At 43.7% G+C, this 72089-nt stretch overlaps 3 protein-coding genes across 3 annotated transcripts; 1 reads left to right on the plus strand and 2 right to left on the minus strand.

The window, feature by feature from the left end:
• Positions 1–5433: 5433 nt before the first annotated feature.
• Positions 5434–6369, minus strand: LOC129339181 (olfactory receptor 1020-like). The gene has a single exon (XM_054993783.1). It carries the CDS (start codon positions 6355–6357, stop codon positions 5434–5436), a length of 924 nt encoding a protein of 307 aa, XP_054849758.1. The 5' UTR covers positions 6358–6369.
• Positions 6370–18093: 11724 nt separating this feature from the next.
• LOC129339183 (olfactory receptor 1020-like) lies at positions 18094–38010 on the minus strand. Its single transcript, XM_054993784.1, has 3 exons — positions 37727–38010; positions 35718–35832; positions 18094–19086 (listed from the first exon to the last, which is right to left on the minus strand). Exons 1-3 carry the CDS (start codon positions 38008–38010, stop codon positions 18094–18096), a joined length of 1392 nt encoding a protein of 463 aa, XP_054849759.1.
• Positions 38011–45541: 7531 nt separating this feature from the next.
• LOC129339184 (olfactory receptor 10A2-like) lies at positions 45542–54409 on the plus strand. Its single transcript, XM_054993785.1, has 2 exons — positions 45542–46449; positions 54301–54409. The coding sequence occupies exons 1-2, from the start codon at positions 45542–45544 to the stop codon at positions 54407–54409; spliced, it is 1017 nt and encodes a 338-aa protein (XP_054849760.1).
• Positions 54410–72089: the final 17680 nt, after the last annotated feature.

Below are 72089 nucleotides of genomic sequence, written 5' to 3' on the forward strand. Positions count from 1 at the left end.
GTTCAGTAAGAATGTTTGTGGCTTAAGACTTCCATCCTCCCTTCAGAAAATGACAGTAAAAAGGAAAGACGAACCCAGAAACATACACTCATACGAAATGAAAGAGACATTTGCATGTGGAAGAGGAAGAGTCTCTGTCTACATGAAAAGTCAGGATTTGAGATCTTTCAGATGTCTTTATTATATTGAAAAGCAATTCAGTTATGTCTGTGGAGGAGAGAATGAACAGTATGCATGAGTCCATCAGCCTATGAGTTAAGCAGAGGTTTGTGTATATCCTTTTTTGTGGGGGGGGGGAGGACACGGATGGGGAGGTAAACCTTAACCTATACTTTACTCTTGTGCTTGAAGTATTATTCTCCCAGTCTGTTTCTCTCTCTCTCTCTCTCTCTCTCTCTCTCTCTCTCTCTCTCTCTCTCTCTCTCTCTCTCTCTCTATATATATATATATATATATATATATATTTAAAAAATGCTTCAAAGAATAAAACACAGTAAACCACTGCCCTGAAGATCTGAGGAAAGAAAGCAGAAGCTCACTCACATGTGGATTCATGCCTCTTTACGCTGCTCTGCAAATGAGAATGTGAAGAACTGTCTGAATATGGTCACTTTTTCTTATCTGCTTGAAATTGGAGAGGGAACATCACTCTAAGACTTCTGACAATTTCTTCCCCCCAAGAAGTATATTCCCTAATGAAAGTACTGGAAATTGTTCTAGATTATTTTCCTAATACAACTAGTAATTCCAGTATCAAAGAATCAGAATGTGAGTGCCCAAATAACTGGGTATGGTTCAATTAATCATTCAGTACCTGGATTTTCCTTTCGGAATAGAAAAATCTACAGATTGAAAGGTTATGATAGCATAATATTTAACCAAGTGCTGAACCTCTCCAAGTCAGATTTATTTAAATGTCAAATGACCTTAATCTAACTCTCTCTTTTGCATATACCTAATTCTGAGCTATGCTTGATATGAACACAGCAGTCCAAAATTCAGACACTGTCCGCACACAAATTATCACTGGGAATTTCATAGCTGCAACTAGGGATGTACTATCAGCTATCAGTTCCTCTACATGGCTAAATTCCTGGAATACTCTATGAAGGAACTGGCAAATGCCTGAACAATGAAATGGAAATGAATAAATTTCAATGTATTGTCGAAGGCTTTCACGGCCGGAGAACGATGGTTGTTGGGGGTTTTCCGGGCTGTCTTGCCGTGGTCTTGGCATTGTAGTTCCTGACGTTTCACCAGCAGCTGTGGCTGGCATCTTCAGAGGTGTAGCACCAAAAGACAGAGATCTCTCAGTGTCACAGTGTGGAAAAGATGTAGGTCATTTGTATCTACTCAGGAGGGGTGGGGTTGAGCTGAGTCATTCTGTAAGAGTTTCCCAGGGTGTGGAATGCTAATGGCGGGAGGCTTCACTGTATCCTGAGGCGGTTCTTTTGCATATGGATTGGTGCTTGATGTGCTAATCTTCTCTGCAGGGCTATTGTCGGGTGTGGAGTGTTTTGTTGGCCTGGTGTTTTTCAGAACTGGAGCCCATGCTCTGTTCATTCTTAAGGTTTCTTCTTTCCTGTTGAAGTTTTGCTTATGCTTGTGAATTTCAATGGCTTCCCTGTGCAGTCTGACAAAGTAGTTGGAAGTGTTGTCCAGTATTTTGGTGTCCTGGAATAAGATACTGTGCCCTGTTTGAGTTAGGCTGTGTTCAGCCACTGCTGATTTTTCAGGCTGTCCAAGTCTGCAGTGTCTTTCATGTTCTTTTATTCTTGTCTGGATGCTACGCTTTGTGGTCCCGATGTAAACTTGTCCACAGCTGCAGGGTATACGGTATACTCCTGCAGAGGTGAGGGGATCTCTGCTGTCTTTTGCTGATCATAGCATCTGTTGTATTTTTCGGGTGGGTCTGAATACTGCTTGAAGGTTATGCTTTTTCATAAGCTTTCCCATCTGATCAGTAATTCCTTTGATATATGGCAAAAACACTTTTCCTGTGGGAGACTGTTTTTCTTTGGTTGTTTGATTCATCCTGGGTTTGATTGCTCTTCGGATTTCATTTCTGGAGTAGCCATTTGCCTGAAGTGCGTGGTTTAGATGATTAATTTCCTCATTGAGAAAGCGCGGCTCACATATCCGTCTTGCACGATCCACTAATGTTTTCATTATGCCTCTTTTCTGTCGGGGGTGGTGATTGGAGTTTTTGTGTAAGTACCGATCAGTGTGAGTTGGTTTCCTGTAGACCTTGTGACCTAACTGAAAGTTTGCTTTGCGGATGACCAAGGTATCCAGGAATGAGAGTTTTCCCTCACTTTCTTTCTCCATTGTGAATTGTATGTTCAGGTGGATGTTGTTGAGATGATTCAAAAACTCCATCAATTCTTCCTCCCCATGGCTCCAAATGATGAATGTATCATCCACAAACCGGAACCATACACTGGGTTTGTGGGGTGCTGATTCTAGAGCTGTTTTTTCAAAATGTTCCATGTAGAAGTTTGCTATAACTGGGCTGAGTGGGCTCTCCATGGCCACCCCATCCATCTGTTCATAGAATTCGTTGTCCCATTGGAAGTAACTGGTTGTCAGACAATGGTGGAATAAGGCTGTTACATCCTCTGGGAAAATCTGATTAATCAGTGCAATAGTGTCTTTTACTGGAACCTTGGTAAACAGGGATACAACATCAAAACTGACAAGTATGTCTTGTGGATTGAGTTTCAGAGAACTGATTTTGTTGATGAAATCTGCTGAATCTTTGATGTAAGACGAGGTTTTCCCGATGTGGTCCTGCAGGAGATCTGCCAGATGTCTAGCTAATTCATATGTCGGTGAACCAATGGCACTCACAATGGGTCGGAGTGGGACTGAATCTTTATGTATTTTGGGGAGTCCATATAGTCTAGGTGGCTGTGCTTCTGTCTTGCATAGTTTGCTGTGCGTGTCGGGATGTAGTGAGGAATTCTTGATCAGCGCATTTGTTAGCCTGGTGATTTTGCAAGTGGGATCTCGTTTTAGTTTTTTGTAGGTGGAGGGGTCCAGGAGTTCCTTAATCTTCTTTTTGTATTCCTCCGTTTTCATGATCACTGTAGCATTGCCTTTATCAGCTGGTAGAATGATGATGTCTGGATCTGCATTGAGGGTCTTGATGGCATTTCTCTCCTTGCGTGTTATATTGCTGCTGGGAAGCTTTGCCTTTCGTAGAATCCTGGCTGTCTCTCCTCTTATTTCCTCAGCTTCCTCTTCAGGTAGATGACGGATGGCAGCTTCTACATTTGCAATGATGTCTTCCACAGGAATTCTGGTGGGGGTGACTGCAAAGTTTCCTCCCTTTGCCAAGATGGAGGTTTCTTCTGGTGAGAGTTGACGGTCTGTCAGATTGATGACAATGCGTGCATTGTCGAGCATTGGGCTTGTCTGTCTTTTTTCCTGTAGTTTGTTAAACTTCTGCTTCTGTCTGGATGTGTGGTTGGTAAACACTTGTTCCATCTTCCTGTAGGTGAGATTATCGACCTTGTCCCAATCCTGACTTCTCATTTTATGGCTGGTGTTGATATGCAAGCAAAATAGCTCCTTGTCTGTGGCAGCAAGTTCTCTGCGGGTAGTGTGGATTCTCTCACGTAAGAGGGCCTGTTCTAGACGGTCATAAATGCGGTTCGCCTGTGTGGTTTTGAAGATTCTTTTAGTTGTGAGAAAGGATGGAATGGTTCTTGTGTCCCTGCAGCGTAGAAGAAAGGTCAAAGAACAGAGTAGATGTGCTTTCTTGTTCCGAAGTGTTTCCAATCTTCGGGTCTGTTGGAATGTTTCCTCCCCGTAGAGGTGTTCGATGTATTGTCGAAGGCTTTCACGGCCGGAGAACGATGGTTGTTGGGGGTTTTCCATCATTGTCTGACAACCAGTTACTTCCAATGGGACAACGAATTCTATGAACAGATGGATGGGGTGGCCATGGGGAGCCCACTCAGCCCAGTTATAGCAAACTTCTACATGGAACATTTTGAAAAAACAGCTCTAGAATCAGCACCCCACAAACCCAGTGTATGGTTCCGGTTTGTGGATGATACATTCATCATTTGGAGCCATGGGGAGGAAGAATTGATGGAGTTTTTGAATCATCTCAACAACATCCACCTGAACATACAATTCACAATGGAGAAAGAAAGTGAGGGAAAACTCTCATTCCTGGATACCTTGGTCATCCGCAAAGCAAACTTTCAGTTAGGTCACAAGGTCTACAGGAAACCAACTCACACTGATCGGTACTTACACAAAAACTCCAATCACCACCCCCGACAGAAAAGAGGCATAATGAAAACATTAGTGGATCGTGCAAGACGGATATGTGAGCCGCGCTTTCTCAATGAGGAAATTAATCATCTAAACCACGCACTTCAGGCAAATGGCTACTCCAGAAATGAAATCCGAAGAGCAATCAAACCCAGGATGAATCAAACAACCAAAGAAAAACAGTCTCCCACAGGAAAAGTGTTTTTGCCATATATCAAAGGAATTACTGATCAGATGGGAAAGCTTATGAAAAAGCATAACCTTCAAGCAGTATTCAGACCCACCCGAAAAATACAACAGATGCTACGATCAGCAAAAGACAGCAGAGATCCCCTCACCTCTGCAGGAGTATACCGTATACCCTGCAGCTGTGGACAAGTTTACATCGGGACCACAAAGCGTAGCATCCAGACAAGAATAAAAGAACATGAAAGACACTGCAGACTTGGACAGCCTGAAAAATCAGCAGTGGCTGAACACAGCCTAACTCAAACAGGGCACAGTATCTTATTCCAGGACACCAAAATACTGGACAACACTTCCAACTACTTTGTCAGACTGCACAGGGAAGCCATTGAAATTCACAAGCATAAGCAAAACTTCAACAGGAAAGAAGAAACCTTAAGAATGAACAGAGCATGGGCTCCAGTTCTGAAAAACACCAGGCCAACAAAACACTCCACACCCGACAATAGCCCTGCAGAGAAGATTAGCACATCAAGCACCAATCCATATGCAAAAGAACCGCCTCAGGATACAGTGAAGCCTCCCGCCATTAGCATTCCACACCCTGGGAAACTCTTACAGAATGACTCAGCTCAACCCCACCCCTCCTGAGTAGATACAAATGACCTACATCTTTTCCACACTGTGACACTGAGAGATCTCTGTCTCTTGGTGCTACACCTCTGAAGATGCCAGCCACAGCTGCTGGTGAAACGTCAGGAACTACAATGCCAAGACCACGGCAAGACAGCCCGGAAAACCCCCAACAACCAATAAATTTCAACTTTAATCTCTAGATCATACAATTCCTCTTTTCTACTAATCAAGTGCAGATGTTTTATGAGCTAGTACAAACACAAGCTATTTGTTATGTTACAGTAGAGCATCTATAGGACTTGGACACTCACATAACCCTCCATTTTAGCTGAGGAATCTAGCTGGAGTTATTTTTTCCTGAACCTTCTTCAAAGCCTGTTTCACCTCTTTATTTCTCAGACTGTATATAAGGGGATTGGCCATAGGAGTCAAGACTGTGTAAAAGGCTGAGAAGACTTTGTTCAGGTCTCCCAGTGACTGAGTGTTGGGCAGCATATAGACTATCATCAGTGTCCCATAGAAGATGGTAACCACAATGAGATGGGAAGAGCAGGTGGAGAAAGCCTTCTGTCTTCCTACAGAAGAGGGGATTCTCAGGATGGTGGCAATGATGCAAACATATGATGTCACAGTCAAGAGAAAAGGGGGCAATGTGAATATGCAAGCAATTATGAAAGCAAAAATTACTATTTTATGAGTGTCACTGCATGCTAATTTTAGCAAAGGGTTGAAGTCACAAAAGAAATGGTCAATGTCATTTTTCCCACAGAAGGTTAACTTCAGCAGAGGAAATAATATAGTGTTTCCTAGAAAGCCACTTATCCAAGACCCAACAACTAAATGGAGGCAATCTCTATTGTTCATAAGTGTTGTATAGTGCAAAGGTTTGCAGATGGCCAAGTATCTGTCATATGACATGGCAGACAAGAGGAAACATTCTGTTGCGGCAAAAGAACCAAAGAAATACATCTGTAGAAAACAGCCAATGAAAGATATGGATCGGTCTCCAGTCACAAAACTTGTCAACATCCTGGGGAGGATGGTAGAACTGTAGAAAGTCTCCAGACAGGACAGATTTCCCAGGAAGTAGTACATGGGTGTGTGCAGGTGTTGATCAGCCACAACAAGAGCAACAATGAGGATGTTCCCAACCATGGTCCCCATGTAGATAATCAGGACTATCAGAAAAAGAAATATCTGAAGGTCAGGGTTTTCTCCAAATCCCAGGAGGATAAATTCTGTAACCATACTTTGGTTTTCCCACACTTTCTTTTCCATATATTGAATCTAGAAGAAAGGAAATAATATGATGTTTATACATTTTTTCCATAAAATGTTTTATAATGTTTCCTTTCACAGGTGTTTTCTTGCTCTTTTACAGGACCTGTATTTAAATAGTAAATGTTACTTCTTGTGTTTATTTCCTTTAATAAAACTCATAACGATGAGTACAATACATGCAGTTCCCATGTCTATAGATTTTGCTCTGGAAAAATAGGAGTAAAAAAGTGCACTGCATTCTAGGTACTGTTGGCCCCTTGGATGGTGACTCAGTCATTGTTCCCAATAAATTGCCATTTTCTTTTAGCTTACAGTGGAATAGTGCTCAATTCGGCCCCTTCCTGGCAAGCAGCTATGCTGCTCAGCCAGGGGCCGTTTATTGCCGCTCCTGAGGGATGGACGGCACCACCCCCTCCATTCCATATAAGGAGTGGCTGGGAGGGCAGAGCGAGCCTTGTGACGCAGCTCTGCCCTTCCCAGCTCATTGCAGCTCAGTCGCTCGGTACAGGAGGACGTCTCCTGCGAGCGACTGAGGGCCCTGTGCTTGGGCGTTGGCCTTGTGCTTGCCTGCGCGCGGGGAGAGCGGCGGAGGCGGCGCGCGGCGGATCATCGGCGGAGTGGCTTTGGAGGCTTGGAGTTCGCTCCGGAGCTCGGGAGTGCGCTGGCCGGCGGAGGCTCGCCGCGGCCGCGCAGCTCTTCAATTGGTTGGCTGGGTGCACGCGAGCGAGTGCTCCCTAGCCAGAGCGCATAAGGCTTCTTGGGCCACGGGACGGCTTGGGAGGTTGTGCGGGCCGTTCCGCGGCGCTGAAGTGTGCCGGCCGACAGAGGCGCGGCGCGGCTAGGAGGCTACCACCCGGCGTGCCCTTGGGGTCCCCCCTTAACTCGGCCGCACAGCTTGGCCTTGGGGGGGAGGACGCCATTGTTCGGGTTCATTAGGGTGCGTTGGAGGGAGGACCCGTGGGATAGCCCTCTGTTGCCGGCCGCCATTTTGGCATTGCTATTGGCCGGCGGCCATTTTGTGTGCGGCCCTGTTTGGTCGGCCATTTAGGCTGCTGCTGCACAGCAAGGCAGTGCGGCCTAGTGAGAAGGGTTGTTATTAATTAAGTGGCATTGGGCTACTCTACAGGGTTGGAGCCTCATTGCTTGCCTTCAGTGGCTGGCACCTTCCTTTAGTTTAACACGTGGCCAGGGAGCATTGCCTAGTGGTTAGCGGGTCCGGAGTAAGGACATCTCGGTCCCCTGTTGCCTCACAGGCGACTTACCCGTCCCATCAGATCTTGGAAGCTAAGCAGGGTTAGCCTTGCTTGGAGGGTTGGGGTTTGGACCCGGCCTTTTGCCTGGGGGAAGTTGTCTTGGGTGCTTAGTATTATACGAGTGGGTGCCTGGAATATGGCTCCCAAGAAAGGCAAGGGAACTTCCAAGGGGAAGCAGCCTGCTAGGAGGGCACCGTCTAAGCGCCCCCCTCCCCCAGCTCTTTCGTCATCCGATGAGGATGATTCCTTGGGGGACCAGCAGGATATTTTGAGGCGCCTAGAGGCTCTTGAGCAGTCCAAGGGTGACAAGGCCTCTGCGCAGCAAGGTGGGCGTGCGGTACGGCCTGTGCGGCGGGCAGCTAGGGACGCAACTAATCGTGATATTTTGCGTCGTTTAGCCGCTTTGGAGGGCGCTACCGGATCCCCGGCAGCTGGAGCCAGCGGTGGCCATGCAGCGATGGCGTCTGAGGACCAGGTACCGGTGGCTGAAGTTGTGGATGTGCCGGAGGAGTTACCACCTGTGGCAGTGGCCGTGGACTCAGTGGAGGCGACGGGTAAGGATCATGCACCTCACCACACTTACCCGTGGCCTTGGGGCCCGTGGGCACAGGGAACGGCCGGCGGGTCCATCAGTGGAGTACAGGATGCCCCATCCACTGCCGCAGCCGCTTTTGCGGGTGGGGGGCAGCTCGCTTTCAATCAGAGCATTCTTCCAGGTGCGCAGCAACAGCAGACGGTTCCCCTTCAGGTTTGGGGGGGTCCTCCTTTTGCTTGGCCTGGCTTGTCGGCCGGCCCTTGGGGATATTATCCTTACCCGGCACTGAACTATGGCCAGGTTCCTTTTCATGCTCTGCCTTTTGGTGATACGGCCCTTCCATTAGGCGACCATCTAGCGCAGGCCACGAGGGAGAAAATTCTTCGTGGGGAGTATGTGGACGTCTTTTCCCTTCTCTATCGTGAGTTAGAGAAGAAGGACAAGGACGAAATGGATGATAGAGACAAGGAGCGTTTGAAAAGGAGGAGGGTCGATAGGACCTGGAACAATTGGCTGCCTGGCTTCTTGATTTATGCTGGGGTAATTGCCAGGGCGCAGCCCAGTCGGGCTGCGTCCCTGTTCCAGTACCTTGATATCATTTTGAAGGGTTATACGGGCTTCTCAGGTGCTGCATGGATGCAGTACGATGAGGAGTTCCGTATGCGTGCGGCTATGAACCCCAGCCTACCGTGGGACCGCATTCACCAACAGCTGTGGTTGTCGGTGATGTCCCCTGCTAAGCCTAACCTAGGGGATCGTTCTGACAGCGGCCATGTGGTTTCTCGCAACACCCAATCGTCCAATACCCGCGGCGGAGCGGGGCAGCAGGTTCAACCCCGGCTGCTCTGCTGGGAGTATGCTTATAAAGGAACCTGCCCTAGAAAGCCTTGCCGATTCCGGCATGAATGCCCATCTTGTGGGGGCCAGCACCCCTACAATGCATGTGGTAAAGCCCGGCAAGGGTGGGGAGGCAAAAAGCAAGGTGCTGGCGGTTCAGGCGGCCAGCAGCCGCCTGGAAAAGGGCCCCAGCCCGGTAAAGCTGAGGGTCCTTGAGCGCCTGTTGCGTTATTACCCTATTAAGGATGATGCAGTTTATTTGTTGGAAGGTTTTAGGGATGGTTTCAGAATCCCCGTTCAGGGTTCTAGGGCTCCGTTTATGGCCGAGAATTTACGTTCAGTTTGCGGCATGGAGGAAATTGTCAGGCATAAAATCCAGAAGGAATGTGCGGAGGGCAGAGTTTTGGGGCCGTTTACAACCCCTCCAACCCCCAATTTTAGGGTGTCTCCTTTGGGGGTGGTCCCCAAGAAGGTGGCGGGTGAGTACCGCCTCATCCATCACCTTTCTTATCCTAAAGGGGCTTCAGTTAATGATGCCATTCCAGAGCATTTATGCTCTGTCCGGTACACCTCTTTTGATCAGGCTGTGCAGGTAGTGCGCAGGTGTGGGGTGGGCGCGGAGCTGGCAAAATGCGACATCAAGTCTGCATTTCGTCTTCTCCCTGTCCACCCGCTGGACTTTGAGCTTTTGGGGTTTGCCTTTGAAGGTGAGTATTACATGGACCGTGCCCTACCGATGGGTTGCTCCGTGTCTTGTGCAGCCTTTGAGCGCTTCAGCTCGTTCCTGGAGTGGGAATTGAGGAGGCGTGCCGCTTGCAGTGACTCCGCCCACTATTTAGATGATTTTTTATTCGTTGGGCGGGCACGGTCGTCTCAATGTGCCAGGCTTTTGGCCACCTTTATTGAGTTGGCTGATGAGCTGGGGGTTCCATTGGCTCACGAGAAGACGGAGGGCCCCTCTACGGTTCTCACCTTCTTGGGTATTGAGCTGGACACTGTTCGGCAATCTTTACGATTGCCTCTGGATAAAGTTGAGGACCTTAGGGCCCGTCTGAGGGACTTCAAGGGTAAGCGCAAGGCTTCCTTGGTTGAGTTGCAGCAGCTCGTTGGGCACCTTAATTTTGCGTGCAAAGCTGTTGCGCCTGGTAGGCCGTTTTTGCGTCGCTTTTGTGACGCCATGGCTGGCCTGCGTGCACCCCATCACAGGTTGCGTTTGACGGGTGGCATGCATGCTGACTTAGAGGTTTGGTCGGACTTTTTGAGCAACTTTAATGGTATTACCTTTTGGCGGGATGAGTTATTGCTGGAGGCTGAGCTGCAGGTCACGTCTGACGCCTCGGGCTCCACTGGCTTCGGGGTTTACTTCCGGAGGCACTGGTGCGCTGAGCAGTGGCCTGCAGATTGGCTGGCATCAGATGTGGTTAAAGACTTGACCTTTTTGGAGTTTTTTCCCATTCTGGTAGCAGTCCACTTATGGGGTGAAGAGCTGGCGAACCACACTGTCCACTTTTGGTGTGACAATTTGGCTGTGGTTCACGTTGTCAACTCCTTGTCCTCAAAGTCCCCCAGGGTTATGCGGTTGGTGAGGGCATTTACGTTATTGTGCCTCCGGCGCAATATTTTGTTTAAGGCTAGGCACGTTCCTGGCGTGTGCAACGGCGTGGCGGACGCTTTGTCTCGCCAACAGATGGAGCGTTTTTGGCAGCTTGCCCCGGAGGCGGATTCTCGTCCGGCAGTGATGCCTCCAGAGCTTTGGCTGCTTGGGAGGTCGAGGCGTGCCGCGCCATCCAGCTAGCCATCGCGCCCAGTACTCGGAGGGCGTATTGGAGAGCGGTAGGCCAGTTGGAGGGGTTCAGGCGGGAAGCTGGGATCAAGGATACTTGGCCCATTCCGGTGGAGCACATTCTTCAGTTCTGTGTACACCAGAAGGCTCGGGGGCTGGCAGTGAAGTCCATTAAGGGGCAACTGGCCGCCCTGGCCTTTGTTAGCAAGGCTCGGGGATTGCCTGAGGCCACGGGCGATTTCCGGGTACGGAAGATGCTCGAAGGTTGGGCCAGGGAGGGTGCGGTCCATAAGGATCCGCGTCAACCCATTTCTCCGTCTGTGCTTAGGGGCCTTAGTGGGGTTTGGAGAACAGTTTGTACCTCTGGTTATGAGGTGAGGCTCTTTCACGCGGCGGCGTTGACTGCCTTTTTTGGGGCCCTCCGGGTGGGGGAGCTGGTAGCTTCATCTTGTAAGGATACCTCTGGCCGCGCTCTTATGGCTAGCGACCTAACCTTTACAGGGGATTCGGTTGCTCTGACAATACGTTGGTCTAAAACGGACCAGATGCGTAAGGGGGCGTGCATTCGATTGGGATCTTGCTCTGAAGCTGAGCTGTGCCCAGTTCGTGCATTGAAGAGGTACTGGCAGGTGAGGGGCAGTGGGCAGGGATGCCTTTTTCGGCACCTGGATGGCTTCCCCTTAACTCGTTACCAGTTCTGGGCAGTGACTAAGCGAGCTCTGGCGGCGCTTGGACTGCAGGGGGTGAGCTTTGGAACTCATTCCTTTAGAATTGGAGCGGCTTCGACAGCTGCTGCTATGGGATATTCTGGTCAGGTTATCCAGAAGGTTGGCAGGTGGCGGTCTGCGGCTTACCGCTCTTATGTGCGTCCGTTAAAGCATGTTTAACCGTTACTAATTGTGGTTTTTTCTTAGGTCCTGCGTCGCGGGTTGGACGTCAGCGCATCTTGATATGTGGGCACAGTTTTGTATTCTGGGCTGCCCATCAAGCACGCAGGACGCCGGTGGGGTCCCAACTGGGGCTTAGCGACCGGGCTACGGTTGAATGGCGTGGCCGGCGGGGCCTTCGGTGGCCGGGCCTGTTGCCATTGTTGTTTGGAGTTGGGTGTGACACGCCACCCCACATCCTCGTGATACATTTAGGGGGGAACGATTTAGGATTACTGCAGGGTAAGGCATTATCTTCCCAGGCGCTATCTGATATGCGCCTTATTGCAGCGCGTTGGCCGGGGGTGCTGATCATGTGGTCGGCTATGGTCCCCCGGCGGGTCTGGAGGGAGGCTGAGAATCGCCAGGCCATCGAGCGGGCCAGGATGAAAGCCAATCGGGCTATCCAAATGGGTTTAGGGAGGGGGTTAGGCGTTTATTTGCCTCACCCCAGGATCAGGGCCGAATTCCCCAACCTTTACAGGGGTGATGGGGTGCACTTGTCTCAGACAGGCAACCAGATCTTTCTGGATGATTTGCGGCAAGGACTTCAGTTGGCCTTAGGCCATCAGTGGGGCGCCTGGGCCTAAGCAGAGGCTTGGCCCGGGCGTTGGCTGGTTTGTAGGAGTAGGGTGCGGGACGGTGAGCACCCTTGGCGCTTCTCTGTGTGGGAAGAGGGGCCTGCCTAAAGGGCTGGTACTGCTGTGACGGCTGCCAGGCCCACAGGCAGGCTGCCTTCGGGAACCCCTGCCTGCGAGTCCTTTCCCTCACTGCTATACGGCTGAGGTGTCAGGAGCTTAAAGGGGGGGTGACCAAATTTGCCTGGCCGGCTGGGTCCGCCCCATCCACCGGATGGGTCCCACCTGGGGCTTCGGGGCTCGCCCAGACAGGTCAAGGCGGTGGTCCAGGTGGGACACCGTGGCTTGACCTGTACCGCTTTAGGTCCTTGCCGCTGTTTGGCTTGTTTTGTTTGTATTAAGTTAATAAAGTGGCCCTTAGATCCAACTTGGTGTCCGTCTCTTTTCTGAATGGGGTGGCAATTCGGCCCCTTCCTGGCAAGCAGCTATGCTGCTCAGCCAGGGGCCGTTTATTGCCGCTCCTGAGGGATGGACGGCACCACCCCCTCCATTCCATATAAGGAGTGGCTGGGAGGGCAGAGCGAGCCTTGTGACGCAGCTCTGCCCTTCCCAGCTCATTGCAGCTCAGTCGCTCGGCCCACCCGCCTCTCCCTAATTTATTGGTGCAGGAATAGCCGGCTGCCGTTCGGAGCCAGGTAGGAATTTTTTCCCCCCTTTTCCGTATTGGCTTGGGTAAAGGGGGGTTTTTCGCCTACCTTGCATCGATGTATGGGGATTGAGAAATTTGGTGCGAGGTGGTGCCTGTTAGGTGAGTCATGGCTGGTTTGTAGGAGTAGGGTGCGGGACGGTGAGCACCCTTGGCGCTTCTCTGTGTGGGAAGAGGGGCCTGCCTAAAGGGCTGGTACTGCTGTGACGGCTGCCAGGCCCACAGGCAGGCTGCCTTCGGGAACCCCTGCCTGCGAGTCCTTTCCCTCACTGCTATACGGCTGAGGTGTCAGGAGCTTAAAGGGGGGGTGACCAAATTTGCCTGGCCGGCTGGGTCCGCCCCATCCACCGGATGGGTCCCACCTGGGGCTTCGGGGCTCGCCCAGACAGGTCAAGGCGGTGGTCCAGGTGGGACACCGTGGCTTGACCTGTACCGCTTTAGGTCCTTGCCGCTGTTTGGCTTGTTTTGTTTGTATTAAGTTAATAAAGTGGCCCTTAGATCCAACTTGGTGTCCGTCTCTTTTCTGAATGGGGTGGCAATTGGGATCCAAACAAAAGACAACTATGTTATTTAGTCAATACATATTCATTTTTCAATATAAAAGATGAAATTCTCAAGATGGGGGAAAATAACAATGCACTCTACAACAGTAACAATACAACCCAACAACAACAACAATAATAAAAGATGACTAACTAGGCTGTTCCAATAGAATTGAAGAGATAATAAGAATAATAGAGCTGAGTGGAAAAACAAGTCTTTCAAATTAGTATGAAGGAACAGTGATTCTCAAGCCTGTGAACTTTGACAGACAATTGTTTCCAAGCTTGGGAGACATTACATTTTTTTTAACAAAGATAATGTTATTTTCAAACATGCATACTTTAGATCCGGAACATCTTAAAAGCTATTTTTTCTGCCTTCACAGAAAAATCGCATGGATATTTACTCCAGGCTAAGCTCACTGATGTTCAGACTGAACACAATGAAATGGAATAACACTGCATGCAATTGCACAGCTGTTGTACAGTCCGAATAGAGTTATTCACTGCCTTCAATAGACTTTAGAAGGGTAAAAACTCTGTTTAGGAGTGCACTCTGTTCATTCCAGTCAATAGATTTCAAACTAAATGTTGATAGTTGTTGTGGATTTTCCGGGCTGTATAGCTGTGGTCTTGGCATTGTAGTTCCTGATGTTTCGCCAGCAGCTGTGACTGGCATCTTCAGAGGTGTAGCACCAAAAGACAGAGATCTCTTAGTGTCACAGTGTGGAGAAGTTGGCAGGTAATTTATATCTACTCAGGAAGGTGAGTTTAGGCTGAGTCATCCTGTAAGAGTTTCCCAGGGTGTGGAATGCTAATGAAGGGAGGCTTCACTGTATCCTGAGGAGGTTCTTTTGCATATGGATTGGTGCTTGATATGCTAATCTTCAGGGCTATTGTAGGGTGTAGAGTATTTTGTTAGCCTGGTGTTTTTCAGGACTGGAAACCATGCTCTATTCATTCCTAAAGTCTCTTCTTTCCTGTTGAAATTGTGCTTATGCTTATGAATTTCAATGGCTTCCCTGTGCAATCTGACGAAGTAGTTGGAAGTGTTGTCCAGTATTTTAGTGTCCTGGAATAGGATACTGTGTCTTGTTTGAGTTAGGCTATGTTCAGCCACTGCTGATTTTTCCGGATGGCCAAGTCTGCAGTGTCTTTCATGTTCTTTTATTCTTGTATGGATGCTACGCTGTGTGGTCCCAATGTAAATTTGTCCACAGCTGCAGGGTATGCTGTTACGCGGTATACTCCTGCAGAGGTGAGGGGGTCTCTACTGTCTTTTGCTGATTGTATCATCAGTTGTACTTTTCTGGTGGGACTGAATACTGTTTGTAAGTTGTGCTTTTTCATAAGCTTTCCCATCTGATCAGTGATTCCTTTGATATATGGCAGAAATACTTTTCCTGTGGGAGACTGTTTTTCCTCCAAACCTGCCAACATCTTCTACACACTGTGACACTGAGAGATCTCTGTCTTTTGGTGCTACACCTCTGAAGATGCCAGTCACAGCTGCTAGTGAAACATCAGAAACTACAATCCCAAGACCATGGCTATACAGCCTGGAAAATCCACAACAACCATCGTTCTCCGGCCATGAAAGCCTTCGACAATATAAATGTTGATAGATTTACAGTGCAATCCTAAAAACATTTGCCTGGAAGTAAGCCCTAATGAATAGATCTGAGTAGGATTATGAGTAGATACGCTTAGGGTGGCAGTATTAGATACATATTCTTAAAAATCTACTATTGTAACATTATATGATACTCTAGTTACAATTTTAAGTTCAAATTTCTGCATTGCAAATATATTTAAAAGGAAACCATTGAATTTGCTATGCAATTCTGACATGCATAGATTTCTTTCTGCAGATACTAGACTAGCTGGGGAAGTTTGACACACCAGTTATTGAGGAGCCAACAGATATAAGTGCTGAAATTATCCTATTTACTGGTGATACAGAGATTACAGATAGGAAATTCCAGGTGCATAGCCCATGGAGTTGTGAACCCCAAGCACCCAATAGAATTGTCCCTGTTACATTTAAAAGGCCTTGCCACACCTACGTTGAATAGTTTATGGAAATAGTGAGGTTTATTCTCATTATTTGATCTTGTACTCTATTTTTTTTTTAAAAAAAAACCTGTTACTCACTTGAAGGTGGTTTGGATTATCATAACAGCAACTCTACTCCAGTTGCATGCAAAAGTAATCTTTATACATATACAGCTTTCCAACTATAGGGAGTTTCTCTCCAGAGAATAAATTATTTTGTTTACTTGGCAGCAAAATTGATGCTAGCAAAAGCTAAAACAACCCACTAATGAAGTATGCAAACCATTTCAAATTTCAGAGTGGTTGGGCCACAATCCTAAACGCATTCCACAAACAGCTTAGGTTGGCAACTAAAACCCTAGTCCAGCAGAGTCATTGCAGAACAACAGGGGAAAAACGTGTCTGGCGATATATTAACATACAGTGATGCCACACTGGTTTACGGGCTGGAAATGGGTGGTGCCAAGAACATGGTGGGAATTAGTCAGCAATGCATCCTAGAGCCAAGGAACCTTAGTAATAGGGTTGCCAACTCCATCTTGAGAAATTCCAGGAAATTTGGGAGCAGGGAGGGTGGAGTTTGGGTTTGGGAGGGAGCTCAGAGAGGACGTGATTCCATTGAGTCTACTCTCTGAAGCTGCCATTTCCTTCAAAGGAACTGATCTCTGTAGTCTGGAGATCACTTGTAATTCCAGAAGATCTCCAGGCCCATGGCAACCTACATGTATGACTGTGTTTTTCCAAGGATCTTCATTTCACCATGGTGGAAACCAGTCAGCATCCTAAAAGCATGGAACCTTAGTAAACATGTGATTATGCATTTCCATGGATCTTGGAATTACCAAATTGTGCACCAATAGTGATTTTAAAAATCCCTCTTCCCATATGTGCACTGCGGTCTCTTTGAACTTCTGAGAAAAATACAAACTTGATCAGAGTGCTCATTGTAAGTCTCACTGATATTGAACCGATGAGCAGTCTTAATTACGGGAGCTCATTCAGTCATGAAATCCAATCTAGCAGGATTTAATGATTATCCCTACACTTTATGCACCATCTTTACACTGAACAATATCGAGGTATGTAACATATCAGGACACTGATGCATGCAAAGGCTGCTGTGGAAATAGCACTGTGAATGCATGGAAATCTGAGGCAGGATCCAAAGGTCAATAGTTCCTTTCCATGGGTTGAAGATAAACAACTTTTTCACTCAGTCTATTATCCTTCTTATTAAAGCCCCAGTTTCACATGGCTTTGTCCCATTCAGGTCCCATGATCCCCAGGATAGTCTCTTGAGTGGTAAAGGGGAATCCACTACCTTTTATCACCAGTAGAAATGCTGGCTGGATTCAACCCCATGGACGTATTTATACCTTGAATTAAATTTGCTTGGTACTGGTCTAATACTTAATATTTATGTGCTATCCTCTTTGTTTCTGTTGTTGAAGTCCAAAATGACGATTCTTGAAGGAAAACAGAGATGGAAGGGAGGAAGAGAGAGGGAGGAAGTTGTGTGTCTGTAGCCCAGACGGCAGGGCAATACTGTACTAGAATGTTTACCAAAGTTATTTTGCAAAACTTGCTTTATTTTGTTTTATTTTAAGAGTTACTTTATTTTGTTTGAGCATAGTGATCAGTATCTTATGGACATAAATTCATAGGGTTGAGTGACAACACAGGTCCTTGAATCTATGAATCATTCTGGGTAATCAACCATGGCAGGTAACAAAAACATACTCTGCAATTAAATACTAATTAGGGCCAATACAAAGGATACAAGTCCTCAAGGCCCCCCACCCCCACCCATGTGTCCACACAATAATAAAAATAATAATGATAACAACAACAGTGTGTTTATATACCACCCTTCTGGACAGATTAGTGCCACACTCAGAGTGGTGAACAAAGTCACTGTTATTATCCCCACAACACAGCTGTGGAGCTGGGGCTGAGTGCAATGGCTTGCCCAAGGCCACCTGCAGAATTCATGGCAATACTGGGAGTTGAACCAGCCAAGTGCTGGCTCAGAGCCCAGCCACTTAACCACTCTGCTACAGCAGCAGAGTACTTTCAATCTGATGTGCACGGGGAGTTCTGTGCTTGAAACATCTTTTTTCAGGAATGTAGAGGCCAGATCAGATCAGAAACATAACACATGGAAAGAGAGGTCTTAAGTATAATTTCTTCATCTGAATGAGGCCCAGGAAGCCATTATTAGCCAATCAGTACAATGGGTCAAACAATGGCTAAGCCTCTTCCCATGCATTGCAGTTTTGGTATGAATTGGTCCAATTCACACCTGGGAATTAAATTTCACACCTGGAACTCCAGCACACATCTGATCAAAAGGACAGGGGTAGACACACAGGGGACACAAGGACTTCATAACATGTGACTCTATCCTACATGTCCTGGCCCTGTCTTCTCAATTAATTGATGTCAATGGTAGGTGCCATGAATAGGATATTTCAAGGTTTCTATTTTTTTAATGTATGTGAATGAAACCCTCTTTGATTCCCTTGCTTCCTGTGAATGGCAGAAACTTTACAAGTTTTTTTTTCAGGGCCTCCTGAACATCTTTGTTTCTGAGACTGTATATGAGAGGATTTATCATGGGAGTCAAAACTGTATAGAACAAAGAAAGGACTTTGTTGAGATCCTGTAGTGTAGGGGAATCTGGCAATAGGTACACAATGATGAGAGTCCCATAGAAGATTGTGACAACCATCAGGTGAGAGGAGCAGGTGGAGAAAGCCTTTTGCCTCCCTTTGGTAGATGGAATCTTCAAAATGGTGCTGATGATATAAACATAAGATGCCACAGTTAAAACAAAACAGGGCAGAGTGAAAATGACAGACAGCACAAAAGTGACAAGTTTCATGAGAGTGGTATCACTACATGAGAGTTTTAACAAGGGGGCAAAATCACAGAAGAAGTGATCTATCTCGTTGGAATCACAAAAATTGAACTTGGACAACAATGAAGTTGTTGCAGTACTGGCAAGAAATCCACTAACCCAAGATCCAGTTGCTAGCTGAAAGCAAAACCGACCCTTCATAAGTGTGGCATAGTGTAATGGTCTACGTATTGCTAAATACCGATCATAGGACATCACAGCCAGAAGATAACATTCTGTGGCAGTCAGAGAGCTAAATACATTAAATTGTACAATGCAGCCAATGACAGAAATAGTTCTGTCCCCAGTTAGGAAACTGGCCAACATCCTGGGTAGAATGATGGAAGTGTAGCAGGTTTCCAAGCTTGAAAGGTTGGCCAGGAAATAATACATTGGCCTGTGAAGGTGGCGATCAGATATTACTAATCCAGCAATGAGGAGGTTGCCAATGATAGTTACAACATAGATAATCAGAAAGAATAGGAAGAGAAGGATCTGCAGTTCAGGGTCTTTCCCAAATCCCAGAAGGATGAAGTATGTGATGCTTTGATTTACCCAGTCTGTCTTGGAGAACTGAATATTCTAGGGAAAAAGAACAGAAAAAATGAAATGGTTACTATACTGTTATTACTATAATAATATCTTGAACTGGATATCTCAGGTGAGCCTGATCTGATCTCAGAAGCTAAGAAAGGTTGACCATTCTTGGATGGGAGACCTCCAACGAAGACCAGGGTTGCTGAGGCAGGCAATAGCAAACCACCTCTGTTAGTCTTCTGCCATGAAAACCCAACCAAGGATCACTGTAAGTCAGCTATGACCTGAGGACACTCTCCACCACTACTATAATAATATTGTGTCAACCACAAGATGGATGAAAACGCTGTACATATCAAAATATTGTGATCTTTTTACATTCTAGAGAATAAGTATTTGAATATGGAAGATGCCGTGTTTTCTTTTTGCCATTTCAAATTCTAACCCCGAATACATTTTTCCCCATATTTGGCATAGTGTGGTGGCTAGAGTATCTGACTAGGAGGGCCAGGTTCCAATCCCCACTTTCCCATGGAAACTTGCTGGTTGACCGTGAGCCACTGTTAGCCTAAGCTATCCCACAGAGTTTTTGTGGGCATGAAATGGAGGAGAGATGAATGATGTAATCTGCTTTAAGTCCAAATTAGGGAGAAAGGTGGGGCATACATTAAATAGATCAGGGTCAAACTACATTATATGTTTCTCCACATCTTCTAAAAGCTTAATGTGTGCTGGTGGCAACCATATACCCAAGCATACTGAGGCCCAGTTTGCATTGGGACCACAGCATGGGGAGCGGTGGGGCTTCAGCCTCCTCCTGTGCCATTTTTCCAAACCAAACCCTGTTTGAGGGACTGCACATTTATGATTTAGAAGCTGTGTAATCAATCACTGTATGAACCAGTATTTTACCCTGAATTCTGTTCCTCTGTGTCTTTTTATCCTCTTTAGGGTCCTACCCTAAAGGAGCTCACAATATTTTATTGTGAGCTCCTTTAGGGTAGGACCCTGATAGAGTTGTTGTCTTTTCCAGAACTAGATATGCTGTTGGTACTGTTTCCTTATTGTTACTACTGTCTCCATCATCCTAAGTATTGCTCATAATGTTCCGCTACAAATATTTCTCCTCCCCTCCATCAGTGGGGGCCATCAGATGGAGGGGAGGAAATAGAAAAGTTTTCTCCATTGTATCCAGATCCAGGTCCAACAGAGGCCTGGCCAAGACATTCAGCAGATTGAGATGGAAATGAGGTGACACTTCTGGGAAGTGACATCAGCACATGGCCCCTGGGAGTGTGCCCACACTCCACAGGGGCCCAGATTGGGGACACTATGGAGTGTGTAAGTGCTCCTGCCCTCCACAGCGGCCCAAAATGCACCTGTTTCAGCCCAGATTGGGCTCGTTTTGGGCCGATTTGGGCATGGATTGGGAGTGCTCCTGTGCTCTGCAACAGCCCAAAACGGGCTGATCCAGGCAAAAATAGACCCAAAATGAGCCTGACTGGGCTCATTTCAGGCACATTTTGGCCTGGATCAGGCCCAGATTTGGGCACTGCAGAGTGCAGGAGGGCTCCCGTGCTCCGCAGCAGCTCAAAGCGGGCCCAATCCATGTGAGAACAGGCCTGAAAGGAGCCTGATCTGGGCCGAAAGAAGCACATTTTGAGCCGCTGTGGAGGGCAGGAGCACTCCTGTGCTCAGCAGTAGCCCCAATCCAGGCCTGATCTGGGCCAAAACAGGCCCAATCCAGGTGGCTGCAGTGCATGGGAGCATGCAGCGCCACAGGGGAGCACGCATGGAAGGTGCGTTCCCCGCCCCCCGCTGGCCAGGTAAGCAGAGGGCAGGGTGTGGGGGGCGGAGGTGGGGGATCCCCTGCTCCTGGCAGGTGTCTGGCATCCCTAGGTACAACCCATTCAACCATCTCAACATTCTACTGTATTATCCCTTTGTATGTGTAAACCAAACTTACCTACTTCTTAAGGAACATATGTATTAAACTTAAAATCTTTTGCATAGGTTTTATTCCTATGACTCACCTTTGAAGCCAAATTTTGGCAGAAAAGTGGGATAAAATTGATTTTAAAAATAGTTAAAATAAATTTCATTCCTTTTCAGACTTAAGGTGTTCTAAGAGAACCTCTCCACACTGAAGTGATGTTAAATGTTCCTAGTTTTACTGAAATCTTTTTTTAAAAATTGAAGCTGATTTTTCATCCCTCAAATTTCCTCAGGTGTTCGCTCAGTGAGCTATCCCAGTTTGCTTCAAACTCTGGCACATGACTGCAACTTTAGAGAAGTTGAGTCTAGTGACTTGAATCTAGTGGCACCTTAGAGACTAACAGGATTTTCAGGGTGTAAGCTTTTGAGAGTCAGAGTTTCCTTCTACAGAGCTCTTGAAAACTTACAACTTGAAAATCTTTTTAGTCTCAAGTGTGCAACTGGACACAAATCCTGCTGTTCTACTGCAAACCAACACAGCTACCCACCTAAGACTTTAGAAAAGAAGATCCTGCTAAAACTTGTACTCAGTGAAATTAAATTGGAAGAGGGATAGTGCATTAAAGATAAATGGAGTCAAATCAGCTTAAATCCCACTACATTTCCCTAAATTTGTTTTCTAAACCATTTTTCATGTCTGCTCCAAATGTATATATCCCCTTTCCTTTTCAACAAAGTGAAAACACATGAGGCTTCTGGAATAAAATAATTTGTTTAACTTATTCAACTTAAATGATTCTAGTGATTCAGTTTGAAATTATCGATGATGTTTTCTTTTTTAGAGCAAATCTGAAGACTTATCTTCATACAGGGCTTTTCTACACCCAATTTTTCTTGCAGCTTGGCTTCTTAACTGCATTATTCCCTCTTCTGTTACATTGTTTCCCCCCACCCCTTATACACAGGCTAATTTACTGGCTGTTTGCTCTTCTGTTTTTGTCATTTGTCAGATGTACCAGTTTTTCTTAACGTTTTCCCTATATTTTTTCAGCCACCAGTGATCTGAAAAAAACTTGGGGAGGGGGGGGAGAGAGATGAAAGAGCAACAGCCAGTAGATTGTATTGTATGTAAGAGGAGAGAAACAATGCAGTTAAGAAGCTGAGCTACAGCAAAACCTTGGTATGGAGAGACCCGTAGGAGGAAATGTTGTTCTGAATAAGTGATCTGCCTGTCAGTTTCATACTTGTTGGTTCCTAAAATCTGATCACACTCTGATGTGTGACGTCTGGTCTTTTATATGGGAGGCTTATTGGTAGTTTGGTTTTAAATGGTCTACAGTATTGATTTGTAAGGATCTGTTTTGTTGATTCGTTGACTTTCTTGCAATCTGCCTTGAGCCACCTTCATGGGGCAGAAATGCAGATTACAAATGGGCTTTTAAATAAGTAATAGTAAATAAGTAAATAAGTGAAATAAGTAAATAGACTTGGACAGCAGTGAATATGTTTCTACTGTACTAGCAACCAACTACACACATACACACAACTCCCCTGCTTGATAAGAACATAAGAAGAACCCTGCTGCATCAGACCAGTTGTCCATCTAATCCAGCATGCTGGGCCACATACTGGCCAAACGGTGACTTTGGAGGACCAACATCAAGTTATGGAGGGCAAGGCTTCTTCCTGGTGTTGTCACCTAGCACTGGATTTCAGAGGGCTTCAGCCTCTGAATGTGGAAGCTCCCTTTAGTCACCATGTCTAGTAGCCACTGATGAACCTATCCTCCATGAATTCATCCAGTCCCCTTTTAAAGGCATCTATGCTTGACCATCCTTACGTTCAATAGTAGAGAATTCCACCTTTTCATCATTCATCAAGTAAAGAAGTGCTTTTGGTTATCTATCCTGAATCTTTTGCCCTCAGGATCTAGTATTTGATTATTGAAACTGAGGATGGCCCAAGAAAATGTACAAAGCTGCACATATGATTATTTATCACAAGCATGTTACTCCCTGCCTTTTCCTCCCACTGATCCAATTCCTGGTGATTTCATATTAGCAAAAAAAACCCAGACACTTGGGTCACATACTACTTTGTTTTTTCCAATACAGAGACTTTAAAAAAAAACCCAAAAACACTATGCATGCAAGTTGTGAATGGACACGCTAATATCTGTCCTACAAAATAGATTCACATACATACATTCAGATGATAATATTATTCTGCCCTTCCCATCTGAATACTGATCTCCATGCTGGAAAAAAATTAATTTCCATTCTATTCTGACCCAGGTAACTTGGAAATAAAGTAATCACATAGGCTCTCTTTCTTTCTAGGTTCAAAATAACAGAGGACTTAAAAAAAAAATTCTGGCTTCCGTATCTCTGTAATCACTTTTTACAGCTCTTCTTTACACTTCATTTTTCTTCTGCCTCCCCAAAACTATAGAATTCAAAGTGCCAATCCCCAACTATGGGTAATGCCCAATTCTAAAATACTGTACAATCTACATCCAAATTAGCATTTTATATTATCATTCAGCTTTTACTTGGCCAGATGTTCCCTTCTCCGTACATCCTTCTTGACAGTTTTTAAAAATATGTATGTCTATTTACATGTCCTAGCCCCAAAGTTGGAATTTTGGATATTAGCTCTTCATTCTTCCTTTGGGGAAGAAAAATAGCAGTGCATGGATTGCAAATCAAGCTATATGGATGATGCCTACCTTATTGCTCTGCTCCATTGCACACCCTTAGGAGGCAAAAGTAATACTGAGTCTTCTATCTTGTTGGCAAATATGAAGCTTAGTATGTTCTCTGAGGATTAATTATATGACATGCTCATGAGCAAGTTATCTTTCCGTTCGCACTGCTGATGATAGACAATATACATTATCTGCTAAGGACAAATACAAAAGGAAGGAAACATTTTACTGTTAAATATTTATATGTAAATATTTAAACAAATAAATATTGTGATCCTAACTTTTGATCTTAATTTTGAATTCAGATCAGTTTTTGTTAAGCTGAACCATATGAAAGCATGCAGTTTGGGATCCAGTTTATAAGAATATACAGATTAGAATATAGTGGAGTTGTTATGGGGCAGGGGAATTTCTTTTTCCAAAATTCACATTTCTAGATATAGCTGTTGATTCCACCTATTTTCTTTTTTCTCTTTTGAAAGCAGGATTTTACTTTCATTTCTGTTTGAAGAGAAATTAATGTGCCCTTTTGTAACTTCACCCTTTGCAGTTGGTTATGCTGTACACCCCAGAGTGGGGTTCTAGCAAGAAGAGAGGAAAACTTAGGAAGACATTGCCTGCTTCTGAGCATCTGCAGAGTTAAATTCTGAAATTTTGCAGAGCCTCCCTTCTTGCCCCGCTTCTCTTCAAATTTCTCATTAATCAAAAAGGAAATGATCAGAAACTGACTCCAAACTCCAAACAGATGAAAGAAAAGGGTTATGGGAGAAAACTGCTCTCTCGAGGAGATGGGCAGTCTGTTCACTATGGTGGCAGTGTCAGAGGTCAAAAGCCAAGCATTGGCTGGGTTGGGAACAGAAGAGGCAGCCTCACTAATTTGGTGTAGTGGTTAAGAGCGGTAGGATTGTTTTGTTGTTGTTGTTATAATTTTTCTTTATTTAAACTATAAAAAATAACATAAAAACTATAGAAAACAAACATAAAGGACAAAAATATTCTAAAAAGAAGACACACTAACAATACATAGACAAGTGAAAGAGAAAAAGAAACCCTTTAACTAAAGTACAGATTGAGTTCTGATTTTCTCCACCACAAATATAGATCATTTTCAGAATCTCACTTACTTTAAGTTAAACATAAAAGCCCTCTTTTTTCTATTGTTCATGGTTCTTAATCCATAAATCCAGATATCATCAAGTCCTTATTATCCATTTCATGTAAAAAGTCTATAAACGGTTTCCATTCAGTCAAAAATGTAACTAATGTCTTTTCCCTAATCAGTGAAGCAAGTTTTGCCATTGACGCAAACTCCAATACTTTTGCATCCTAGGGGCTATGTCGGACTGCGTTACAGCTAAATAAGCACACCAGACACTTGTGTGGGTTAGAAATTGGCCACAACTTTATTGATTACAGCTATATGGAGCATTGGCCTGGCATCTGGGCTGGATCCCCATTGGCATCGTAGGCCTCACTGCCGAACCGATGCATCACCCGCCAGCCTCCCGCTGGCACCTTGGCCCATGCTGTTCCATTGCCGGCTCCGTCTGGCGACCCTTGCCTCCAGCCGTCGGGGTGAGCAGCTCGCAGGCCTGCTCACCCTGCTGGGATCCAGCCCAGTGCCTTAAAAAACTGCCAATCCGTAAAGTTGTGACAGAGCCCCCTCGATAGCTCTGGAAATGCGGAGGGTGGGAGGGTGCAACTTGTTTCGTCAATGCTCGGACAATAATGGCGTTGACCACGCGGCTGGACCTTCGCGGGATGGATGCTCCGCCTTCACTCTTTGTCCCGCTGATGCTCGGACAATAATGCCGTTGACCACGCGGCTAGACCTTCACGGGATAGATGCTCCACCTTCGCTCTTCGTCCCGCCTCCACTCCGTCCGGCCCCAGGTGGCAACTCAGCTAGCCGGTGAGTCAGCCGCTTCCTTTTATCCATCATTTCTCCACTGTAGGCAATGTTGGAGTCTCCTACTTTTGTGAATAGAGTACTCTTGCTGCCATAATCAAATATAAAAACAAAGTTCCAAAGCTTCTTTCCAACTGGCTGTCCATTATTCCCCCCCCCCAAAATACCTCTGGTTTCAACTCGATTTTAATCTTCAAAAAAAGGTCACCATGAGTCACCAGAGGGGAATCCCACTGTAGCCTGCTGCTGACTGCTGAAGTCTAGGACACAGAATTATACTGAGTTTAATGGGTGGTTGTTCTGGTGTGCAGCCGGGGATTCTGAAGCAGGTGTCACCATTGTGCAGCATAGCCAATGTTGACAATCCTTTGCATAATTTGTGGAGTGACTATATGGACCACAGAGATTTCTGGTGGAGTGATAAAAAACAAGCAGAGTCACATAATTCAGTAACAATGTGAATTTTTAGCAGTACTGTTGTAGGTGGATGAAATTAACTCTTAACTCTGGGACTCTTTGTTTGTATATTAATTTCTGCTTGTGTTTTGTTGCTTTGTTGGAAATTTCTGAGGTTCATGGAATCGTTCTGTAGATGGTGTGGGGGATTGTTGGTGTTGGTTGTGTTGTGTAGTTGTGGCACTTACTCTGTAGTCTTTGGTTGTACATTGGAACAATTGTTTGTTGAACCTAGTGTGGTTTTGTGTTTTGGACTTGGTGGTTGGCAGGTCGTGGTGGGATTCCTTTTTGGTGAGTTGGAATTCAGAATTCTGCATGCTGGTCTTTCACTGGTCACCATCAACTGTGTTCAGTGGTTGGAGACCAGCAGAGGTCAACACACCCTACCCTTCTGGTCAATGAGACCTGAAGGTACAGATACAATCCAATGGAGCCCCTAAACTGGTATCATCTCCTTCCCTGTAGAAGTCATTTTTGTGAGTCTTGTGAACAGAATAAATTCCTAATGGGAAAAAGAGGGGTAGGACTCTAATCTGGAGAACCAGGTTTGATTCCCCACTCTTCCTATTAAAACCAGCTGGGTGACCTTGGCTCAGTCACAGCTTCTAGGAGTTCTCTCATCCTCACCCATCTCACAGGGTGATTGTTGTAAGGATAATAATAACACACTTTGTGAACTGCTCTGAATGGACATAAAGTTGTCCTGAAGGCTGGCATACAAATCAAATGTTATTATTGTCATTAATGTTATTATTATTATTAATTCTTCCTTCTCCTCTACCAGCAGGCCTGCATTGATGCTGACACAGGCAGCAAGAAGAGTGTGCTTCTTGAGGAAGAAAAAGAGAAGAATGATCGCAGCCATGGTGGAGGTAGGCAGCAGGACACCTACTTGGGGGAGGGTGCAAAGTGCCAGGGATGGGGGCAGACTGATAGGCAAATCAGTAAGGATGGGGGTGGATAAGTAGAATACTGAGGAGAGAGCTGGGCAGGCAGGTGGAGCAGTGAGGTGAGAGATAGGTGGGGAGAGCAGTGAGGCGGGTAGCGGTGGGGAGAATGGTGAGTCAGGCAGAGCAGTGAGGAGAGGGTGGGTGAGCAAAGATCAGACTGAAGAAAGAGGGAACAGTGAGAGGGTAAGGGAGAAACATTTTGCTACATAAAGTGGAAATTTAAAAGGTAATATCACTGATACTTAGACCCACATTTGTGTAATGGTGGAGAGTGCCCTCAAGTCATAGCTGACATGGCGACCTCACCCCCTCATGAGGTTTCATGGCAAGAGACTAACAAAGGTGGTTTGCCATTGCCTACTTCTGCAACTCTGGTCTTCACTGAAGAACACTGTCATTGTTCAGCCCAATTACTAATCAAAGCCGACCCTGCTTAGTTTCTGAGATCTGACGAGATCAGGCTCACCTGGGCTATCCAGATCAGGGCACATTTGTGTAATATCAAATTAGAAATCCTGAATCCTGCATTCCATCCTCTAATTAGAGGAATCTATGATATCCCCCACCTTGGCTTCTCTACCTGAGTTGAGATTTAATTCCACAATCTACATGAATTTTTAGGACCAATGCCTTATATGGTGAATGTCCATATGTTCACAGTAGCTTAAGCGGATAACAATTTTTTGAAAGACCTCTCCACTTCAGAGCAGAGAGAAAATTGCATGCTATTTTACAACTTTGTTTTTTTTCCTCAGCTATATAGGCAGAGAATGTGTGGCATCGGGCAGGTACTTACCCACACTGTCATTATCAAAATCACTGTTATTAACTATTCTTTTTGAAAAGCAGGTAACAAAAATGCCCAGACTATTTGGTTAAATTCTAAACTCACATCCAAACTTATTCAGAACAAGGGTTTGCTATATGGATGGTCAGAACCAAATCATCCACAAGTGGGGCAAACTTCTAAATGGAATCTTTAAGCCCACCAATTTTGCTTCTGTTTGATTCCTTGGGAAAGTATACAAAATTCTAGACAGAAAAGTGAAGTGGGACCAGTGTCTCAGAGTGTGTTATTCAACATAAAGTTATGCTGCTGTGGACTACCTAGCTATGCATTTGCAATCAAATCATTGTTATTGCTACTATTCCCTCTTCTTGTATCTAAGGAGGACATGCACAGCAAGTGTAGAATTTATAACAACCATCTATATAGGCCAGGAGATGTCATAATTGGAGGAATCCTCTCTCTAACCCATCCTCATTTTAGACAACACAGTTTTAAGATACCTCCACATAGACATCATAAGTCTTTTAGGTAAGCCTTCTTTATGGCTTAGTAATAGTAACTGTGTCATTTCTCAGTTGATCATATAGTTGCCTTCAGATCTGTGAGGAAAGGCATTACAGCAGGAACAGCTTTTCATGTAAGTTTTTCATGTAAGTTTTACTAGTTGAATGTCTAGTACCTTTAGTAGTCTTATTAAAGATTCTATTAAGAAAGGAGTTGAAAACTTTATCAATACCTTTGATTTTATCTATCGAGACTATATATTTAGAAGAAACTGGCTTTAATTAGATAGACTACCACAACTCCCTTAAGAAATTTTAACCAATATTTTACAATTTTATGTATTTAAATATATTGCTCAGTTTCCTAGATATGCTTAGACCTGTAATCAATGTATTTGTTATATATTATTGTATATACTGACACAAATTCTAATCCTAGATCGTAATAACAATAAACTGAACTGAACTAGAAGAAACTGGTAAAGAAACTGAAGCAAGGCTGCAGCAGAAGAAATGTTTATATTTACTCAAAAGGATGTGTCTGTGGTAGCCCATTACATTTCATTTTCTTTCTTTTTACTCTCCTAGCCCTTCAACACTGTATTTTGGGTATTTGTTGTACATTTATGTTTCCTCTACCACCGAAAGAGGCCTTGTTTTGTTTGTCTTACAAGAGGTAACTTGCATCCCTGCCTCAGTACATTGCCACCAATGTTATACTGTGTCCCTTCATTCCCACTTGTGCCAGTTTTAAATCAAATGGTAGCACCCAACTAGCTTTTCTATTGCTAAGAAAAAGAGAAAAGGCCTCCTTTGACTATCCAAAAAAAGCTATGTTGGAGATAATGGCACCTGCATGGACAAAAGTCATGAAGGACAAATAGGGTCTGTAGTAAGTAGAAGAATAGAGTGAGACTAAGCCAGAAAGCTTTCTGGATATCACCCCAATTTTTTTTAAATGCTTTGAATAGGTCACGTTGCAGATTTGTAGCCAAATCCAGCTCAGATGAACAACTGTAATCTAATATGCAGCAGTCAGCGCGAAGAGACCAACCAGAGCCAAAGCTGTTACCTGAACATACTATGTAGACAAGGACAGGCTTAGATGAGTATATTCTTTGACATAATTAATTGGGCTTGAGAAAAAAAAATGCCGTTCTAAAATTGATTACATTTATATTCATAATTTAGGGGCATAATTCAAGCATAGTTAATCTCCTTCAGATTCTTTCCCCACCCATGTTCCCCTCTGTTCGCACTTTATCATGTAATCTAAGTAACCTTGATATCAGCATAGAGCAGTTAGCCATAACATAAAATTGCTTTGCATTTCACTAAAAGAATTCAAAACAGACTTGAAACTGAAAAAGCGGTTGTCTATCCACAAATCTGAGAAGGCTATCAGATGCCAAATGTTTAGGACAAGCGGTGCGTATTTGTCACAGTGGGGTAGCCTTGTTTGTCTATTGTAGCAAAGCAAAACAGAAGTCCGCTAACAACATTCATCTGTCACAGCCATCTTCTGATTCCTAATTCCCTTCCTCTGGTTAATATCCCTCTTATTTTCTGGTAGGAATGCAGTAACAGTATTTATTAGACTGTGTACTTGTGGCAATGCACTAGATACCATTTCTGATATAAGTTTCTAATTCTCAGTATAACTTTTATTGCAGTATAAATCAAAAAGATTACCAGCATGTCCTGGCTTTAATTTTTGCCATCGATGAGCTCAATAAGAATCCCTGGATCTTGCCCAATGTTACCCTAGGATTCCATATCTATGACAATATATTTGATTCAAGGAGTACATAAAGGCCATCCTAGACTTACTGTTTACAAAGCATATGAAAGTGTTACAGTTGGATAGAAAAAGGGATATTTTGTCTGTTATTGGGGGACTTACTGTAAAAAACTCTGTTGAAATGGCCACCATCTTGAGTATCTATAAGATACTCAAGGTATGTGTGTAAGTAACTGGGGTATGGATGAAGTCATCTTACTGTTCAGTTACATTCAGATTAAATATCCATTAATTTAACAATATATGTTAAAGAACCCAAGAATATAATATGCATTTTTTACAGTATGAATTTCTGCACTGCCATTTCAAGTTGGTAATGGCAAAGGAGCTGCCCAACATAATGACTGTACTCCAGCGTGGAAATCTGCTGTTGCCAGCAGCCTTCAATTTTCACTGGCCTATTTTTTTTTCTCCTTCCATCTTACCTCCATGGCCAGCATATCTCCCCCATGGTCATTTGTACAGCTAAAAGGCAGTGAACCAGCAAAGAAGAAACGGGATTGGTCATAAACTTAGTTTAATGTCATCATAGCTCACGTAAAAATAGAGATTCAAACCAAAGCAGTTAGACCAGTGATTAGAACTCCTCTGTGAATGATCAAAGCATTACAAAATACAAAATACTGCAGTTACATGAGCATTTTTAGCTAATAACATAAGCCAGAATCCTTCCCCAAATGCGCTTGGTATGTTTGGTACTCATGTTCTGCTCTTTTCATATACCGTGATTCAAGGGAATGCTGAATTTTTACTTCCTTGAAAAGTCTAGTCCTCCTATGTATGGTAAACTCCACATGCCTCCTTTTCATTTTCTCCCCTTGGATCTCTACCTGGATTTGTTTGCTTGGGTCCTGCAAACACCTCTCTGGTTGGCTCCAAACCATCCTAATTTGTGTTATTCCAGGGGTCCCTTTGAATTATTGACTAGCCAAACTTCAGATTCAAATCTTCTGACCAGAATCTTGCTTTGATAGGTAAATAGCTCTTTTGATTTTCCTCTCCTAGTTTCTACTGGTTATGATTCTATGCATTTCCCTCTCAAGTGTGGCATGTTGCACAAGTGTACGTGGATGTCTGGAATATCTAAAATATTTCTTTAAATATTGTGCTATTTTTGCATGCACAATATTTTTGATTCAGCATATTTCATACCTCCTTTTGCCTTGCCCATGGTTGAGGTCAGAGGCTGCTGCCGAGCAGTCTCTCACTACAGCTGAAGACCTGACAGCTCTACCAAAATGGTAGGCAAAGACTTGCAAGGTTTCCTCGCAAGACTTTGGCACAACATTGGACATTGTTCTGGACTGTTGGAATGATGATGCAGGGGGACAGAATAAGAAAGGGGAAAGGATATGGATACCCCACCCGCCATGTTCCACTCCAGTTGTCCACTCAAAAGCATTTGAAATTGGTAGTTCAAATCTCATACTGGAAAGGAAAAAAGTGTAGTTCATAACATTTACAGTTTCATCTAATAGTGAAAATTTGAGGCTTAGTCATGAAAGATACTAGTGGCATTACATGGGCATTTGTAATTATTTCTTCACGGTCGAATACACCATATTGTCCCCAGTAGTTCATTTATGGTGCACGTGAAGCTATGTTTGATGATAGAGCCCATTACCCTTATTTGTACTGGATGACACCAAGTGAAACTACTCTATGCATGGGCATTGTCAAGCTCCTCCTGTATTTCAGATGGACATGGATTGGCCTCATTGCTTCAGATGATGATAATGGAGAAAGTTTTACCCAGATGTTGGCATTCTTGCTTGAACAAAATAACATTTGTGTCGCCTTCATGCACGGAGTTCCAGAATTGAGCCTCCGTAATCGCAAAAAAAATTCAGAGCTCCATTCAGCCCTTCTTTTGCCTGTTGTGAATGTGATTGTTGTCAGTGGAAATTCTATATCTTTGCTGGCCCTAGAAAATACCTTAGACTTTTATGAATTTACTAGGCACTGGCATATAGGGAAACTTTGGATCACAACAGCTCAGTGGGATTTCACAAACCCAGTCCATATTGACAACTTCTGCACAAAAACCTTCCATGGCACCTTAAATTTTGCAGGCCACAAAAATGTAGTGCCAGGATTCCAGCACTTTCTCCAGACCTTACAGCTTAATGAGGCACTGATGTATTTTATCTGCATGTTCTGGCAAATTGTGTTCCAGTGTTGTGTTCCCCCTAACATTAACAAGTGCAAAACTTGCACAGGGTTTGAAAAATTGGACAGCCTGTCTAAGTTTACACTTGAGATGGAGATGAGTGCTCAGAGCTACAGTATTTATAATGCTATCTATGCGACAGCATATGCTTTGCATGCTGTACACTTTTCCAGGACAAAAACAACCCCAGATAAACGAAAATTGTAGTATGCGAATATTCAGCCCTGGAAGGTAAAATTGGTTGTGGGTGAAATTGTGTCTGAAGCTTGCATATGTTTACCAAAACTATCTCTCTTGATGTGCTAAAGCAGAGAATGAAATAAAATATTTAGTTATTTATATGCTTCATTTATATACTGCCTTTCTCCCCTGTAGGGACTCAAAGTGCCTTTCATCTCCCTCTTCTCTTGTTTTATCCTCATAAGCACCCTGTGAGGTAGTTTAGGCCAAGTGTGTGTGTGTGTGACTGACCCAGAGTCACCCAGCAAGATTCCACGGCAAAGTGGGAGTTCGAACCTGGATCTTTCAAATCCTAGTCCAACACTCCAACCCCTACACCACACTGTCTCTCATTCACACCAGCAGAATATTGGGTTGTATCCAGTAATACACAAACAGAAATGTAAGTCTACTTAGAGTAGATCCACTTGTAGAAGGAATTGCGCAAGATCTTGTTTGATGTCTCTCACGCCCATCTTCATACGCATAAGGTCACACACACAAAAGATCTTGAGTAACAATTTCTTCTCTCTCCCATATTGTACCTAAAGGTCACTTTCTTCAACAAAGTTTGAGAATGAAGTTGCTTCTAGACTCATTTCTTGAAACCCTGGTATAGGTTGCACAATACTTTGAACAGGTGGATATCCAAGTGGAGTAGGAATAAGGTTGACTTAGCAGAAGCAACTATTGCAGTCTTTTTCTTGTGTTTTCACTTGTGCAAGAGAAATAGTGTGCATAGAAATTTTGTACTGGATCCAACCCATAGTATGTTGGTAGCATACTAGGCAGCAGCAGAGAGGCAGCTTGCTCTTCCTTCACTTTTCCTTTTCAGACTTCCAATAAAAGCTTTACTGCACATTATTAAATTTTAGTTTGAGCATACAAAGATAATGGGCTCTGTTTTGTAAACTTTCCCAATCTAGCTCCACTTCTTTCTGAAAAACATCAACTTTAACAACAGTGCACAGGAAGAAGTGTCTTTTGAGAATGGAGAATTGTCTGCAGGGTATGAAATCATCAACTGAGTCACTTTCCCCAATAAATCTTTTGTTCGTGTTCCGGTTGGAAGTATTTCAGCAGCCGAAGAATTCACCATTAATCAGGATGCTATTATGTGGAACAGTAGATTTAATCGGGTAGAATTAAAATGTCAATTCTAACGTTGCCACTGGGTGAGAAGTTATGTTCTGAACACTGTCACTATAAAGCTTCCAGTCCTTTTATCTTTTCCTAGGAGGTTCCCAAAAACTTGGAGCCAGTACTGAAGTGTATCATGCGATAGAAGTCTCTCCGAGAATCTGGAGAACCACTGCCAGTCAGGGGAGACAATGCTGAGTTAGATGGGTTAATAGCCTAACTTGGTTTTAAGCTGCTTCATATATATCTATGCCCTTTGATAAGCATTGACAATGCTAGGGATATAGGTAGGATTTTTACTGGGGACTAGAGAACTAATCTTCCCATTTGGGTTTTTAGTCAGAATACCCTTAATGTCAAGTAGAAATATGGCTAGTCCTGTTACTTTGAAGTGTTGAAATGCATGAAGTGGGGGAGTAGTTCTCCTTGCAGTTGTACAACTATTGGGCATTGTCTTATATACTTTACTTTCCCCTTTTAATGGTTAGATGCTGCCTCATTCCAAATGTGTTGAGAGCTGCCCTATAGAACATAGCAGGATAGTTCGGCATGGGAAACCACACTGTTGCTATGATTGCTCTCCATGCCCAGAAGACACAATTTCTAATCAGACAGGTAAGCGATGGTGCAAATTTGCATGGAGAAATGTTATATATATATATATATATATATATATATATATATATATATATATATATATATATATTGATTTAAACAGTCTACCTTGTCTCTTCCTAAAGATTTGATACATAAAATAAGTAAAAAATGAAACTTACAACCGAAAAAAAAAATCAAAACCTGTTACGACTCTACCACCCAGTATTCAGTCTTTGCTGTTTAAACGAAAAGTTTACAGGCATTCCCCCACCCCCCAAAAAAGAGCTCAAACTTTGATGATCCCAGAGTAGATGCTACATTGAGTTGATCTTAACATTTGTGATGATAGAAATGAGAGAACCGGTCGCATGAGCATGTAGGGCTTAAATTGCAATAGTTCAAAACTAGTGCCATTGCCAAGATCAGAAATAAATACAAAACTGAGTTCTTTCTATCCAGCGTCATTTTTTATTGTGATACTTCAACATTTTCCAGAGAAAACAACATATGAAAAAGTAAAACATGGGCTGGATCCAACCAGGGTTTTTTTTCACACAATCTTGCCCAGTTCCCTTCCTTATAACAGGCCATGTCTCATATGGCTTATGTTCATGCAGATGCCATGATCCCTACAATAGACTCTTTGGATGATTGAAAGGGGAACCTTCCTTCCTTTGCCACGAGCAGAAAAGATGGTTGGATCTAATCCCATTGTTGTCATAGCTAAACTATTCTTGCTGTCCTCATCTCTTGCAGATGCAGTTCCCCGTATCAAGTGCCCAGAAGACCAATATGCAAGCAAGAACAAAGACTGCTGTATTCCCAAAGTTATAACTTTCCTGTCCTATCAAGAGCCCTTGGGGACGGTTTTGGTTTCCCTTGCTGTTTTTCTTGCTGTCATTACAATATTGGTGATACAAATCTTTCTAAAGAACTGGAACACTCCCATTGTCAAAGCCAACAATCAGAATCTTACCTGCATTCTTCTCATCTCTAATCTGCTTTGCTACCTTTCTTCCCTGTTATTCATTGGCAGGCCTGGGAAGATGACCTGTCTTCTCCAGCAAATGGCTTTTGGAGTCCTTTTCTCTGTTGTTATATCTTGCATGTTGGCAAAAACTATTACAGTTTTTCTGGCCTTTGTGGCAGTTCAGCCAGGGAACAAGATGAGGAAATGGCTAGGTAAAAAAACTGCCCTCTCCATTGTTCTGCCCTGCTCCTTCATTCAAGTAGGGGTTTGTATCACATGGCTATTGACCTTGCCTCCATTCTTGGATGTTGACCTGAAATCTGAGGCTGGACAAATCATAGTGGAATGTAATGAAGGCTCCTTTGCAATGTTCCACTGTGTTCTGGGCTACTTGGGCTTTCTAGCCATCCTCAGCATCACTGCAGCTTTCCCTGCCAGAAAACTGCCTGATGCTTTCAGTGAAGCCAGATTCATCACCTTCAGCATGCTGGTGTTTTGCAGTGTCTGGATCTCCTTTCTGACAGCTTACCTGAGCACCAAGGGAAAAAACACAGTAACTGTTGAAGTCTTTGCTATCTTGGCCTCCAACACTGGAATACTGACATGCATCTTTCTTCCCAAATGCTACATTATCTTTCTGAAGCCTGATTTAAACTCCAGGAAGTTTGTAACAGACAAAAAGGGTTATTCAACCTGATTATAAATTAATAGGTCTGATTCTTTATCCCTGCTGTACTAATTTCTCACCAAAATATAGGAATAGTGACGCAAATGGTCACTGAATGAGCACTAATCTTTAGCCAAAATAAATATTTGGAGGTGGGTGGGGTGTATGTGAAATATCATTAGTATTATTGAAAGTGGAACTATTTCACTTCACTTGAAATTCCTAAAATGTTTTGCCTAATAAAGACCCCATCCACCTGCCCAAGTTTAACTCAGCAATTACATTGTCAGGCTACAATATGGGAGATGAAATCCTTGTTCAGTCATTAAGTTCACTGAATAATTACTCTTTCTTAGTCTAATGCATCTCACAGGTTGTGGCAAGAATACAGTTTGGGAAGTGTGACTGATGTATGACTTCCTCAGCTCTTGAGCAGAAGGACAGCATACAAGATTCAGTAGCAATTTTAACCAATGCCCATGAAATCCATTTTGGCAATGAATTGTAATGTGAATATGGAATCATGTGGTCCATTACAGTGCTTTCAGTAATGCTGTAGATTTAGTGTTCACACATGCATTTCAGCACTTGATGACAATGGAGTAAAGTGGCAAATTCTATGTGAAATTCAACTATTACATATCAGGCCCAATTTAATAGGGTTGCCAACTCTAGGTTAGGAAATTTCTGGAGATTTGGAAGATGGAGCCTGGAGAAGCCAAGGTTTGGGGAGGGACTTTAATGGAGATAATACTATAGAGTTCACCCTCCAAAACAGCCATTTTCTCCAGGGGAATTGATCTTTGTCCGGGATCAGTTGTAATTCCAGGAGATCACCATGCCCAACCTGGATGTTGGCAAACCAAGGTCCAAATGCCAAAGAAAACCCGATTACTTGATTACTTCAATGTGAAACTCTGTTGCTTCATTCAGATATCACAGAAAACCATGATTTAATTGAACTAATTATTGTTAGTGTAATTATACAAAAATGAACTATTCATTAACTATAGTTACTTAGGGGGTTGGATCCAATAGCTTTTCCACTGGTGAAAAAGGGAGGAGACCTTTCACAGCCCACAATGGCTGGGCTGGAGATCAGGGGACCTGAATGGTCAAAAGTCAGGCAGGATGGGGGCTCTTGTGAGGATAATTATATAAGACTGAGCAAAATCCCTTGCTGGATCATCCTTAAGATCTGTCAAAAGATCTGAAACCATGGTATGAATCATATTTATCAGCCACATAGCCTGAGCTAGCATTTTACAAGATGTGCAATTGCAGATATTCTGGCTTAATCCAAGTGTCACTGTTGCTGCAATGCAGTTCAGCACACCAGGACTGAGCGCAGTCACTGAAATCAGCATTTGGCAAGACAATGCAGTGTGAATGATCACAAACTGCTCAAAATGCATCATGATTTTGTATTATGACTGAACTTAGCCAGTGCTTATTAATAGTCACTGTACACATCCAGCTGTGATTCATCAGATGTCAAGTGTGAGCGCCCTCTCCAGTCCCCGCGCTGTGCCCGCCTTCCGCCGTAGCTTCCCCGTAGAGGGCGGCTCCCTCGGCCTCAGATATGGGTGAGCGGTGGGGGTTTAAGGCACCCGGCTTCCACCGTCTCTCCCTGCTGAGCTCTGGCTTGTCCGTTCGCCCTCTCTCTCTCTCCGCTCGCTACCAGTCGCTCCAGCCACTTCCTCCTCGGCGTCCTTGGGAGCTGCCCTCTTGTAGTTTCCTCCCCACCACCTCCACCAATCCTGCCATCCCCCACCTTTCCGTGCTCCCCCTAGCAGCCCTGGTTCGTCCCCCCCCTGCCTGCCACCCCCTGGGGCCAATCCCGTTGGACCTCCCCGCCTGCCGGTTCCCGCCTCTGCTCGGGCTCAGTTGCAGCTGTTTGCACCGGCTGCCCCGGTGCTGGCTCCCTCGTTGCGGCCAGCGTCTTCGCCACGGTCCCCTCCGCCGCCGCAGCCAGTCCCTTCACGGCGGCTGGCTTCCCCGCCGTGACTGGTCTCCCTGCTGCGGTTGCTGCCACCGCGGCTCCCCTCGCCGCCGCGGCTCGGCCCGCCGCCACTGCCGGTGTTTTGGCCGCGACTGGCGTCTTTGCTTCGGCCTCCTCCTTTGCTGCGGCCAGCCCCCTCTTCGTGGCCGGCATCCTCGTCCCGGCCCTCCGGCCAGCCGCCGCCGCCGCCGTCGTGCCGCCGGCCTTCGGTGGCCAGGTAACGGGGTGGGGGTCGGGGGGCCCTGGAGGAGGAGGAGGGCGCTCCTCCCGGCTGGAGGGTGGCACCCCCGCCCCCGGGGCCGAGTCCAGCTGCGCCGGACATCAAGTACTCAAATAATGAGACATCATGAGATGGAGTAGGGTCACTGTTGCACAATGGTAGAGCATCTGCTTTGCATGCAGAAGTTTCTAGGTTCAATCCCCAGCATCTCCAATTAAAATGAACAGGCCATAGGTGATGGACGAAGGACCTCTACAGGAAGCCTGGAGAGCCACTGCCAATATTGACAATATTGATCTTGATAAACCAAAAACTTGATAGGCGTAAGTCAGCTCATGTGTATGGCATAAGGGCCAAATGACTAGGACATCCATGGAATTCCTTCAATTATACACAATACTTATGTTCCGAGTCCTTGAAGACCAACAAGATTTTCAGGGTATAAACTTTTTGGAGTCCAGCTCCCTTTGTCAAATATCTTGAAAGCTTATGCCCTGAAAATTTTGTTGGTCTTCAGGGTGCTACTGGACTTGAACCTTGCTGTTCTACTGCAGCCCAACACAGCTACTCACCTGAAACTATCCCTATGTTGTTTCAGTTTAAATGCAGACATTTGCATCAACTCTCTCTACAATCCGTAACTATCAACATTCCCACTCCATCAATTAGTCAAAATCTCTTGAGATGCTTTATACTTTTACTAAGCAATAAATAACAACTAACGAGAGACGTCTTACTTTTAAATAAAGCATAAGATATGAAACAAGCCAAGGGAGATAGGAACAATAGCAAGAAGCACAATTAGAAAAGAAGGGAAAAATACGGAAAGTTGTACAAAAGAGATGTCCTCTACAAAGACAAGTGAAGAAAGCAAAGCATTCTGTACAATAGTGTACAGAACCACTACAAACTTCAATTTCTCATTTTTCCTGATAAAGGTATTTATCTCATTATCTTCTTTATACTCTCTATAGAATGATACACTTTTAAAGCTATAAATGTGCTATAGCCTATCTGGCTGGGTTTTGACTAATTTTTCCATCAATGGAACAGGACTTTCCTGTCTCACTCCTCCTACTGCTGCCTACTGATCTCCACCAAATGCTACTCCTGGGAAATTGGGGTCCTCTTGAAGTACATAACATGAGGGGGATATGCAGTGGGGAGTGGGAATCAGTAGAAATGGCCAATTTAGATCAGATCCACCCCATCATATGACACCTTGAAGCTTTGTATAAACACTTTCTCCATCTGTTACATAATTGTATAAACTTTTGTCATGTCCCCTTCCCTCAGTTGTCTTTTTTGCCCCTAATCTCAGACTCTTCAGCATTTACCTGTAGGTAAGATACTCCAAATGATCAAAGAATAGTTTTAGATGCCTTTCTCATTCAGACTGGGATTAACAATCAGGCTATATATTTACTAAGACAGCACTTTCCTCCATAATCTCCAACTTTACAGAACCTCTACCTTCTCCCCCCCTCCCAAACTTCCCTACTGGTCTGGCAGTTTCAAGGTGTCTACCCTCCTCTTTTATCTCTGAGCTGAATCCTGTCTCCCTCACAGAAAAACACTGCAATAGTGCTTGGAGCCAGGAACATCTCCCCCCCCCCCACGAATCCACATTGGACTGTGATTTACATTCTGAGGCGGGTGGGCTATATGAGCACTTGGTGGAGTCAAGATCTTTTTATCACTTACAGGGAAAGCAAGTATAATTCAGGAAATCATAGGACAGTTTGCCTGTTACCTATTTTATCAATTCGATTAAAAGAGCAAAATAAAATTGTTCACCCCAAGTTAATTCTAGAGGAAAAGTTACATATTGAGTGGATAAAATGCATGCCTGTATAGCCCTGTTCATGTGTCTCATGTCAAATATGTGTCTCATAACAAAATATTTTCACTTTTGTATACAGTCTTGCCCCCCATAGTCAACCCTTTGGTATACAGTCTGAGAAACAAGGATGTTAAGGAAGCCCTGAGAAAGGCTACTGAGAAGATTCTGGAAAGAAACAAATTACTTAAAACATGAATGATTTACTGAGCTTATTTTTCTGGAATCTTTTTGTCTGTAATAACCTATGTTTCAATCAGGGCCACCAACATCCACATCATTCTCTTCATTTGACTAATCAGTACTTTCATGCTCCTTAAACATCTGCAAGCCTCTGTGTTTTGCAACCCTTATGAAAGGCAAGCTCCATATCCAACTGGATCAACAACACTGTGATTACCTCTATATTTGTGTGTTTGTGTTTAATACTATAGCGATGTTGCTATTGTTCCAATGAAATGGATCGTTTCTCCCATGTGAGTTTCTCACTGTAATAAAACTATTCTACAATAATACCAGCCTGGTGATGCTTGCTTGTTATACCATGAGTTTTTAATTCACTTCGCCCCTTTTATTTTGACTCTGTTATCTTACATGCACATTACTGATAGAAGAGCCTCTCATATTGGAGGAAGGCTCACTGACTCCTTGGGAAGGAGGTAGGCTTCAAAATTGACTGCCTGGAGTCCTATGATAAAAGCTTTCATTTCTATTCCACAAAATATAAGGCTACAAACATGAGGTTCCATTGATGCAATGAGCAGAGTCATTCTGCCTTAGCTTCATGTGTTAGAGTTTACTGGTTTGGGACTTTTTCTGTTCCGTGTAAGAATTTACATATGATATTTTTAAAGTATAGTGGAGTGGATTAAACCATCCTCTAAGTAGCCTTCCTGCAATTTAAGTGGCTCTTCCTCCAATTTACATGGCTCTTCCTCCTATGGAAGAGCAGAGTAAGTTGGAGGAAGACTCCTCAGACTGGAGGAAGACTTCAAACATGAGCCAAAGGAAAGATGTGGTATAAATATTTTAATAAATGAATGAGTAAATGAATAAACTTCATTTTGTGGAGTGGTAGGAGTAAGAGATCCACCCTGATATTTCTGAGAGAACAAAGAGTCCTCTGGTAACTTAAATGACTATCAAATGCATATGACATTTTGAAGAAGAGATATTTCATTGGAGCTTGGTGCAGATATAGTTCTGCCTACTGAATACATATTTAATGTATTCAAAAAGCAGAAGGCTAGGATAGGGCTGTTTGTACAAACCCAGTCCAGAAGGACCCATAAGTGTCCCAAAGACCCCATAATATGCTGCACTGCAGATGAAGATAAGCCAAAAACGTAAATGATCCAATCAGAATTGGTGTACTGCACACCCTAATCTTGAAGAATTCATAATTTTAGATGAACATGGTATATAGAATTTCAAAAAGAGATTACTTTCTGTAGAGAACTGGCCAATCCAAAGTCCAAATTAGCCCAAGTGAGATGTTGTCAAATTTACACATGGATTTCCTCTTGTCAGCTTCCATTTGCACATTGATAAGAAGCCAGTAGAGATAAGCCAGGACTGAAGGAACAGGTTCTTTGGGGGTCTCCCTTTTCTTCTACATCACCATTAGTAAATCTCTCCTGCAGTCACATCAGGCTTCTGAAAAACATCATTCCAATTGTATCTTTTGTATCCACTTAAATAAAGGAGGCCTGGAGTTGGTCAGCTCCTCTTTCAATCACTTGGCCCATTAAAGGCAGATTAGAGACTGGGCAGTATTTAGCTATTACATTTTCATAACAACAACAACATTCAATTTATATACTGCCCTTCAGGACAACTTCCAAGATCACCCAACAAGCATTGGATTTTAATATGAATGTTTCATGTTCAGATGCACATTACCTCAAACAGTGTACCAAGGTAATTCAGACTTAGATTCTGTGATCTGTATCATGTTTAATTATTTAGAATTTATATGCCATCTTCTCTGTCATCACATTGTTACCTGAGGCACTGCACAGTCATTTTCAAAACCGTAATACTTTAATAAAGTTTGATGCTTCGTTGGATTGCCTAATGAAACAAGTGTCTGGCCAGTCTTTCAAGCAGTGCCTTCCAGATAATAGAGAGCACATTGGCTCAGGGCATAGGCTGGTAAGCAACCGGAAGCCAAATTGAGTTGATTTTTGGATAGAACTGCCATGGATGGAGACGGTTAAGCCTGGTTTCCAGCATGAGTCCATGTTTTCCCAGACATCAGAATTAACATACTAATGTGTGGTCCATGCAGCCACTGAAGAAAGGAAATCTGGAGTGAAACTGGATGGGGGTGGCAGAAGATAGCAGGAAAGAAAAGCAATCTGACAGTTCCAAAAACTCCTTGCTCCCTGTCTGAGCTCAAGAGAGCTGAAGAGAGCCAAGCCTCAAGCTGACCAGCGGCTAGCAGCAGCAGACGGTTCTCTTTGGGCCCCTTTGCTGACTCTTTCCCTCCCATCCTTCTGGCTCTTCTGCTGCTACTCTGCAAAAATCTGCTCCACTCGGGTTTTCCTACGGGAGCTCAGGGACGGAGGCATATTAGAGCAGCAGCAGCAAGGCCAGAAGGATGAGAGGAAAAGAGTCAGCAACAGGAGCCCAAAGCTGTCAGGCAGCTCGCAGCGGCAGAAGGAGCTGCTGAGTCTCTCACCACCACCATCACCACTAGGCTCTACTAGACTCATGGTTGAGTCTAGTAGCGACGGCAGCTTCTGTCACTGATAGCCACCTGGCAGCTTTGGGCTCCCCTCGCTGACTCCTTCCCTCCATTCCTGCTGCTGCTACTGGCCTGACTATACTACCCAGATAAACTTGTGAAAACCCGACATGTGTCAGGCGTCTCGTGTAGTTTGGCCCTTGTGCATTGCTGAATCCAGCCCATAAGCTGTCCCAGAGGGTAATTTTGTCCAGGGATTCTCTTCGATGATATATTGTTCTGCTGTCATTTCTGTCTGAATTAGATTTATGCTCCAACTCTAAATGTTATTCATAACTAATTATAACCACTCCCTTTGCAACAATTACTCTGTATCTCTTGAGATATTTAGTTCTTTGCCTCAATGATAAATAATAGCCAAAGGAGTCTTCCTATTTTGGATAAGCATGAGACACAAATGTGGCCAAGGAGGACAGAAAGAAACCTTGAGTGGCTTTATTTCCTTATTGTTTCCATAATAGTCTACTTTTAAGTTCATAAAGAAAACAGCTTCCAGTATCCACAACAAGAAATTGGACGCTCTGCAAACGTCTGTTCCTTCTATACCCCATGATAGAGGTATTTATTACATGGTCTTTTTATGCTGCCTGTAAAACATAAATGATTATAAGATACAAGTATGCTATTATCTGAGAACACTTGATCTCATTGTGAAGTACATAGGTTGTATCCAGATATTTTTTCCCTCTCAATGCCATCCAATTCTTTATACTACAGCCCCTGTCCCACATAACTTTTGACCCATTCTCCCCCTTTCATCACCAGAAATACTGGTTGTATCCAACCTATCAAGAACAGACCTATCCCCCGCCCCCCCCCAAATAACTTTACCATAGGCATTTGCTAAAAACGCAATCCAGAGACGCCAGACTACAACCGCAGCACTTCTGATATGTGGGGGGTTCTGGAAATGGCCTGGAGCAGATAGATTGGATCCAACTGACTTTTTTGCTGGTGAAAAAGAAAGTGGGTCAGAGGAAGGGTTGCTACAGGGGTTGAAATATCCTTTTCCAAAATTTTCTTTTTTAGATATAGCAACTGGTTCCTCTTATTCTCTTTTCCTCTTTCAAAAGTGCAATTTCTCATTATCTCTGAACTTTTAAAACTGTATTATAGTGTAGATTTCCTCATTAGTGGATTGCTGCTTGTTGTCATGATGCTGTAATATGATACAAGGTTGATAAGCAGTCTGATGTAGCAAGGATATATTCAGACAAGTCTGGCTAGTTTGTGTTTGTTTCTTTAATGGCTCAGCTTGCTCTTGATTTCTCAACAATACTTGCAGTATGCAAACAAATAAATAAATAAATAACTTCTTATCAATCAAATCTTCCTCTTCATGAAAGAGGAATTGATTCAGAACTGACTCAAATGCCTAAACAGAGGAATAGAAACAGCTTGCTAGATTGCAGTGAGGAATTTGGCAAAGAGGAATTAAGAGAATTCTACTTAACAATCCTAATCTTGCTAAACCCCCACATAGATAGAAATGTGGCTCGGGAGTAGTGCTTTGCAACAGAACCACTATTTAACTACAAGAAGAAATGCAGTTGTAATAACACAGCCAAACTTAGGGAATTTCCCTGTTAAAAAAAATCCCACCCCCAGCCCTCTTGACAGAATGTTTCCCTTTTGTCTACAAACAGGAGCTGCAAAGTACCTCCACTTGCTTCCTTTTTTGTGTTTTTGTTTTGGTTACAGCCTCCTTTCCCAGGTGCCAATTGGTTTGTTCTTTTTCCTCTGACTCACTGGTAATGCCTGATGGAGGGGGAAATAAATAGAAGAAGGGGGGGAGCCAACAGGAACAGTAAAGTGCTGAAAGAAACGAAAAATGATCAAAAACGAAAAATGATCAAAAAAGGAAAAGAATGCTGTCCCTCCCTTATGCTGTTCTGCGCAGTTCACTCCATGATAAAGCTGAATGTTTTTTTTTTCTATGAGGTAGCAAGGAACTAATGTAATACATTCCATTCATAGGGTTTCCATCTCTATTTTTGTTGTTGCAGCAGAGCTTTTGTGCCTTTAAGGGCCTTTAAGAACTGTATGCCTGGCAGAGAATTACTGTCTGGTATTTCCCTAATGCTTCTGCCTCCACTGCAGCTGTTACCACCTGCTATGCATGTGTTAAAGAAAAGATCACTTTCCTGCCTCTGCTTGATGACCTCTCACATAGGACAATCCACCCTGCACCTAGGTAATTGGTCCCATTGTCTCTCACCATTTGGATGTTCCTTCTAATGTTCAGCCAGAATCAACCTCCTTCAACATAGGTCCATTAGATCTAGCTTAAACCCATTAAGAGACCCAGTGTAGCTGTTAGTATGTCAGATTAGGATTCGGAAGACCTAGGTTTAAACTTCACTCTGCCATGAAAGCTTGCCGGGTGGCCAGCCACTCTCTTTCAGCATAGCCTACGTCAGAGGGTTGTAGTCAGGATAAAATGGAGGAGGGAGGACAGGAGAATAATGTAAATTGCTTTGGTTCCCCACTGCGGAGAAAGGCATGGTGTAACAAAATTAAGTAATATAAAACCTGGTCCTCCTTTCAAACAGAGTCTGCATTCACACGTTTTTGGATACTGCATTATTATTTCTCTTGTAGCAATCATTCACCTTTTGGACAACAAAGGGAAATCTAGTGTTGTATAATTGCTGTAGTGCAATATAAAGCAAATGGTGGATGCAGCTTGAAGTGTTCAGTAAATAATATTCATTGGACGACCCAATCATGAAAAAAAAAATGTATAGCAAGTATGTCCCAATTCCACAGTGTTTTCTGTCTGGTACCATTGAGTTTAGAAATGCTCGATGTCTCTTTTCATGAGTTACTGTGAAGTTATTGCTTCTTTTCTGTTTTCCCCTCACCAGTTTAAGAAATGAGAAGAAATCATAGCATGGTAAATAACTTCCTGTTGCTGGGATTCTCTGATTTGCCAGGTTTGGAGGGTTTGTTCTTCTCTGCCTTTCTGACCATCTATCTGTTGACTCTGACTGGCAATGCTCTCATAATTATTGTCACATTGGTTGACCAAACACTCCACAACCCCATGTTTTTTTTTCTCAGAAATCTGAGCTTTCTGGAGATATGCTACACCTCAGCTATTGTCCCCAAAATGCTTGAAAACCTACTGTCAGAGGATAAAACCATTTCATTCATTGGTTGCGCCTTTCAAATGAACATCTTCCTCATTACAGGGGCAGCAGAATGCTTCCTTTTGGCTGCCATGGCGTACGACCGCTATATTGCCATTTGCCACCCTCTGCGTTACACCCTCATTATGAGTGACATAGTGTGCTCTGAGCTGGTGACATCCTCATGGTTGGCTGGAATCCCAATGCAAGTTGGCCAGACTGTCCTGGTTTTCACCTCTCATTTCTGTGGCTCAAATAAAATCAACCATTTCTTCTGTGATTTCCCTGCTGTGATCAAACTAGTATGTGGCAATACCTCTATCAATGAGCATATATCCCTGTTAGAGGTAGCAGTACTTGGACTAATCCCTTTTGCTTTGATTTCCATTTCATACATGTGCATTGCTTCCACTGTTCTGAAGATGCCAACTGTTGAGGGAAGGCGCAAGGCTTTCTCAACATGCTCCTCACACCTCATGGTGGTGATGTTTTTCTATGGCTCTGGAATCACAGTGTATTTGAAACCAAAATCGAGCAATTCTTTGGATACAGAAAAATTCCTCTCCCTCTTTTACACTGTCCTACCACCGTTGTTAAATCCTCTTATTTACAGTTTGAGGAACAAGGAAGTCAGAGAGGCACTCAGGAAGCTATTCTTCCTCATTCCCCGCTCGTGAGAAACAAATGCACACAGAAAATACGGGGAAAATAAAATGTCAGGCAGAATGGCTGTTCAGTAATGATTGTCATGGCAACTTAGTGCGTCAATTTGTTATCTGATTATTTTCATTGTGTAATTGTTTTACATTAATTGGATTGTGAATTTGGACAGGAGAAAAAAATAGAAGGAACAATAACATTCCTCATGCCCCCCATAACTAATAAAACAGAAGATAATTCTTTTCCTCTTTATTTGGGTGCTTAAAGGTGCTTTTTAAAAAAAGTGCATCTTGCATATTGATAGTAAAATACTCTGCTTTGAAAACACTCTGCTACCACGAAAATAATGTCATTGCTAATAATTTAAATGGTTTTGAGAATAGAACTGAACTCAAGTGCACAAAACATCAGAGATTTGTATTATTGGGTTTGAGTTGATTGTTAATGAAATGGACGATTAAGTAACTATTGTGGTAATCTTATTATTATGAAGGCACCCAAAGGAGAAGGGAACAGTATAATTAATATTGTATACTTTAATTGCTATTTTATTAGTTTTAATACCAACCAATAAAAAAGGTTGTTTGAAATTCATGACATTTTTAAAATTTACATTTAATTCCTTAATCTTCATGTCTCCTTGTCTTCAACATCATTTTTACAAGTTTTAGTTATTGCACTGAAGATACATGGGGTCTGGTGGAATGCTTTAAGAGAGATGCCTGCCAGTTTGTGGAGGATAGGATCTGGTTTTGGAAGCTAAGTATAAGGAAAGAACTGGAATTAGGAATTAATAATAATTCCTAGATGTGAGTATTGCATAAATGAGAGAAAAAGAAGACCAGACTAGACAGATACCTAGATTTTAGAATTAGTCAGCCTGGTAAAGACTGAATAATTGGTGTATATGAGTTGACATAGAAGAAAACTGTAACGTGATAGGAGACAGTTTTGTCAAGATATATACAGTGTCAGTAGTAGGCAGCATTAACAACCACCTAGTAATTGAGGAAACGTGATTTCACTTTTAAATCATGTGATTGCTCTAACCCTAAAGGAAGAGACATGATTCCATGAGACTCACCTCTTCTGATGTTGTTAAATTGAAGTTAGTAGGCTACCTATGCATGCAAAGATTTGCATATGTAAGCCAGTTGTTGGTCCTCCGATTTGTCTGCCAAGCAACCAAAATGACCAAGTGATAGGAATGCCTTCTCTTTGAGGAAACCCTAAAGAATATAGAGCGTTTCAATATAGAAAAAATGATGATTGGGGGGCATGATAGAAATTAATAAAATTATGTATAATGCAGAGAAAATCAATAGAGCCTTCTCCCAAAATAACAGACCTTGGGGTACCCAATGCAGTTAATAGGCAGTATATTGAAGACAGACAATGCAAGGTTAGAACTCTTTCCATAGGATCTGGAGATGGCCAATTGTTTAGACAGCTTTAAAAGCAGACTAGGAAAAAATACAGTGGATTGAGCCATCAATGATATGATATGATATGATATCTACACCTCCATCTATACCACTGAACCTCCATGTTCAGTGGTAGAATACCAAGCAAGGAATGCGGCACTTACCCGGTGGGCTGGAAGCCTTTGACCGGGTGCCGTTATTGCCACCCGGGAAGGAGCGAGGCAGCACCAGCCCCGCCCTCCTTCCATATTTGGTCGGCTGGGCGGGCAGAGCAGAAGCGCGAAAGCGGCTTTGCCCGGCCCAGCCTCAGTCGCCGTTAGCTGCTCGGCCCACCCTCCTCTCCCTGTATTGGTGCGGGATTAGCCGGCTGCTGTTGACAGAGTCAGGTAGGAATTTTCCCCCCATTTCTTAAATTGGCAAGGTAGAGAGGGTTTTTTTTGCCTACCTTGCACCAATAGATGGGATTGAGGAATTGGCATGGGGTGAGGCTATCCCTTGGGTTATGGCAGGTTTTGGGTTAAGTTAGGGTGCAGGCCGGTGAGCACCCTTGGCGCTTCCCCTTTTAGTGGGAAGAGGGGTCTGCCTGAGGGGCTGGTACTGCTTTGACGGCTGCCAGTTGGGGGGCAGGCTGCCTTTGGAAACCCCAGCTTGCGAGTCCTTACCTCACTGCTATACGGCTGAGGTGTTAGGAGCTTGGCAGGGGGGTGACCACGTTGCCTGGCCGGCCGGGTCCGCGCCATCCAAGGGATGGGTCGCACCCGGGGCTTTGGGGCTCGCCCAGACAGGTCAGGGCGGTGATCTACGGCGATACCGTGGCCTGACCTGTACCGCTTTAGGCCCTTGCCGCTGTGTGTTTTATGTTGATGTATATAGTTAATAAAGTGGCCCTTAGATCCAATCTGGTGTCTGCCTCTTTATTCCGACTAGGGTGGCAATAAGCAGGTTGTAGGGATGCAGCGAATTTCCCTATAGACACTTTTGATGGTTGAACATTCTGTGTTCAGTAAGTTAGCAATCAGATGCCAGCCAAATACTTGGCCTGTTTGGTTTGTGCTGAACAGCCACAAATGCCTGCAAAAACTAGTTTGCATAGGATTTTTCTAAGCCTGTGCATGTTCAAAGACACTGTTGGTTCAAACTAATAGGAAATCATTAGCATCACTACCTAGCTACCTAGCCAAACACTGAGGAATAGGATTTCATTGAAACATAGCATTTACTGATGACTTATATGATTTGTAAGTGATCGAATTGTCTATGTAAACCGCTACCTGCAGAGCACATCAGTTGCACAACAAGGATAGGGAGATAGTAGACCTCAATCGAGCTTTGTGAAAAGGTTCATGTGTGAAGAGCCAATTGTGCTATGCTGCATAGTTAGGAAGGAATACAGTGAATCAACCTGTTGAACACCAACAAACAACTGACAAATTATCAAAGTGTCAAAAATTAGGTTCTTGTTTGCAATGGGCAAACAAGATGCAAGCTGAACCCATGAATCTTGAAGCATACCAATCCATGTGCAAGATTAAGCTCAAATCCTTGCTTAAGGATCTCATTGTATCATCTCAATTATTTCCTAACTCAATTGGCTATTTTTAGGATAAACTGGGAATGGGAGAGACCAACATCTGCTGGCCTTAGCTTCTTGGAGGAAGAATGGTATATGAATGTTATAAGCAAGGAATAACAATAACAAGAATACAAGCAGATTTTTACTGCATTAGCCATGGGACACCTTCATAAGGATGATTATCAATATATAAAAATAGTGACAATTTACCAGAGGTGAAAACTGAGTGGTAAGATGCAAATTTTACTATATAATTGAGTAAGCATATTCAAGACGACTCACTTCCTACCCTGGTGCACCATCAGAGGACGCTGCCATGGAGGGAAGCCCAGGCAAAGCATCATGTCCCTCCAGAAAACATGCCATGGTGGGAAGCCCATATCAGGAGGATCAGGATGTGAGTAGGTGGCAATGCCCACCTGCTCTCTTCACCCAGCTGGTATTAGGAGTGGGGCTGGTGTCAATGCCCACTAGAAGCAGAGCAGGTGGCAATGCCCACCCCCACTTAACCTAGCTGGTATTAGGAGCAGAGCAGGTGGCAATGCCCACCCCCGTTAACCCAGCTGAGATAAGGAGCAGAGCAGATTGTAATGCCCGCCTCCCTTCACCTGGCTCAGATCAGGAGCGGAGCAAGTGGCAATGCCCACCCCCTGCCATCATCCAGTTGGGATCAGGAGTCAAGCAGGTGGCAACGCCCACCCCGCACATTCACTGGGCTGGGATCAGGTGCACAGCAGGAAGGAATGCCCTTCGCTCAGCCGGGATATAGAGCAGAGCAGGTGGTAATGCCCGCCCCCTTCAGCCTACCAGAATAAGGGTCTGGAATCAAGCACCAAGCAGGCAGCAATGCCTGTCCCCCTTCAACCTGCCAGAATCAGGAGCAGAGCAGGTGGCAATGCCCACACCTCCTTCACCCAGTTGGGATCAGGAGCAGAGCAGGTAGCAAAGCCCACCATTTGCCTTCAACTGTTGGGATCAGGCGAGGAGCAGATGGCAATGCCCACCCCCTTTCACCCAGCTGGGATCAGGCTCAGAGCAGGCAGCAATGCCTCCTCCCCTTCACCCAGCTGGAATGAGGTGCGGATCAGGAGGCAATGTTTGTTTCCCCTCCACCTGGCTGGGATCAGGAGAAGAGCAGGTGACAATGCCCGCCCTCCTTTACCCAGCCTGTATCAGGTGTGTAACAAGTAGCAAAGCCCACTACCCCTTCACGTGGCCGAGACCAGGCTTGGGGCAGGTGGCAATGCCCACCCCGCTCCTTCATTGGCTGGGATCAGTGACAGAGGAGGAGAGAATGCCTGCCTGCCGGCCAGCCCTCCCCTTTCTAGAGCCCATTGTATTTTTTCCCAGAACGAGCTTTGTTACTAGTTTTATTAAATCTAATTGATGTATTTAAGCACTTGACAGATCCTTGGTAAGGTCCTAATTATATAACAAGATTATATAACAAGATAGCAACACAATTACAGGAATTACAGTGAATGGTTAAAAGCAAAGTCAAATTTAAAAGGCCTCCAAACAACAATTTCACATGAGGCAAAAGGTATCTTTCTAAGTCATTTCTGCCTATATAGATAAGCTGGAATGTGTCCAAAGGAGGGCAACTAAGATGGCGAGGAGTCTGTAAACCAAATCCCTATGGGGAAAGGTTGAAGTAGTTCAGCATGCTTAGCCTGGAGAGGAGACAACTGAGAGGTGATATGATAACCATCTTCAAGTAGTTGAAGGGCTGTCATATAGAAGATGGTGTGGAGTTGTTTTCTGTTGCTCCAGAAGGTTGGACCAGAACCAATGGGTTGAAATTAAATCAAAAGAGTTTTCAACTAAACATTAGGAAGAACTTCTTGACAGTTAGAATAGTCCCTCAGTGGAACAGGCTTCCTTGGGAGGTGGCGGGCTCTCCTTCTTTGGAAGATTTTAAGCAGAGGCTAGATGGCCATCTGACAGCAATGCTGATTCTGGGAACCTAGGGAAAGCAGGAAGGGCTACATCAGTGCTTAAATGTTGTGGCCCCTTCTTATAAGCCCAGGGTAATGTTGACTGCCACTTTGGGGTCAGGAAGCAATTTTCCTAGGCCACTTTGGCTAGAGATACTGATGGTGCTTTGCCATCTTCTGGGCATGGAGCAGGGGTCACTGGAGGTATGTGTGGGGAGGTAATTGTGAATTTCCTGCATTGTGCAGGGAGGTTGGACTAGATGACCCTGGAAGTCCCTTCCAAGTCTATGATTCTATGATTCCCTGTTATCTCTGCTTTATTCAGACCAAATAAGAAAGAAAATGGGTAGTTCAATATACCAATGCCTGTCTATTAACACTTGAAAAGAATCTCCATTTTCATCTCATCAAAATTTGTGGATTCTGTGTTGAAAACTTGGCTGCTACAACAAGCATATCTGTCTTCAGAAAACAGCATGGTTTTCATCACATCTGTTCCAGACACTTCAAAGGAGCACTCCATTTGACTTGCACTCAGAAAGTGTACAGAACATACAACTTCTCCACACAATACATACACATAAGATCCCATCACATATTATTAAGGCAACAGTCACTGTCCCTGATGGTATGTGTATTCCCAAAGAGTTTTGATGCTGGAGTCACAGGTTTCCAAATCAGTACCTAGTACATATTGGGTTTGATTTTTGCTCAGTTTCACCCATTTCTCGTTATTATAACCCCTTCTCCATGCTGATCCCATGATCTCCAACATAGATATTTGGGTAGTCAGATAAGGGTAGATCCTACTGTGATCCTACCTCTTCAAAGTTTATTTATTTAAATATGTATATGACACCTTTCCTTTTGGCTTATATTTGAAACCTTTGTTTAGACTCAGGAGCTTTCCTCCAGCTTAGTGGATCTTCAGTTAGAGGAAGTGACACTTAGGTTTGAGGAAGCCTTCTTAGGCAGGGAGAAGGCTACTGGGAGGATGGTTGAATCCATCCTATTAGATGCTTCAGCCATGGGAAACTGATTTGAATCACAGCTATCATCCTAAAATACCTTAATTCTGCATGGCCTAATATGATGCAACTCCAGTCTCTGCAAGGGATTAAACCAGAAGTGGATTTACACAGGAGTGAGCTGAAGCAAATATGCCTGCATACATCATATATACTAAAGCTATATTACAAACGTTGATCTCCCTATTTCCCATCAGTTCTTTTCATTTCATTTTTATTTTGCCCAAAACATTTTAGTCAGGCAAGTTCTGAACTGTACGGGAACCCAAATATTTCCTGGAAAGCAGCCTCAAAGCTTCCTTCACCTCCTGGTTTCTCAGACTATATACGAGAGGATTTATCAGAGGTGGGAGGACTGTATATAAGAGAGACAAGATTTTGTTCAGTTCTCTCATGGCTTCTGTCTTTGGTAACATCATTAGAGATCCATAATAAGAGGACACCACAATCAGGTGAGAGGAACAAGTGGAAAAGGTCTTTTTCCTTCCAGAGCTGGATGGGATTCGTAGAATGGTCATTATAATATATACGTAAGATGCCATAATTAGGAAAAATGGGGGAATGAGCAATAAGAATGCTATAATGAATGTCATAAGCTCTACCAAGCTGGTATCATTGCAGGAGAGTTTGATTAGAGGGCCATTATCACAAAAGTAATGATCAATTTTGTTGGGTCCACAGAAGTTTAACTGCACTATCAGAGCCTGCAGTATGATACTGGCCAAGAATCCATTGAACCAAGAAGTAGCTGCTAGCTGGACACACATCCTGTTGTTCATAACTGTGGCATAATGCAGTGGTTTGCAAATAGCTAGATATCTGTCATAAGACATGGCTGAGAGCAAGTGGCATTCTGATCCTACTAAAAAGCCAAAGAAGAAATATTGCACAAAGCAACCAGTGAGTGAAAGTGATTTATCCTCAGCCACTAGAGTGGTCATTATCCTGGGTACAATGGTGGAGATATAACAGATCTCCATAGATGACAAATTCCCTAGAAAGAAATACATGGGGGTATGAAGGTGGTGATTAGTTACTACCAAGACAATGAGGAGAAGGTTTCCAGAAACAGTCACAATGAAAATTATTAGGAACAGTAGGAAGAGAGGAAATTGCAGGTGTTTGAGATCTCCAAATCCCATAAGGATAAACTGAATGGTTCTGTTTTGATTTTGTTTTTCTCCTACATCCATTAAGGGTGAGGTAGTGGTGGTGACAGCTCTCCTGAAATATAATAAAGAGAAAGATAAACAACTAGAATTCTCATAATGTCTTGAATATTTATCCTTTCAATTCCAGCTCTGCAATGCTAGTTCTTATAACTGGACAAAAATAAAGTCACTTAGAAGAATGTAAGGGATTGGACTAGGCAGTGGGAGTGCACATGGACAAATAATGTCTTGCGGTGAGCAAATCACACCTACAGCAAAAGTACTCTTTGAAGCTGTCTGATTCTATGTGTCTTAATAAGAGCCTTTGCAGAGCTCTAAAGCAGATTGAACTCCACTTAGAAAAACATTTTCACTCTCCCATAATACAAGAATTCAGAGTCACCCAATGCAACTAATTATCAGTAGATTCAGAAAAAAAATATAAGCACTTATTTACACAAAAAATAACTAAAGTATTGTTAAGTATCACCTTTCCCAATATGAGTCTATATGTCCACTCAATTTCTAACTGGAGGCCCTAAAGGCTATCCCAGTTGTGGCACCAAAACTGCGGAGCTCCCTTCACAGAGAAATTCCTGTACCTCCCTCTATTGTTATCTTCTGCCAGCAGTTAAAGACCTGTTTGTTTTGTTTGCCATACCCCAATAACTGTTATAATGTGGAATTCACCACTAAAATATTTGGCTTAGATCACTTCTAGGGATGTGACCTGGAAAAGAAAAAGTATTTTTTTATTCGGATTCCGGCATACCTATGAGAATTCAGTGATACCCAGGTCCCCCTGTACCATTTCTGGATTCAGGTTCAGGTTTTTCTAAGATGCCACAATTATTCAGGTTCCATTATTCTGTATAGGAGGACTTTTCTAGGGGCTGGAGTGGCTGTTTTTCAACCAAATGACACCAAAGTTGCACAGGTGCTAGTACTGTCTGTCCACTAAAGTCCTCTCAAGTTTAAAGTGAATTGAACGAAGGGATACAATTCTATGGGCCATTGAACAAGGGGTCCCAAGTCATCCTGATCCCACCCCAATAATGGAGGGAGGGAAGGGAGAAGGGGTGAGCCAAATGGCAGCTCTGCCATTATTCCGTATAGGATATTTTTTTCAAGGGAAGTGTGGTGGGTTTTTTTTACCAAAATGGCACAAAAATTTCAGGGGAACTAACACTATCTGTCTACTAAAGACCCCCCCCTTTTCAAGTGAATTGGACCAAGAGGATTTGTATACCTGTTCCCCAAAATTATGGTAAGGATCTGTAATGGCTATTTTCATGGGGGGGGGGGCTGACTTGGGAATTTTAGAATTCACACCCCTGGTTACTTCAACAAGTAGACAAACTCAGACAGGGCAGATCTATCGGCAACAATTATCTAAGACGGCTAAACAAATCCTTGCTGTTTGGGTCCAAAAACATTTAGTTGGTCGTTATTTGGAAATATAATAATAATAACATTTGATTTATATACCACCCTTCAGGACAGCTTAATGCCCACTCAGGAGTGGTTTACAAAGTATGCCATTATTACCCTCACAACAAAACACCCTGTGAGGTGGGTTGGGCTAAGAGAGCTCCAGAGAACTGTGACTAGACCAAGGTCACCCAGATGGTTTCAAGTGGAAGAGTGGAGAATCAAACCTGGCTCTCCAGATTAGAGTCCCACACTCTTAACCACTACACCGAACTGGCTGGACTAGCTGAGCTCTTGGTCTCATCTCAAAGAACTCTTGTTGCATCTTACACAGAAATCTCCTGATTCTCGTCTATAAAACGTATTCACATTCTTCAAAGGTCATGGATTTTGAATAGCACAGAACAAATTGCATATAACAAAGACTCAGTGATTTGGTACTTACAGTTGCAGAGTTCTAGTTCATTGTATTTAAAGGTTCAGATATCTCATTTGAATGCCCATTTTGGTTCTTATATTAATAGCAAACAATATGATCCAGTTAAAATCCCTATTTATTCCTATCCATTTCAGTTATTATCCAAATGCTGAACTCCCTCCAACAATGGGAATTGAAAAGTGTTAATTTGGTTGGGATCATGTCCAAACCACATATATTAAAGGTTTTAAATTAATAACATACAAGGCTAATGTCTCAAGCAAGATGTATCAGCAATACATGACAAAGAATAACTTTGCATTTTGTATACAGTAGGAAGGAAATGCTACTTCTTGGTTTTCCTTTTTGAAGTGAAGAATGTACATCACAGAATAACCCTTCAAAATCTTCTCAATGGACCCCAAATCTTTCCAAAAAGATCAGAAACCCTTGTAATTCTGCTGAGCTTCTTCTATATTAAATACATTCTAAAATTGCTCTCCTCTCAGATGCTTTCTTATATCTTCTTCAGCTTTCAAACAATCCAAGTAAAGGTCTTTAGAGACTGTTCCTAAATTGTCATTAAAATTAACACAAAAGCAACTTTAATTATTTATCCAGGGTCAGGGAAGCTTCTAGGAGTCAAGGGAATTGATCAGCATATTGTGTATTCTTCTAGCCAACAGGAATAAATAAATTGAAAAAGGAGATGTGTCCTTAAAGCTTTTCTTCTCTTATGCTCAGTTCTTTCCATCATTAATTTTAAAACCTGCTAAGGATGCTGGAAACAATGCAAGGCTTGGGTCAAATAACTGGTTTCATGATAATCTTCAAAGGAAGACAACAGTTCATTGGTTCTCTCTGCCAAATATCATTCAGCAACACTCTGGTACCTTCCTGCCACTTTGGCTCTTATAGTGACATCATAACAGTGGTCAATGACTGGTTCACATATTGCCCCAACATGCATGTCCTCCTTGTGGCAGGTTGTGAGAATAGCTTTCAAGACTTCAGTTTTCACATGAGTATTCTCCACTCAAATGATTCACATGTTCAATATCAGTTGGGAGTGGGCATCAGTGTTGGATCTACTGTTCCCAGTGCCGGGGATAAGTGCAGTTAGGTCAGCACCACAGTGTGCGTGTGATCCCGGTGCTGCTTGATGATGTTACTTTGTGACATCATCACATGGGGCGGGCGTGTGCCAGCGGAGCAGCAGCAGCAACGGTGGCTGGGACGCCGCCCATGCGACTCACCTGCCCCGCTGAGGGGGCGGCCAGCTTGCCACATGCTCCCTGTCCTGCGGGGCAGGTGAATGGTGCAGGCAGCCTCCCAGCCCTACATGCCACTCACTTGCCCAGCAGAACAGGGACCGCTCGGCAAGCTGGCCAACCCCTCAGCCGGGCAGGCGAATGGCACGGATGGCTGGGAGGCTGCCTGCACTATTCACCTGCCCTGCAGGACAGGGAGCGCGCAGCAAGCTTGCAGCCCCCTCAGCAGGGCAGGCGAGTGGCGCAGGCAGCCTCCCAGCTCTCCCAGGGCCAGCTTGCTGCGCGCTCCCTGTTCTGCTGGGCAAGTGAATGGCACGGGCGGCCGCTCAGCCGCCTGCACTGCCACCAGTGTGCTCCCAGTGGCTGACAGCTGTGCACAGCGCCCCCTCTTTGGTGGCACCAGTGGCAGACTACACCCCTGCCCCCCCTCGATCCGACCCAGGTGGGCATACTGACACATGTTGTCTTGAGACTGCCTTCAACAGGCACAGTCTCTACTGGAGAAAGCAAGAGCTCTCTCAAAAACAATGCAAAACCATAAATTTTTAAAGTGCTCAGTGGTGTAATCTAGTTATTCATTGAAAATAGTACAAAAATCCTAACAACGCATTATATCCATAGTATTTCATATAAATAATTACAATGCTAAACTCAATCAATGTGTCAACAACCATTTATATAAATCAGGAATGTCCGATAGTAGTATTGTCCATGTTCAGTTCCAATTAATTATTCCAAATTGCACTTGCCCGTTATTCTCCCAATACTCCAATGTAGCTGGATATACTTCCCAATTTCGGTGATGAAATCTTCCAGCCCAAAAGCTGCAGTGGGGAGGTACCGGGTTCCAACTGGCCTGACAAACTGCTAGCGTAGTTTGTTTCGCATACAAATGCTTTATCAGGGGCACTATACTCTACATACAATGAAAATAAACTTGGTAATACAACTATCTGGTAAATTCAATGGAAAAATTCTTACAAAACAGACATTTATTCACAACATTCTCAGTGCATTAATCATGTTGGACGTACTTCTGTTCTATGCTGACAGTTGCCGTATCCGCAAAATGGAGGAGGCTAAAGCTAATACATATATTCTCAAATTTAAAGTGACCACACAGATGATCTCTATATATAATTGAGTAAACGTGTTTCAGACAACTCACTTTATACCCTGGTGCACCACCAGAGGGCACTGCTGCAAAGGAAAGCCCAGGTAACTCACCATATCGCTCCAGAAAACATGCCTTGGTGGGAAGCCCAGGCAGGGAACAGAAGCAGAGCAGGTAGCAATGCCCTCCCCATGCCTTAACCCGGCTGGTATTAGGTGCGGAGCAGGTGGTAATGCCCACCCCCAACTTAGCCCAGCTAATATTAGGAGTGGAGCAGGTGGTAATGACCGACCCTACTTCAGCTAGCAGGTATTAGGAGTGGAACAGGTGGCAATGCCACCCCCCCTTCAGACACCTGGTATTAGGAATGGAGCAGGTGGCAATGCCCATCCCCCACATTAGTCCAGTTGGCATTAGCAGCAGAACAGGTGGCAATGCCCACCCCCTTTCAGGCAGCTGGGATCAGGAGCTGAGAAGGTGGCAATACCCACTCTCTGCTTTAACCCAGCTGTTATTAGGAGTGGATCAGGTGGCAATGCCCTGCACTCTTTCACCCAGTTGGGATCAGGAGCAGACTAGGTAGATATGCCCACTCTCTGTCTTAACCCAGCCAGTATTAGGAGCAGAGCAGGTGGCAATGCCCATCTCCAGCCTTAACCCAAGTGGTATTGGGAGTGGAGCAGGTGGCAATGCCTGCCCCCCCCTTCAGCCAGCTGGTATTAAGAGTAGAGTGGGTGGCAATGCCCATCCCCACATTAACCCAGCTGGTAATAGGAGCAAAGCAGGTGGCAATGCCCACGCCTGCCTTCACCCAGGTGGTATTAGGAGTGGAGCAGGTGGCAATGCCAACCCTCACCTTAACCCAGGTGGTATTAGGAGCCAAGTAGGTGAAAATGCCTGCCCCCCCTTCAGCCAGCTGGGATCAGGAGTGGAGTAGGTGGTAATGCCTGCCACTGCCTTAACTCAGCTGGTATTAGGAGTGTAGAAGGTGGCAATGCCCACCCCCACCTTATCACAACTGGCATAAGGAGAGAAGCTGGTGGCAATGTCCACCTCCACCTAAACCCAGGTGTTATTAGGAACAGAGCAGGTGGCAATGCCTGCCCTTGCCATAACACAGCTGGCATTAGGAGTGGAGCAATTGGCCATGTACACCTCCTGCCTTAACTCAGCTGGTATTAGGAGCAGAGAAGGTGGCAATACACATACCCTCCTTATCACAACTGGCAACAGGAGCTGAGCAGGTTACAATGCCCACCCCTGCCTTAACAGAGCGGGTATTAGGAGTGAAGGAGGTGGCAATGCCCACCCGCCTTCTCCCAGCTGGGATCAGGAGCAGAGCAGGTGGCTATGCCCAACCCACCCAGCTGGGATCAGGCTTGAAGCAGGTAGCAATGCCTGTCCCCCTTCACCCAGCCATAATCAGATGCAGAGCAGAAGGTAATGCCCATTTTCCCTTCATCCGGCTGAGATCAGGAGCGGAGCAGGTGGCAATGCCTGCCACCCTTTACCCGGTCTGTATCAGACGTGCAGCAGGTAGCAAAGCCCACTACCCCTTCATGTTGCTGAGAGCAGTTATAGAGCAGGTGGCAATGCCTATCCCCGTCCTTCACTGGTTGGGATCAGTGATGGAGGAGTGAATGCCTGCCTGCCCACTCTCCCCTTTCTAGAGCCTGTTGTATTTTTTCCCCACAATGGGCTTTGTTTCTAGTACAAAATAAAAGCTGAATGGTACAGAACCTATATACTGGCATTTTGCACAAACTAAGAAATATAGCAGGTCAAATCCCATTCTAAATTCAACCCCCCCCCAGAGTTAATAAATTCAGGAAGAATATCTACCACATTTCTCACTTGAGAAGCAGTCTAGGTTGTATGCGTCCTTCCCTGTCTCTCACCACTTCCAACACTGAAAACTTCAGCTCTTTCTCAGTATGTTTTCTAAGTGAAAAATGGGAGGTGAGGGGTGCCTCCTCAACCCGTCTGCAGATCTTCAATTGATGTTCCTGGATTCTAATTTACCAGATAATTGTATTACCAAGTTTATTTTCATTGTATGTAGAGTATAGTGCCCCGACAAAGCATTTGTATGCGAAACAAACTACACTAGCAGTTTGTCGGGCCATTTGGAACCCGGTACCTCCCCACCACAACTATTGGGCTGGAAAATTTCATCACCGAAATTGGGAAGTATATCCAGCTACATTGGAATATTGGGAGAATAATGGGCAAGTGCAATTTGGAATAATTAATTGGAACTGAACACTGACGATACTACTAGAGGACTGTCGGACATTCCTGTTTTATATGAATGGTTGTTGACTCATTAATTGAGTGTATCATTGTAATTATATACGTCAAATACTATGGATATAATGCATTATTAGGATTTTTGTACTATTTTCAATGAATATCTAGATTACAGCACTGAGCACTTTAAAAACTAATAGTTTTGCATTGTTTTTGAGAGAGCTCTTGCTTTCTACAGTCTTTGTTGCTCTTCTCATTTAGAAGCCTCTGTATAGGTTTCCAGTCTCTACTGGTACAGCTCTGGTCATCTCAGCAGTTTCCCTTTTCAGTCTCCTCCTTGGACAGATAAAAACTGCCACTGTCCAGTCTCACTTGTACTGCAGCTGTCCCCACATTGTGAGGGTCAAACTATATGTTACTGTAATGTCAGGTGTCTGCGTTTCCCAGACCTGACTTTGACTGAGACAGTCAGATATCAGGTCTGAGGGAACTCATTGCTTGAGCATGTGGAGGCCCAATTCAGATCAGGACCATGGTGTGGAGGGAGAAGAAGCATTTTTATTTTATTTATCTTCTTTATAGTCTGTCTTTCTTACTGAGACTCCGAACAGATTACACAATATAAGACAATATGATCAGCAGCTGGGACATTCAATAAACAATACAGTAAGGTATGGATTGCAGAAATTTGAAAACAAACAGAAATTCAGATACAGAGCTGAAATGATGCTGAAATGAAGCCCAAATGATTTGATATGACACATTAAATGACATGGAAACCACCCAATATGAACAAACCTAAGTGACAGACAGTGGTGGTGGTGGTGGTGAAATACCCAGTAGTATATTCTACATTCCCTATCCCTTTATCAGAGCGTCTCTTTGAACTACTTCTTTACAGCACAGTCATATTGTCTGTGTAAAAAAGTTCTCCTGAATAATTCAGTATTGCATACTTTGTAGCAAGCTAAGAGACTGTCCTGGCATCTTTTTCCCAATCCAAAATATCGGGGGGGGGGGGCTTATTTCCCCCATTGGAGGGGTCCATATCTATTGATGTGCTACACATGCATTTCCCCCTCATATACACACAGTGGGGCAAACAGAGCTTCTGAGACTAGAGATGGCCAAAGCCTTGCTAATTTTTAATGACCAATACAGAGGGCTGGATCCTGCCAGCATTTCCACTGGTGACATACTGAGGTGGTGTCTAGTTTGACCACTGAAAAGCTATGCTAAGTATTATGAGACCTTCATAGAATCATAGGGTTGGAAGGGACTTCTAGGGCTATCTATTCCAACCCCCTACACAATGCAGGAACTTCACAACTACACTCCCCTACCTCTTCTGACGTTGTTATATTGATGTTAGTAGCCTACCTATGACAAAACACCTCAGGAAAATTGCTATCTGACCCCAAGGTGGCGATCGGCATTACACTGGGCATGTAAGAAGGGCCACAAGAACCAAACACTGATGCAACCCCTTCTGCCCTTCCCCTCATGATCTGCCCAGGTTCACAGAATCAGCATTGCTGTTACATGGCCATCTAGCCTCTGCTTAAAAACCTCCAAAGAAGGAGAGCCCACCACCTCTCAAGGAAGCCTGTTCCACTGATGGGCCACTATACTGTCAGGAAGTTCTTCCTAATGTTTAGCTAAAAACTCTTTTGAATTAATTTCAAACCGTTGGTTCTGGTCTGAGTTTCTGGGGCAGAGAAAAACAACTCTTCAGCCATTTAAGTACTCGAAGATAATTATCATATCACCTCTCAGTGTCTCCTCTCCAGGCTAAGCATTCCAAGTTCCTTCAACCTTTCCTCATAGAACTTCGTCTCCAGACCCCTCACCATCTTTGTTGCCTTCCTCTGGACATATTCCAATTTCTCTATATCCTTCTTAAATTGTGGTGCCCAAAACGGAACACAATACTCTAGGTGAGGTCTAACCAGAGCAGAGTAGAGCAATACCATCACTTCTTGTGATCTGGACACTATGCTTCTGTTGATACAGCCCAAAAACCACATTTGCCTTTTTAGCTACCACATCACACTACTGACTCATGTTCAGTGTATGATCTACTAAAACCCCTATATCCTGTTTGCTGCCAAGACAAGTCTCCCCACTGTATAATTATCTTTTTTGATTTTTCCTTCCTAAATGCAGAACTTTGTATGTATCTCTGTTGAAATTCATTTTATTTGTTTTAGCCCAGTTTTCCAGCCTGTCAAGATTATCCTTGCTTTATTTTCAACCATAATTGCTACCCCACCCAATTTAATATCATCTTTAAACTGAATAAGCATTTCTTCTATTCCTTCATCCAAATCATTTATAAAAATGTTGAACAGAACAGGTCCCAGGACCCATCCCTGAGGAACTCCACTTGTCACTCTTCTCCAAGAGGATGAGGAACCATTAACTAGCACTATGGTTGTTGGGGGATTTCCGGGCTGTATTGCCGTGGTCTTGGCATTGTAGTTCCTGACGTTTCGCCAGCAGCTGTGGCTGGCATCTTCAGAGGTGTAGCACCAAAAGACAGAGATCTCTCAGTGTCACAGTGTGGAAAAGATGTAGGTCATTTGTATCTACTCAGGAGGGGTGGGGTTGAGCTGAGTCATTCTGTAAGAGTTTCCCAGGGTGTGGAATGCTAATGGCGGGAGGCTTCACTGAGTCATTCTGTAAGAGTTTCCCAGGGTGTGGAATGCTAATGGCGGGAGGCTTCACTGTATCCTGAGGAGGTTCTTTTGCATATGGATTGGTGCTTGATGTGCTAATCTTCTCTGCAGGGCTATTGTCGGGTGTGGAGTGTTTTGTTGGCCTGGTGTTTTTCAGAACTGGAGCCCATGCTCTGTTCATTCTTAAGGTTTCTTCTTTCCTGTTGAAGTTTTGCTTATGCTTGTGAATTTCAATGGCTTCCCTGTGCAGTCTGACAAAGTAGTTGGAAGTGTTGTCCAGTATTTTGGTGTCCTGGAATAAGATACTGTGCCCTGTTTGAGTTAGGCTATGTTCAGCCACTGCTGATTTTTCAGGCTGTCCAAGTCTGCAGTGTCTTTCATGTTCTTTTATTCTTGTCTGGATGCTACGCTTTGTGGTCCCGATGTAAACTTGTCCACAGCTGCAGGGTATACGGTATACTCCTGCAGAGGTGAGGGGGTCTCTGCTGTCTTTTGCTGATCGTAGCATCTGTTGTATTTTTCGGGTGGGTCTGAATACTGCTTGAAGGTTATGCTTTTTCATAAGCTTTCCCATCTGATCAGTAATTCCTTTGATATATGGCAAAAACACTTTTCCTGTAGGTGACTGTTTATATATCATATATCATATATCAAAGGAATTACTGATCAGATGGGAAAGCTTATGAAAAAGCATAACCTTCAAGCAGTATTCAGACCCACCCGAAAAATACAACAGATGCTACGATCAGCAAAAGACAGCAGAGACCCCCTCACCTCTGCAGGAGTATACCGTATACCCTGCAGCTGTGGACAAGTTTACATCGGGACCACAAAGCGTAGCATCCAGACAAGAATAAAAGAACATGAAAGACACTGCAGACTTGGACAGCCTGAAAAATCAGCAGTGGCTGAACATAGCCTAACTCAAACAGGGCACAGTATCTTATTCCAGGACACCAAAATACTGGACAACACTTCCAACTACTTTGTCAGACTGCACAGGGAAGCCATTGAATTTCACAAGCATAAGCAAAACTTCAACAGGAAAGAAGAAACCTTAAGAATGAACAGAGCATGGGCTCCAGTTCTGAAAAACACCAGGCCAACAAAACACTCCACACCCGACAATAGCCCTGCAGAGAAGATTAGCACATCAAGCACCAATCCATATGCAAAAGAACCTCCTCAGGATACAGTGAAGCCTCCCGCCATTAGCATTCCACACCCTGGGAAACTCTTACAGAATGACTCAGTGAAGCCTCCCGCCATTAGCATTCCACACCCTGGGAAACTCTTACAGAATGACTCAGCTCAACCCCACCCCTCCTGAGTAGATACAAATGACCTACATCTTTTCCACACTGTGACACTGAGAGATCTCTGTCTTTTGGTGCTACACCTCTGAAGATGCCAGCCACAGCTGCTGGCGAAACGTCAGGAACTACAATGCCAAGACCACGGCAATACAGCCCGGAAATCCCCCAACAACCATCGTTCTCCGGCCGTGAAAGCCTTCGACAATACATTAACTAGCACTCTTTGGGTGCGATCTGTCAACCAGTTACAGATCCACCTAATAGTCATAGGATCCAAACCACATTTTACCAACTTGTCAACAAGTATATTATGTGGAACCTTATCAAAAGCCTTACTGAAATCGAGATAAACTATGTCTACAGCATTCCCCTGATCCAGCAAGGTTGTAATTTTCTCAAAAAAAGAGATAAGGTTAGTCTGATATGACTTGTTCTTGAGAAACCCATGCTGACTCTTAGTAATCACAGCCATCTTTTCTAAACGTTCAAGGACTGACTGTTTGATGATTTGTTCTAAGACTTTTCCAGGTATAGATGTCAAGCTGATGAGTCAGTAGTTACCCGGATCCTCCTTTTCCCCCTTCTTGAAGATGGGGACAACATTTACCCACCTCCAATCTTCTGGCACCTTGCCTGATATCCAAGAATTCTCAAAAATAATGGACAGTGACTCAGAAATTACATCTGCGAGTTCTTTTAGTACACTTGGGTGCAATTCATCTGGCCCTGAGGACTTAGTTCCATTTAAAGAAAACAGGTGCTTATGTACTACCTCTATGCTGATCCTAGGCTGTAACTTCCTTCCCCCATCATGTGTTCTGTTATTGCCATGTTGAGCAGCACCATCTCCCTCACAAGAGAACACTGAGGAAAAGTAGGAATTGAGCAGTTCTGCCCTCTCTTCATCGCCTGTTACAATTTCACTTCCCTGTCCCTGCAATGGGCCTACCATGTCCTTGATCTTTTTCTTACTTTGAACATAAGCAAAGAACCCTTTTTTGGTTGTTTCTAGCATCTCTTGCTAGCCTAAGCTCATACTGAGCTTTAGCTTTCTAACACTCTAGCTACAAGCATTGGTTATTTGTTTATATTCATCTTTGGTTATAAGGCCCTCCTTCCATTTCCTAAATGAGTCTTTTTTATTTCTCAATTCATTAGAAAGCTGTTTATGAAGCCCCCATGAGTTCCTTAAGCTTCTCCCATTTTTCCTTCTCATAGGAATCATTTGTGACTGTGCATTAATGAACATAAGAATGTGGGACAGAGGCTGCCATGTGGAGGAATGGGGTGAGATTGAATGGAAAAGCTGATAGGATCCAGCACAAAGGAAAGAGAAGGAATAACACATTTACTTTATTTTTGTTTGACACTAACCAAATAAGTTAGCACAGTATGAAATATTCTGAAAGTAGCCACTTTGCTTTGAACTTTTCTCAATGCTCTTTTCACCTCCTTGTTTCTCAAGCTGTATATAAGAGGATTGACTAAAGGGGGAAGGATTGTGTACAAGAGAGAAAAAACTTTGGTCAGTGCAGATGAATTTGGTAACAAATATACAGTCATTAAAGATCCATAGTACGTAGAAACGACAATCAGGTGAGAAGAACAGGTAGAGAAGGCCTTTTGCCTTCCATTGGTGGATGCGATTCTTAGGATGGCAGTTATAATAAATACATAAGAAGTGCAAGTTAGAATAAATGGGGGCATTGTGTACACAAATAACAAGATCAAGTTAACACGTTCCACTAGCCCTGTGTCACTGCAAGAGAGTTTTTTCAGTGGGACAGTATCACAAAAGTAATGATCAATTTCATTAGGGCCACAGTACGTTAACTGCAGCATCAAAAACATTATAATGGAAATCCCTATGAAACCATTCACCCACGATACAGCTGCTAACTGGATACACTTCCTGGTGTTCATAGTCACCCCATAATGCAATGGTTTACAGATTGCAAGATACCTATCATAGGACATCACAGACAGCAAATAACACTCTGCTCCTAAGCAGTAGCCAAAGAAAAACAATTGTAAGAAGCAGGTGCTGAATGAAATAGGCTTCCCATTCATCAAGAGGCAGTCCAGCATTATGGGAATAAGGGTTGAGCTGTAGCAGATCTCCAAGCAAGACAGGTTGCCGAGGAAGAAGTACATGGGAGTATGAAGATGCTGATCAGCCACCACAAGGACAACAATAAGAAGATTCCCTGCCATTGTCACAATATAGACGAGAAGAAACCCCAGAAAGAGGAGAATCTGTAGATCCTTCAGATCTTGGAAACCCAGGAGGATAAACTGGGTAACAGGAGTTAGGTTTCCCCTTTCTTGCTGTTCCATTCAATTAATGTCTCCTTTCTCAATCATCATAATGATCCACAAACCACTGTAACATTAAACAATCAGTAACTGTTTTACGCATTGAGAGCACTGCAGGAAAATATGTTATTTGTTCAACATCCAGAATAAGTCTTTGCCAACTGAGTAGGACAGCCACTGACTTGTACTTTTAGAAGTGATCTGCAGAAGTCAGCCAATAAAATTATGGAATCTAGTTGAAATTTTAGCATCTCTAGTGTGAATTAAATTTTGGATTGGAATGGGAGGGGTGCCATCATATCACCAGTGACTCATGGTAACCCCATGAAATTCCGTCTCATGGGGTTTCCGAAGTAAGAGATGAGCTGAGGTGGTTTGTCATTGCTTTCCTCTGCATAGCAAACCCAGTCTTGTCTCCCATCTAAGCACTAACCATGGTCAACCCTGCTTAGCTTCCAAATTCTGGCAAGATCAGGGTAGTCTGTGCTATGAGGGCTGCTAGGATGAAATTAACAAAGTGATAATTTGCACATTTATCATATATGAACAGATTTAAAAACGGAGTGAGAATCTGGCTTTCCAAAACTGGGTTGTCAAAATTTGGGAGGGCATTCATGAGCATTTCTCGTCTCAGGGAATAATCACAGCAAAAGGTCTTCCTCTGCATGACAGATTCTCACCCACCCCCATCCATACACACACAATTGCAGTTTCCATTACATATTCAATCAGTGCTATGAGCTCTGACAACAAGCACTAATTGTATAGTGGGGAGGGGAGATAAAGAGACAGGTTGACTCAAATCTCCCCAAACAGGTGATGAGCATTTTCAGGTTTGTTGAGGAGGTAGCTGTTAAAGGCATAAAGTTTCACTGATCGCTTCTTTGTCAGTGTACAAACAATGCGTGTTATTAATTGGCCTTTGGCAGTGGCACTCTCAAGTGGTCCCACATCCTGCTATATATGCCATTTCAATGCCTCTCCATATATCTAACTCCCTTTGTGCCATCACCACCCCCTTTAATAATGTAACAATAACAACAACAACACAACAACAACAACAACAACATTTGATTTATATACCACCCTTCAGGACAACTTAATGCCCACTCAGAGCGGTTTACAAAGTATGTTATTATTATCCCCCCAACAATCACCTTGCGAGATGGGTGGGGCTGAGAGAGCTCTGGAGAACTGTGACTGATCCAAGGTCACCCTGCTGGCTTCAAGTGGAGGAGTGGGGAATCAATCTCAGTTCTCCAGATTAGAGTCCTGTCGCTCTTAACCACTACACCAAACTGGCTTTTTTATTACCCAACCCATTTTCTAGATGAGAACAGACTTGCAGACCAAAATGTTTGGCAATAATTATTAAGCAGGATGGGAGAAAGAGGTAAGGAAAGATACCTTCATGGTACTAGAAACAGGATGAGAACACTTGTTTGCTGCGAATTTCAGGCAGTCCAGAAGGCAAATCCCAAAATATCTCACCATTGTCTTAAGGAGTTGTCCACAAGATGGCTCAGTCCTGAAAGCTGCTGAGCTTGTTTTAGTGCATGTATGATCTTATAGATATAATATAACATAGTGTGCTTTTTATCCTACAAAAAAGCAAGGAACATGTCCCAAGATATTACTAGCAGCTAGTTGTGTAAGTCTTCTGAAAGGCATGAGTAATGAGATGTCTAAAGGGAAAACCTCAGAGGAGAACTATGGTAAGACTGATGGAGATTGATGGGTAGGATCCAATTAGCGTTTTTAAGAGAAATTCCCCCTTACCCAATTTTTCCCTGAAATCCAACAATCTATTTCTCCTCATTTTAGGAATTTGAAGACAGTTTCTAATCAACTCCATGTTGGTCAAAGAGAAATTTGATCAAAGAAATTTGTAGAGATGAAGGACAGGAAGGGAGGATCTGCAAGATATTATATTAGAAAATATTAGAATTTCACTCTCTTGATGATCAGAGGCAGGCAGTGCCTACCCAGACCTCCTTATCCTCCTACTAAAACATCATCCTGTTGTGTGATTTCTCTGCAAAGATGAATCGAAGAGTAATGAAAGAGAAATGTTTCTTTTAAGAGAGAAAAAGGGAATAAGAGGAACTGGCATCAGAAAAAGAAATTCCCCTTCCCAAATTCCCCCCCAAAAATTCCCCTCCCCATAACAACCTTAGATCCAACCAGCTTTTCTAGTGGTAAAAAATGCTGGAGGGTTACCATTTGACAACTCATGCTGGGGACCATAAGATCTGCGTGGGGAAAAACCATGTGGAGTAGAGTATATAGTGAGGAAGAGAACTGAGTGGAAAGCTAGACCCAACCCATGTGTTTGCCCATTTCTCCTTCCTTCACTCCATCATTTACTGAAGAGGGAGGGCACAACTCCTCAAAGTGAAGGATAAGAAAGTAAATTATAAACCCTGTCTCATGAAAAGTGATGCCACTACGTCCTATGAGTGGTGATTGCCAACCATCCTAAACTTGCACAGGTAAGATAATGCTGAAGGAGGTTGGATCCTATCAGCTTTTCCGCTTGATCTTTTTCTCTCACCATCATCCCATGTGGTTTTTGTCCACAAGATACACAATTTGGTGATCAAAAAAGGCCCTTCATCTTCCTCTTTTACTAGAAGAGTAGCTGCTAGCATACAGCCAAGGAGGTTCTTACTGCATCTGTTTCCTTTACTGCTTCCAAGTGCTATTTGAAATCTACTGTGCGAAATTGAATTCACTGATCTTATTCTCTGTCATCTTTACAATGAGCTGAAGATCAACACCAAGCTCTTCTATGTAACTGGGACTCAGCTTATGGTAGCCTAGGGGTTTGGTGCATAAATTTGGTAAATGTGACATGTTGGAGGCAGAACCATCAGATGGGATCCTGCTCTCCACATATGGTGGTGTGGATAGACATCTGTAGAGGACATACATTTCATTCTGAAGAACATCATCTGGACTGTGATAGGGGCTCAATTCAGAATGTGATCATAGAATCATAGAGTTGGAAGGGATCTCCAGGGTCATCTAGTCCAGCCCCCTGTACAATGCAGGAAATTCACACCTACCTCCCCCCTACACCCCAGTGACCCCTGCTCCATGCCCAGAAGATAATAAAACACCATCAGAATCCCTAGCCAAACTGGCCTGGGAAAAATTGCTTCCTGACTAGAGATGGGCATGAACCAGGAAAAAAAATGAACCATGTGGTTCATGGTTCATCACATTTCACGAATCACGAACTTTCAAGAATCTGCCCCAGTTTGTGAACCGATTCATTTGGTTCATTAAAATGTCACATCCAGGCCAGCAAATTGTCACTTCTGGGTCAGCAGAAAGCCACTTCCACACCAGCAGAAGGTCTGCAGGAAGTCCATCCCCTGTTGGCTAGGAAACTGATTGATTGGGACCATGCTGTCTGCAGTGATGAACCAAAAAACAAACCAAACAAACCAGCCTAAAGTTCATGGCGGTTCGTCAGAAATGGACTTTGATGAACTGCCAGTTCACGAACCACGAATTGGCCTGGTTCATCAAAAATTTTGGTTTGTATTTCAGTTCATGCTTATCTCTATTCCTGACCCAAAAGGAGCAATTGGCATTATCCTGGGCATGTAAGAAGGAGCCACAAGAACTAAGCATTGATGTAACTCTTCCTGCTCTCCCTCTCATGATCTGCCTTCATTCACAGAATCAGCATTGCATTCATGCAAAAATAATTTATTTTCCATTGTGTATTAGGGAATACTGATCAACTTGAAAGAATTCACACATATTAGACAGCGCCTGATTCCATTTCATTCCCTCCTTAGTGCTGGACATCTCACCTATACACCAAGCTGGGAATTGAAGTTGGAGCAGCTTGTCCTCCTTAAACCCTGAAAAGACAATTGTTTGGCCTGAAATAAGAAACCTGACACTGAACCCTGCCTGAAAGAGGCACCCATTATATGAGCACCCATCTAAGAAAGACCAGAACTTCCCACAGCAAATTACAGCTGCAAATATACATTTGTACACTTTTGTACATGCAAATACACCTTGTAAAACAACCCTACTCTATAGCTCTTCAGTAGAAAGGCCCAAATCACTTGATATTGAAGCCATCTTTATACAAAATGAAGCACTCCAATACTTCATGGATAGGCTTGCTCTAAGCAATCCCAAAAGAACTACTCAGCAGTGATAATGGGTGAGATGAATGTCACCCTAACGCACGGAGTGGGGAAGGGTAGGCTTCCCAGTTGTCCACTGGTAGCAAGCAATCTCCTGGAGGTTTGCCATCACAACCCCCTGCCCCCATCTGAGCAATCGCCCACAACGGCAGGCAACCTGGGTAAGTGCACACTGGGCACACTCCTGGTGGGGAGTGACAATGTCACTTCCTGAGGTGACATCATTCAGCCAGCCATGGACATGCCTCTGCACTTTGCTGGTGCTAATTTTTGCTCCAAATGGGCTGAATGTGCCATGCACAAAGCATGTGCAAGCACACTCATAGCATGTGCAAAATGAAGACTCTCAGGAAGGAAAAGGTAAGTGCCAGTTCCCCCACTCCCACTGGGAGGGTATAGGGACCTGCCAGCCCCAAGGGGGAGGAGTGTCAGCAATATTTCCCAGCAATGGGGTATATTTTTTTAAAAAACCTTTGTGACCACTTCTTCAGTGGTATGCCATCATGATTTTGGCTGAAACCAAACATACCTCACGAACAAGCAAAGCTCTACTCAACATGTCATATCTAGAATACATTAAAATCTCACTAATTATAAAGGACAACAAATAAGCCCTCATGCCGCCCCCCCAAGATTAAAAATGGACAAACACCTTGATAAACAAAACCTGAGGTGTTATTGCTGAGAAGGCCGAAGTGCATTGTGGCTGAAAGTGTAGGAATGGTTCTTTGACATGCCTGATTGCTGATATAAAGGCCTCAGCTGTGGAAGTCTGACTCTGCAGATGCATTCTGGCTCACTAGACCTCCAACAGCAAGTGTATCATCTGGAGATGGGGATCATGCTTAACCATGTGCCCTGCTACCTCTTCTCATTGGCCAGAATGGGCAGGAATCCCAACTGTACTCCTTCTCCAAAACCTCAGTGTCTTCCACTTATAGATGGAAGGGTAAACAAAGGCTTCCCATTGCATGAGAGTGCTGGAATCAGATGTTTGGTTTCTTTATATAACCACCACCTGCCCTGATCTGAGAAAGAAAGGATTAAAAAAACAAAAACAAAAAAAACGTATGGGAATCCTACAAACATGTCTGATATTTTGTCTTTCAAGGAACATCCAGATGGTATGGGAAGACAGCTGAACATAAATACTTTAAAAACCACCTGATAAGGAAATCCCTTATGACAATATGGGAAAAAATTGCACCGCAATTATATGAGAAGACCCCTCAATGGGTCTCCCCATTAGAAGCACTCACTCAACAAAATGTATGTTCGGCAAGTAAAATTATTAAATATAAAGAGTTGCTAGACGATAAAGGACTACTAAAAACGAAAGAAGAACTACAAAACCAAGATGTTAATTTAGACTGGTGGTCAAGAGTCAGATTGAATCCAGATACAATAAAGATTTAAAAATGGGGGGCTTTTATCTAGAACAAAAAGAGTTTGAAAAACTGTTATGTGACTCAGATGAAAAGTTGATAAAGAAAATGTATATCTTCCTAATGGAAATGAAAGAAAATGATGGGGTGGAGAAATGTAAAAGA

Source organism: Eublepharis macularius, chromosome 12, assembly GCF_028583425.1.
Source record: "Eublepharis macularius isolate TG4126 chromosome 12, MPM_Emac_v1.0, whole genome shotgun sequence".
In the NCBI taxonomy this organism is placed as follows: Eukaryota; Metazoa; Chordata; class Lepidosauria; order Squamata; family Eublepharidae; genus Eublepharis; species Eublepharis macularius.

Excerpts from the sequence above, each read along its gene's own strand:
- LOC129339181 (XM_054993783.1), bottom strand. The coding sequence starts at position 6,357 with ATGGTTACAGAATTTATCCTCCTGGGATTTGGAGAAAACCCTGACCTT.
- LOC129339183 (XM_054993784.1), bottom strand. The coding sequence starts at position 38,010 with ATGCCGGCCACGAAGAGGGGGCTGGCCGCAGCAAAGGAGGAGGCCGAA. Across the intron at positions 35,833-37,726 it reads GCAACTGAGCCCGAGCAGAG|GCTTCAGAAAGATAATGTAG; the intron begins GCGGGAACCGGC and ends AGTTTAAATCAG. Across the intron at positions 19,087-35,717 it reads TTTTTTCCCTTGGTGCTCAG|AATATTCAGTTCTCCAAGAC; the intron begins GTAAGCTGTCAG and ends CTTTTTCCCTAG.
- LOC129339184 (XM_054993785.1), top strand. The coding sequence starts at position 45,542 with ATGAGAAGAAATCATAGCATGGTAAATAACTTCCTGTTGCTGGGATTC. Across the intron at positions 46,450-54,300 it reads AGAGAGGCACTCAGGAAGCT|CTGGAAAAGAAAAAGTATTT; the intron begins ATTCTTCCTCAT and ends TAGGGATGTGAC.